Raw genomic sequence first — 72,089 nt, 5'->3', positions numbered from 1 at the left:
ATCATCTTTTTTTACTATACTATTATGAAATACTTGCTTTATTCCAAAAATTACAAATTAAATAAATACAAATTTAAAAAGAAATCAACCAATACTAAAACTCAGAGTTTATTTTAATAAAATAGTTATTGATTGTCTGGACTTAAGAAAGCAATGGACAAAATATGAATGATGCAAATTAAACTTAAAAATGTGTCTATGTATTTTTTCAGAAAATCAGTTGTTAAACATTTACCAGTCCAACACTGTATGTATATATATATATATGCAGTATGTGTGTCTGTGTGTGTGTTTATGTGTATACAGCTAGATCCCAATCATTAGAAATGATGAATCCCATGATGTGATCACATGTATCCAAATTCATATTGCATGTTTCCATTGGATTAGAGGCAATAATCATATTTTACATGATTATACTTTCAAAGAGCATAATCTTTTTCAGAAAAGCTGCTAACTTCCCATCCCTTCTTTAACATTTAAAGTTGAGATTTTCAATTCAAAGGTAAAACTGGATACTTATTCTATTAAATTTTTTCTTTCTTTTTTCCTTTCCTCCTTTCTTTCTTCTTCCTTCCTTCCTTTTTTCTTTCTTTCTTTTTTAGATTCAACTCAATGGTCTAGCCTGTCAAGATTTTTATGGATGTTTATTCAATCATAGAGTTTGTAATCACTCCCAATTTTGTATCATCTACAAACTGATTATAATTCTTCTTGGTACAGTAACTCTACTTTCTCTTTCTCAGAGGTTGAATTCAAGAATCCTCCCCTCTTCTCTCCAGAAGTCTGGAGAGTTCAAAGCTAAGGAATAATATGTCAAAGGGGATTTAGCAATAGGCACAAAATCAGAAGAACTATAGATAGCTTGACCACAATAATGTTTAAAAAAAAACAGCAGAGGAAGACGTTTTAGAACTCTAATCTATGTCTTGTCAAATGGCAACTTCAGAAGGCTAACAGTGACATGGTCTCCTGCCTCCTGGCAGAGAGGTGGTTGACTGTAGGCCCAGAATGAGCCCTACAATGTATTGGTGTGTTTTGAAGAATAAAACCATTAGGAAGTTATAATGGTTTTTTTTAAAAGCATGCATAAAACTTGAAAAAAAAATTTTTTTTTCTAAAAACAAAAGAACATTTGGGTTAGATTCTGTCCCTGATGCTTAGTAGGTTTGTTTTTATTTTAATTTCATTTTTAGGGTTTTTTTGCAAGGCAAATGGGGTTAAGTGGCTTGCCCAAGGCCACACAGCTAGATAATTATTAAGTGTCTGAGATTGGATTTGAACTCAGGTCCTCCTGACTCCAGGGCCGGTGCTTTATCCACTGAACCACCTAGCCACCCCTGCTTAGTAGGTTTGTAACCCAGAGCAAGTCATTTAACTCCTTTGAGCCTCTATTTCCTCATTTCTATAAAAGAGATAGTAACATAGAGTAGTTAGAAGGATCCAATGAGATATGAAAACATAGGGGAAACCTTAAATATCTGTGCTAATGTTGTGTGGAATAATGACCACAGGAATCAAGAGTTGGAGTCTGAGTCAGAGAGCAGGAAAGATCTTTAGTTCCTAATGAAGAAAGGACACAGTCCCCCTTGCAAAAATAGCATCAGCCAGGGAGTGTTCAAGATAGAAACTCACAGGCCTCCTTTTATAATAATAATAATAAACTTAACTTCAAATTCTATCTTATCCTATCATTGCTGGTAGGACAAGCTCACAATCTTTTTACTTATACTATCCAACCAGTGCAAATTCAATCCTCATTATTTTAATTATTCATTATTAATCTCTATTCTATTGGAAAGTTATAGTTTTCAATTCCTTATTACTATAATTATTCATAGCTAATCTATACTCTATTAAAAGTGATGTTTTATGGGGTGGCTAGGTGGCGTAGTGGATAAAGCACCGGCCCTGGAGTCAGGAGTACCTGAGTTCAAATCCAATCTCAGACACTTAATAATTATCTAGCTGTGTGGCCTTGGGTAAGCCACTTAACTCCATTTGCCTTGCAAAAACCTAAAAAAAAAAAGTGATGCTTTACAAAACCTCATAATGCATTTCCTCTGACTAAATTTGAACATGTCCAATAAAAAAGAGAGTCAATCTAGTTCTTCTTAAATTTACCACATTTTCCAAAAATCATGGCTACTATGGAAATTAGACAGTTTTGGTTTTTTTGCTTCTAAGATGGGACAAGAATGTATTCAAGGGGGTGGCTAGGTGGCACCATGGATAGAACACCAGCCCTGAAGTCAGGAGTACCAGCCTCAGACACTTAATAATTGCCTAACTGTGTGACCTTGGGCAAGTCCCTTAACCCCATTGCCTTGCAAAAAAAATGTATTCATGAAGAAGTTTTATTGAAGGAATTCTCATCATTTGTGTATAAGAACATTTTGATGAGGAACCTTCATATAAGTCCATCCCTCACAATGTCAGTTGGTAACACTGCTGAAAGCCTCTCCTAGTCCACTATTTCATTTGGGTTCTAGCCATGCTTCACTGTCCCTTTTCCCCAGCTTCATGTCATTTTGCCAACCACATTGGACACAAGGTTCTGAGGACATAATCTCTGCAGCTCTGGAAACAGCTCCCTATGACCTTGATGGTCTATCTGATTGAGTGGCTCATGTGGCTTAAAACATGCCTCAGCCATTTTTGCTATATTCCTGGGAAAAAAAATCTAACGATAAGATTGAATTGCATTGTGGTCTTGGGCTACATCAAGCAATCAGTTAAGAGGCATTTATTATGTCTATTGTTTCTCAAGCCCTACACTAAGCGTTTGGAATACAAAGAATGGAAAAAAAGCAAATAATTCTACTCAATCAACAATCAATCAGTAAACATTTATTGTGTCAACTACTGCCTAGGCACCTAGGTAGTGTGGAGGATGATAGAATGCCAGTCCTAAAGTCAAGAAGACTCATCGTTTTAGGTTTAAATCAGACCTCAGACAGTAATTGTGTAACCTTGAGTAAATAATTTTACCCTGTTTGCCTCATTTTCTAATCTGTAAAGTGAACTAAAGAAGGAAATGGCAACTAATTCAATATCTTTTCCAAGAAAACCTCAAGTGGGATCACAAAGAGTCAGATATGACTGAAAAAGAACATGTGAGAAGCACTATGCTAAGCAGTATTCCCAAGAATCATACTAACTGAAGAGACAACTATGCATAAATAAGATAAAGACTATATATATATATATATATATATATATATATATATATATAGAAGATTAAAGTGGGAAAGAATTTATGAAGGATGGCTCCTTAGCTGAATATGTTTGAAGGTTTTTTAAAATCTTATTTATTAAGGAAATGAGGTCAAGTGACTTGCCCAAGGTCACACAGCTAGTTAATTATTAAGTGTCTGAGGCTGGATTTGAACTCAGGTCCTCCTGACTCCAGGGCCAGTGCTCTACCCACTGCACCACCTAGCTGTCCCCCTAGCTGAGTCTTGAAGAAAACCTGGGAGGAAGAGGCACAGCCTCCAGGATTAGGTGATGCAATCTCTGCACTCTGCCCTGGTCAGAGGTCCTATGTTCAGTATGGGGTATTTTGGTTCAGAAAGGACATTGATAAGTCAGAGATCATCCAGAAAAAGGCAATGGGGATGATAAAAGGTCTTTAGTCTAAACTGAATTAGGATTAATTGAAAAAAACTGATTAACCCAGAGAAGAGAAAGCACAGAGTAAGAGAGTTCTTTTCAAATATCAAAAGGAAGAGGGATTAGATTCTTTCTGTTTAGTCTCAGGAAATAGAACCAAGAGCAATAGGAAGAAGTGTCAAAAAGGCAAATTGAGTATTAATGTCAGGAGTAAATTCCTAAAGCATAGAACTATCCACAGCTGAGCAAACTGACTCGGAAACAGGGGGTTGACCATCACTGAAGGTCTGCAAAGAGAATGTGTGGATTACAAATCTTTTTGGCAAGTTTGCAGCAAGATCATGTGCATATCATCCCATTATAAAGAAACTTCAAAGACTATGGGAACACTTTTTTTTTTACACAGTTGTTTTTCTTTATGTATGTATCAAAAACCTCAGGCTTTTGAGATGACACTTTTGAGATTTACATTGTTTATCATGCTGAAAGAACACTACATAAAAGCAAAATAAATCTGGTTTATTTTAAAAAAAGAGAGTGTGTGGGACTACATATAGGGTATGTATTGGGAAGATTTAAGAGGGAAAGGGAATGGGATTAGAAGTCACTTCCCACTTTAAGATCCTGTGGTTAGTCATCATAAATCATCATTTTGTAAATAAAAAGAACAAGTCCCTCAGATCTCAAAATCATTTGCCCAAGGTCATATGGCCCACAAAGAGAAGTGCTAGGATTGGTAGAAGGAGGATGATCATTTCCACCTTTTCTATGTGAACAGGAAGAAATGTATTAGGCAATCATCTAAATTATTACATCTCCAAGATCACTTTCTTTTCTCATAGTCTTAGAGTAGGAGTCTATGAAATTGCCTGAGAATCAAATGCAAACTTGTCTTGCTTTAAGAAAAGCTAATGCAGATTATGGCAAAAAAAAAAAAACCACCTTAGGGTAGTTTTAAGATTTAGTAGCTTGGGATACCCTGAATATTATATACTACATTGCAAATTTTAAAAATAAATATTTTGGAGGGTTATTGTGCACATCGGAATGATTATACAAATTTACCTAGAAAGAAAAATATTGATGGCCTTCATTTTCCTCATGCACTGAGCTCTTACCTCTGAGGCCCACCAGGCCCCCATCATGGCCATGCTGGTCAGACCCTGAGCATAATTTTCTCTGCCCATCTTCCTCCTCAAAACTTTTCAAATATTATCAAATGTTATACCTGCACAAATAAACTTTCTCAAAACTAATTTTATATCTTGGCCAAAACAAAGAAAGGAAAGCTTTTAGTCCCATTGTTGAAAAAAGTAAGTCAAGAGATTTAGAATGAGGCTGTGTCCTTGTTATCATCAAGTTATAATGAATCTCTGGGGAGCCCAGCCCCATCAACCAAGAAAAAGGAAGAGAATCTTGGGAGGGTTAACATTTGGTTTATGTCATTCAATGTTTCTATGGATACAAAGTAGCATCCCAAAGACTCTTATTTGCTCCACAGACTGCATATTCCACAAATATCTCATACACAAAACCCTATGTGCACACCTCAACCCCGTAAAAGAGTCATTTATCAATAAGCCCCCAGGGGTCCACCTAGGGATATATTAAATGAACCTCCACCAACCAGTCACCCTGTGACCCAGGAGGGAAAGAAGAAGGATTTATTTCCAATAAGGAACATGTTTGCTCTTCCTATCCATTTCTACACAAAGCTTCTACTCTTGCCACAAGAAGGTACTTAGAAGACAGGACTAGGGGGTGATACTATGATGAATCTGGCTGACAGAAGGGATCCAGAGATTATATTTCCTTTGATATAAATTTATTTGTAGCTTGTAATTATAATTAAGTGGCCACACATGAAGCTGAGGATGGTGATGCTGGAAATTTACCCAGTGGAGAGGCATGAAAACTAGATATGAGGAAAGAACACAATTTGATTTTATCAAATCACATATTAGCTCTCGGTGTTGGCAACAAGAATCAGACATCTCCTTCAGTTCTCTGAGTACAATGCTTAATAACCATCAGTAATAGAAGAAATCTAGAAGTATCCTTTACATTTGTCCTTTGGATTTTATGTACATTTTAATGGAATAAGGAGCAACACCTGGATTACTTAGTGACCATAGATCTGTCTTGTAGTCTGGTGTCTAGAAAGGTATACAGCCTGGTCCAGGAGTCATGAAGACCAGACTTCAAATCCTACCTCAGATATTTATTACCTGAGTGGCTCTGGGCAAGTCACTTAATTTCTGTCTTATTTTCCTCATCTGTCAAATGAAGATAACTATAGCACTTCCTTTCCAGGGTAATTGTGAGAATGAAATTAAATAACATTTGTAATTTATTATTATAAATTTTAAAGCACTAGATAAACTTCAGCTAAAATTATTATAATTACTAGCAAATTTGTTGATTATCAAGGAAATTTGTATGGATTGCTCTGTAAAGATTCTTCAGTCTTTACACTATATCATAGTCACATTTGAATAACTGAAAAATGCTGACAATATCAGGTTTAAGTAAAATCCTTGAGTTTTATAACACAGAAAAGTAAACGCATAGTTTCTCCATATATAATTGAACTATACAGACTCAGCATGAAACATGCCTTAAGGTAGGAAGGGGTAAGGTCACTGAGGCTGGGCATCTCCGAGAGATTTCCACAGTCTGTATACTCCATTCTCACACAATTCTGTATGAAATCAAAGCTACATTTTTAGACTAAGAGAAGAGAAGAATTTCCTCCTTTTCAGCAACATCCCATTGAGCAACCAGAACCTCTGCACCTGCTGTCAGTCACAGTCCTGGGAAAAAGGAAGAATGCCAAGAATTCCTGGGATGTTCAATCTCTCCTTCCCAGTCAGGTAAACTCTTACAAAATTGTTTCTTCATAACTAGTTTCACCCAATTTATTTCTGAGTAAAATGGAAAGAACTAAACTGATTATCAACTGGTACTCCTTTTGTCTTTCAGACCAATGTAAAATGCTGAGATGTCATCATTATTTTTATTGTGAATAAAAGAATGAAAAAGGATATTTTGAGAACTATTGTTCTCTCAGATCTCTTTCTTGAGTGCTTTCCTTTCAAGAACTCTAGGATCCTGATTTGCAGTTAGCTTATATTTCTCTAGGAATCTAAGGTCTGTTTCTAGTCACAATCAAATGCAACTCATATTCTCATCATCATAAAGGGGCACATGTTTCACTAATGAAGTATCTTATATATTCTTAATTAACCTGACCACTTCTCTAGTTGATTCTAGTGACACTAAATTTTATTCCTGTTGAAAATCTAGATACCCTTCTGAGGAGGTTGACCTCAACCTCAAACTTGATGATTACAGGAGTCAGATCTACCAACTGGTCTACCAGTATGTAAAAAATCATTAATCAATGTCACTCCTAGAATAATAAAATAAGAAATTTAACCATATTTTCTCTGAAACAGACTTTGAAAAATTATTTGACTATTATTCCCCTGCTTCTATTTAATACTTCAATAGTTTACTTATTTCCCTGGTATGATTGCTATTTATTATTTATGTAATACTCTTAGATTTTTAGGTATAGAGATATTATACAAATTACTTCAAATGCAATACATGCCAAGTAAATAACATTTCATATAAATATGCATCAAACAAAGTATTTTCCTAGTAGCCCAGTAGCTGGTCTGCCTACCACAAGTCTCTTCCCATGCTTTTTGTTTGTCAAAGAGATCTTCAAATCTAACCATATATTTTTCCTCAATTTCCTTCAGAATGAAGAGCAAAATCCTCTGAGATTATACAAGTCAACACTGATGCTCTAACAGTAAGATCCATGAGGTACCCACTCTAGGAAAATGTCCATATATGTCACAGACTTGAATGAGAGGTCTAGAAGATGGGAGAGGTGAAAGGTGAGATGGAGAATACTGCTTTACACACACACGCACGCAAACATGCACACACACACACACACACACACACAAACACACAGACACGGAATTCTTCAGCCTGAAAAGCTTCATTAATCTCCGGTTCCCTGCAATTTTATAACAAATGTGATCCCAGAACCTCATAGATTTTCTAATGAATGCCATGTTTCCCTGCTCCCAACATAGAACATGGGGAACAGCACCACTATCACTGAGATCATTCTTCTGGGACTCACAGATGACTGTGAATTCCAGATACCAATCTTCGTGGTGCTCCTTCTTACCTACCTCATCACCCTGCTAGGGAACCTCCTCATCATTGTCGTCACCCTGATGGATAGACGTCTATATACCCCCATGTACTACTTCTTAAGAAACTTTGCTGTTCTGGAGATCTGGTTCACTTCTATTATCTTTCCCAAGATGCTGAACAACATCCTAACAGGAAACAAGACCATCTCCTTATTGGGATGCTTCCTGCAGGGTTTTCTTTACTTCTTCCTAGGAACTACAGAATTTCTTCTCCTGGCTGTAATGTCCTTTGATCGATATGTGGCAATCTGTAACCCCTTACGTTATGCCACTATCATGAGCAAAAGGGTCTGTGTACAGCTGGTGCTGTCCTCATGGGTGGGAGGCTTCCTTCTCATCATTATACCTAGTGGCATCACATTTCAGCAGCCTTTCTGTGGCCCCAATGTCATCAATCACTTTTTCTGTGATAATTTCCCATTGTTAGAACTAGTATGTGCAGACACAAGCCTTGTGGAATTGATAGGCTTTGTTGTGGCCAATATTAGTCTGCTGGGTACTTTATCTGTCACTGCCCCGTGTTATGGTCATATTCTATACACAATCTTGCACATCCCCTCAGCCAAGGAGAGACAGAAAGCCTTTTCCACTTGTTCCTCTCACATTATTGTAGTATCACTTTTTTATGGCAGCTGCATTTTTATGTATGTCAGGGCAGGGAAGGGCAGTGAGGGAGAGAACCTAAACAAGGTGGTGGCCCTCCTCATCACTGTGGTAACCCCAATGCTCAACCCTTTCATCTACACCCTGAGGAACAAACAAGTGAAGCTAGTGATTAAGGAAAAGGTGGGCAAGTGGATCTCTCAGGTCTGAGCTAGACTCACAGAATTAGGAAAATTTGCCTCAGGGGACACAACTTTTTGTGTTCCCTAAAATCATAGTTCTTGGTGTCTCCCTCTCTACTGATCTAGATATATTTGTTTTGTTCTCTTAGCCTTGACCAAATGCCAGATTGAGTTATCCTGAATGCAAAGCCCTGACTTTTCTCAAAGACACCAAACCCTCTAAGTGTCCTGCTCTTCTCACCCTCTGAGGACTTGGTGATTTATTAGGTCAATGTAGATCAGGAGACAGAAAGGACAGCAAAGTCAACACCACTGTTGTGTCTGGTTTTTCTTGTTGCCTTTTTCCTACATGAGTCTGCATCCTAAGAGTGGATTCCTTCCTTATAATTCTTTATAACAAATTCAACCATTCATACTACATTTGAAATTGTTGGAACTTGCCTGTATTATCACCAAAAGCACTTCTGTTGGATCTGTCTTAAACATCTCATCTAAAGTAAGTCAAATTATTCTGTGAGTTTTTGATATAGATTAACATGCAAAGGTCAAGTGGAAAAAATGAAAGAATATTGAATAAATTCTTTTCTTATTCTTTTTTCCATATTCTTTATTTAAATAATTTATCCACAAAAATTAGAATCAAGAGAGAAGACATTTCATATCACAGTAGGTTAGGCTGGAGTCATATCCTCAGTTACAAATAGGAAAATTTCATTGCAATGATTCATTGATTTTTAAGAGGGGTATAAATAAACACAATTAGTGAAGATTCTCCAAACTCTCCAAATTCCCAGTGATTCCATCTCTTACCTCCCTGCATTCATAAAAGGTATTCCCTCATACTTGGAATACAGTAATTCCCTCTCTACTCAAATCCACTGCTTAGAATCTATAACATGTCTCAGATCTCAGCTCATGTCACCTGTTTTATGAAAGCTTCCCAGATCATAATCCTATTTCCTCCTCCAAAATATTAGCTCTCTTTCCCTCCTCAGATTATCTTATATCTATTTATCAGTGAAAAGATGACATCAATACCAGGATAATGCAAGCTTCTTTAGAACAGGTACTTTTTCTTTTTCAGTTTTGTACCCCAAATAAGAAGGAATAATGTTTGTTGAATTGAAGGATGTAGTACCTAATTTCATTCCCATAGGAGATCACTTAAACACAGGAGCAAGATGGGATGCCTTTGAGGATATATGCCATGTAGTGGAGATGATGAACTGGATATAAGCCAAGATGGAAATGAAATCATCAGGAAAAATTTAATCAAGGCTTTTGAAGGAGATTTGCTATTTAAGATGCAAAATGGTTGCTTATTTACCCAAGATCATAACATACATACATACATTGTTATAGAAAGCACTGTATTCAATTGAGAGATTTTTCCCACTCTCCTTTCTTGCTGAGTGAGAATAGGAAGAAAACCTAGAATTCTAAAAAATGATGTAGCATGGTCACAGGTAAGTTGGAGAAAACAATTTTGGTTATATTAGGAGTAGATTGTAGTTCACCAGGGAGATTAAGCTTCTAATGTCCAGGAAAGAAATTATCAAAGTATTATCAAGAATGGGACCCCAAGAATGCAGAGGAAGGAGCAAATTCAGAAGGTTTTTTTATAGATGGGACAAGGGTAGAATTTAGTTCCATAATAGATATATAGAGGGAAGGACAGTTGTACTTAGATTTTACTGCACTGCCTCCACTTCAACATTGTCAAAACTGAACCAAACATCTTCCTATCCAAAACCATCTTTCTTCCACATTTCCTCCACTGCTTAATGATACCACTATTCTCTAATTACACAGACTCAAATTCTGAAAACTTTTTTTCAGTTCCTCCTTTTCTTTCAAGTCTTTCCTTTTCATTGCCTTCTCTCAAAACCTTCCTACACAGATTCAACCTCTTCCCACCTTCCTCTGCCACCATATTTTCCATCATTATCCAAAAAGCTCAAGTGGTTCTCCTTTGCCCCAGTATAAAATCAAAACTTTATTTAGTATTTAAAGGCCTCCACAGCCTGACTCTTACCTACCTTTCTAGGCTTATTGTTTATCACTGTCCTTCACATACTCTATTTTTCGCCAAACTGGTCTCCTTGCTATCCCCTTTATATACTTTCCCATTTCTTCCTCATCATCACTTTAAGCAGACTGTCCCCAATTATCTTCCCTCCTCACCTTTACCTCACAGAATATCTAGATTACTTTAAACTTACCATGATCCCCAAGGCACTAGGCCCCTTTTCTCATTGAAATTATTTTTATTTATTGTTTCTATAATTTGCACATGCTTCTTTGTGAACATGTAGCTCCCCCCCCCCCAATAGAATATGAACTCAGTGAAGACAGGAACAGTTTTATTTTTTAATATGAGTCAATACACCTAGCTCAGTACCTAACACAGAGTGAATGTTTGATAGAGATTTTCTTGATTAAAAACTAATAAAAATTAAATATTAATTTAAATATTATGGAAAATTAATGAACTGAAAAATAAAATTAATTAAATAATGAATAATTATTGGATGTCCATAAAAGCCTCCAAACTTTTTATCTACACTCCCCCTAACCATCCTGTACAATTCTACCACCATAGTCTCTCTCTCATCTAAAATATACTTTGGTCATATCACACCTGGGAAATGCTCATCAGTTTGCTCATCAGTTCAAATTCAGACTCCTCATTCTGGAACTTCCATAAGTTTCCATAATATAAGCCCATGCTTCAAATCCAACCTTATCAACTACTACTCTGAACCATGGCCTGTGGTAAACAATATCATACCTCTGTTTTTAAAATCTATATAAATTCTATTTAAATGTGTTTTTTTGTCTGTTTGGGGGTCAAAATCTGTCCAGAGATTTGATAATCCTGATCTTTCTAGTATAGCTTCTCAGAGAGCAGATGTATCTGATACTGGAAGAAATGGTTGTCACCAAAGTACTTGAATGTAAGTCTTGGGTCATATAGGGTACATTATCTTCAGTTAGCAATCAGGATAGAGGAAGGAAAACTTGAATAAATTATCTGTAAAAGTCCCTTCAGAATGGAGAAAGGTAATCACCAATAAAGGGCTGATTATTTAGCTTCTACAATGCACAGAGCCCTGTGCCAGATACTGATGAACTAGAACATTTAGGTAAATTGTGGTCCCTGCCCTCATGGAGCTTATAGTCTAGAAGGACCTAAAATAAGATATAGTTGTAATACAAAATATTGCATGGTGAACACATTAGAAAGCTGTAGAGAGGAGGGGGTGGCTAGGTGGCACAGTGGATAGAGCACCAGCCTTGGAGTCAGGAGTACCTGGATTCAAATCCGACCTCAGACACTTAATAATTACCTAGCCGTGTGGCCTTGGGCAAGCCACTTAACCCCATTGCCTTGAAAAATCTAAAAAAAAAGCTGTAGAGTGACAATTATTAATTATTATTAATCATAACAACATGCATATAGTACATCTAGCACAGCTGTGCTAAATACTCTCCAACTATCTCATTTAATCCTCACAACAACTCTGTAGGGTGGGTACTGTCATCATCCCCATTACGTGGCTGAAAGAAAAATAAGGTAAATTGAGGTCAGGTGACTTGTCTGGGTCACAGTTAGTGTTCAAGTTATGACTTGAACTCAGGTCTTCCTGACTCCAGTCTCAGCAATCTATTCAGTGTACTACCTAGCTGAAAATAAAAACACTAGGGAATGAAATACTTTTCACTTCTCTAAAGAAAAAGAATTTTATGCTGAGTGGAGAGAGAATGACAGACAAAGAGACAAACAGAAAGACAGACAGTAAAATGGAGAGAGAGAGAGAGAGAGAGAGAGAGATTGAAATTTTCCTTACTCCAATATCTACTGAGACATTTGAGAGGGTAGTGGAGAACTTCTAAGCAAAGAGATCTGTGATTTCATTTATGTAGGAAGCCTAGGCCCCAGTAAGAACTTTTTGTCTATCAGACAAAAATTTAACCATCTTAGAGAATACTAATAGGTCAGGTCAGTTACATGTGCACCTACCCAGATAAACACAAATATATATAAATGTATAAGCATATATACAAATGAAACACATACATATGCATATATATCACATGGCTATATACATTTACATATTATATGTCTATACATATAAACTATTGTATATGTATGTATGTATTATTTAAGAGACAAAGAGAAATATAGAAAAATTCTTATTTTTCTCATAGCTTATCATAGTATGCTTGGCAAATATTAGGCACTTAATAAATACCGGTTATCTGATTTATTAATATTAATCATTAATTAATGATTAAGATCATATTGCAATCCACTCAGGTCCTCAGATTTTTTCCCTATAAATTTTTAACTATGCCTATCACCTTGTTCAATAAGTGAAATAGATATTTTGAATTCAAATATGAGATTTTAGAGTTAGTCTTCTAAATTTTTTCTTCTTAGATTTGACCCAGTGTTCTAACGTATCAAGATTTGAGGGGTGGCATCTTGACTCAGATATAATTATATTTATGATCTATTCTAGTTTATATCATCTGTAAAAGAATGATACTTCTTGGGATAGGAACCCTGCTTCTTTTTGAAGGGGTTGGAGTAAAGAACTCCTCCTTTTTCAGCACTCTAAGAATGTTCAGTGTTGGAAGGAGATATGGTATAATGAATATTGCACTGAGCTTAAAGAAATTATTAGTTACAGTAGAGCTGTCTACATGAGGACCATAAAAATTTAAAAGAAAACAACAGTCTGTTCCATGCAGTAACAAATGGTGACTTTAGAAGACCAAGACACAACTAGTCTCCGGCAGACAGGTGGTAGATTGTAGGAACAGAAGAAGCCATACAATGTGTTGATTTGTTCTGCTTGGTTGTACTGATTTTTGTTTTACAAAAGGGGATTTTAGATTTTGTGTGTGTATAATAATTAGGAAGCTACTAATGTAAAAAAAAGAGTTAACAAAATATTGAAGTTATATATGGATAACCTATGTCAAATTATTTGCTGTCAAGAGAAGGGGGGAGGGAGAAAAATGTGGAATTCAAAATTTACCAAAAATGAATGTTGAAAACTATCTTTGCATGTAATTGGAAAAATACATAAATAAATTCATCTTTAAAATAAAAAAAAAATTTAAGAGAGGAAAAGCACAATTTAGAGTTAGATTCCACCTGGTAGCTTAGTAGGTTTGTAATCCAAGTCATGTCATTTAGTCCTCTGAGCCTCTGTTTCCTCATCTCTAAAATAAAGATAGTGATAAAACTTGCTCACAGGGTAGTTGTGAGGATGAGATTTGTAAATATAGGGGAAATGTTACAATTCTAGATTAATATCAATTAGTGTCACTGGTGAATGCCTGTCTCATTTCACTATTTCAGCCAGATTCTAGCCATGTTTCACTTTCCCTTTTCCCCATCTTCATATAAGATACTTTGCTGTCTAGTCCAGACATAGCTTTTGAGGGCATAAGTCCTGCAGCTCTAGAAAGAGTTCCTTGTGACTTTGATGGTCTATCTGATAGAGAGCCTTATCTGACAATACATCAAGTATTCCCAGAGAAGCAGTGAGGTGGCATAATGGAAAGAGCTCTAGACTTGAAAACAAGGAGGACACATCTTTATGAATTCAAATCTGGCCTCAGACACTTACTGGCTGGGCAAGTCACTTAAACCTATTTCCTCATCTGAAAAATGAGTTGGAGAAGGTAATGGCAAATGACTCCAGCATCAGTGTGAAGAAAATCTCAAAAGGGGATCATGAAGAATCAGAAATGACTGAACATCAAATATCTCCAGTCATCTTTGCTCTATTCCAGGAGAAAGATCTAAAGGTAAGCATAGACTGAAATATGATTTTGGGACTACTGTGTCCCAATCCCTTTGCTAAGCAATTGGATTACAAAGAAAGGCAAAAAAGCAAACAATTGCTACTCAATCAACAATCAGTAAAAGTTTATTAAGTGTCTACACTGTGTCAGATTCTGTGCTTAACACTACTCTCAAGGTCTCCTCTTAATTGAAGAGACAACATTCAAACAACTATGCACAACAAAGAGAAAGACAATATACATTGGGAATGATCTTAGAGTTGAGGCGCTAATATTTAAGAGACTTAGGAAAAGGTTCATGAAGAACGTGGCATATTAGTTGAGACTTGAAGAAAATCTGGGGAGGAGAGGCATATATTTCTTTTTGTTTGTTTGTTTGTTTGTTTGTTTTTGTTAGATTTTTCAAGGCAGTGGAGTTAAGTGGCTTGCCTAAGGCCACAGGGCTAGATAATTACTAAGTGTCTAAAGTCAAATTTGAACCCAGGTACTCCTGACTCCAAGGCCGGTGGGCTATCTACCACCTAGCCGCCCCTGAGAGGCATATATTTCAGGAATTAGATGATACAATCTCTGTGCTCTACTCTGGTCAGGCTACATCTGGAACCCTGTGTTCAATCTGGGATATCCCAGGAAGGCCATTGATAAGTCAGAGAGCATCCAGAAAAAGGCAATCAGGATGATGAAAGGACTTCAGTCTAAAACAAATTAGATTCAGTTGAAAAAAAAAACTGAGAAAAGAATTTTTGAAATATCAGAAATATTCTGCCTTGAGGAAGAGGAATTAGATTCATTCTGTTGATCTCAGGAAGTAGAACTAGGAGTAATGGGAGAAGTGTCAAAATGGCAAATTGAATTTTTTTTTATTCATATAAGGCAATGGGTTAAGTGACTTTGCTCAAGGTCACATAGCTAGGGAATTGTTAAGTGTCTGTGGACAGACTTAAACTCTGGTCCTGCTGACTACAGGGCCAGTGCTCTATCCACTGTACTGCCTAGCTGCCCCAGGCAAATGGAGTCTTGATGACAGGAATAAATTCCTAAAGAATAGAGCCATCCACAGTTGAAGCAGGCTGCCTGGGAGGTATGGGCTTTTCATCACTGGAGGTTTTCAAACAGAATATGTTGGACCACATATAAGGGAAATTAAGAGTAAAAAGGGAATGGAACCAGAAATCACTTCCCACTTTAAAATTCTGTGACTCAGCCATCATAAATCAATTTGGTTCATCACTTTTTAAGTAACAAGAACAAGTCTTCCATACCTGAAAGTGACTTGCCCAAGGTCATATGGCTAGCAAGGAGAAGAGCCAGAATCGGTAAAGGAAGCTCATCATTCTCAGCTCTTCTCTTTGAATAGGATGAAATGCTCTCACAAAAAAAGGACAATGTATTATTAGGCAACCAACTAAATTATCACTCCTCCAAGATCTCCACAAAATACAAACATAAACAATAGTATATGTGTACACACATATATCATATATATATATAAAATATATATAAAATATGTGTATAACTATGTGATATATATGCATAGGTAAGAATTCATTTGTATATATGCATATACATGTATAGATAGGTAGATATAGATTTGTGTGTATGTGTTTGTGTATGAAATTGCCTGGGAAGTAAATGCAAATGTCCTGCTTTAAGAAAAACTTATACAGGTTGTAGCAAAAATCCTAGTGTAATTTTAAGCTTTAATAACTAAAAATTGCATAAAATATGCACTTAAAAGTGCATACTATATACCAAATTGCAAATTTAGAAAAGAAATAATTTGAGGACTATTGGATGCATTGGGAATGATTATACAAATATGTTACCAGAAAAGAGAGAAAAGGTTAAATTCCCTACCTTCTATACTTGGTATTGATAGGCTTCAGAAATAATACAGGGCTAACTTCCCTCATGCACTGAGGTTTGTTAACCTCTAGCCCCAAACAAACCCCTCTCCCCCTCGGCCACATTGGCCAGATCCTGGGCATAATTTTGTCTGCCTATCTTCCTCCTCCAAACTTCTCAAATATTATCAAATGTAACACCTGTACAGTTAAACTTTCTAAAAACTAACTGTATATCTTGACCGTAACAAGGAGAGGAAACTTTCAGTTCCAATGTTGGAAAAAGTAACAGCCAAGAGGTTTAGAATGAGACTGTGCCTTTGTCATCATCAAGTTATAATGAATCTCTGGGGAGCCCAGCCCCATCAACCAAGAAAGGGTAAGAGAACCTTGGGAAGGTCAAACTTGTCTTGTGTACTTCAATGTTTCCATGGAAACAAAGTAGCATCCCAAAGACTTGTATTTGTTCCACAGAGAGATAGCCTATTCCACAAATACCTCATAGACAAAGCCCTTTGTGCACACCTCACCCCTACATGTACAAGAGCCATTTATCAACAAGCTCCCAGGGGCCCATCTAGTGATATGTGAAATGAGCCTCCCTCAACCAAAGTCACCCTGTGACCCAGGAGGGAAAGAAGAAGGATATGTTCTCAAAAATGAACATATTTGCTCTTCCTGTTCATTTCTACACAAAGTTTCTTCTCTGGACATAAGAAGGTACATAAAAGTTGGGACCAGGGGATGATGCTATCTATGATGGTCCTGGTTGATAGGAGGGAATATAGAGATTGTATTTTCTTTGCTATGAAATTATTTGTGGTTTGTCATTATAGTTAGTTGACCATACAAGAAGCTGAGGATAAAGTTGTTAGAAATAATGGAGAGACATAAAAACTAGATATGAGAAAAAAAAAGACACAAATTGAAATATTAGTTCTAAGGGTTGGTAATGAAACTCAGAAGTCTCCTCCAGTGTTCTGAATACAATGCTTAATACCACCAGTAAAAGAAGGAATCCAAAAGTAACCTATGCATTTGGTCAGTGATAGGTAACAAATTTTAAGCATAATTTTAGGGAGTAGGGAGCAACTCAGGGATTACTTTAGAAAATCTGTCTTAGACTGGAGTCTAATAAGGCATACACCCTGGTCTGGGAATCATAAAAACTTGTCCTGCCTCAGACACTTAATATCTGTGTGACCCTGGACAAGTCACTGACCTCTGTCAAATAATAATAATTATAGCATCTACCTCCTAGGGAGATTGTAAGGATAAAATAAAATAACATTTTAAAATTACTTTGTACATTTTAAAGAGCTAGATAAACTTTAACTATTATTGTTAATTATTATTATTATACCATGAAATTTGTTGATTATCAGAGGAATCTGTATAGAATGCTCTCAAGTCTCATCTGTACAAAATGTCATAGTCACAGTTGAATAACCCAAAGATTCTGACAGTATCAGATTTGAGTAAAATCCTTGAATATCATTATACAGAAAAGGAAAACCATAGTTCCCTCCACATCTAAATGAACCACACAGACCCAGGATGAAACATGCCTTAAGGCACAACAGGGCAAAGTCACTGAGGCAGGATATCTCAGAGAAACCTCCATAGACTAAACACTTCACTCTTACATAACTATATGTGGAGCTAAAGCTACATTTTTAGATTGAGAAAACAACAGTTCATTGTGCATCCACAACCCCTACACCTCCTGTCAATCAGAGTCCTAAAAAAGAAAAGAATGCCAAGGATGTTAAATCCCTCCTTCATAGTCAGGTGAACTCTCACAAAGATGTTTCTTCATCATGAATTTATTTCTGACTAAAATAAGAAGAGTTGTTGGACCAATGTAAAGTGTTGAGGTGTCATCATTATTGTTTGTGAATGAAAGAATGAAAAAGTATCCACTGAAGACTTACTATTCTCCTCTCAGAGTTCTTTCAACAGTTTCCCCCCCAAGAACTCTAGGATGCTGACTGCATTTAGCTTATGTTTCTCTATGAACCTAAGGTCTGTTTCCAGCCATAAGCAAATTCATCCCAGATTCTCACCATCCCAAATGTATACTTTTGTCTTTTCTGAAGTATCTTAATCAATATGTAATCTTTCTTAATTAATCTGACCACATCTAATGTAGTCTACTGACACTGAATTTTACTGCTGTCAAAAAAACTAGATACCCTATTGAGCAGATTGACCTTAGCCTTAACTTAATGATTAGATATACACTCTACCATATGGATAATTTATAAAGTCTTTAACCAATATTTATTCCTTTAATAAATTCTTTATCATTAGTACTTATATTATCTGAAACTGACATTGAAACAAAATAATTTAACTGTTATTCTGGTATTATTCAATGCCTCAATAATTTGGCTTTTATTTACCTTAGTATAATTACCATTCTTTTTTATGTAATGTTTTTAGACTTCTAGATATTAGAAATTATACACATATCATATGATCACCAAATATAATCTGGGCCAAAACACAGGACAACCTTCAAACATGCATCAAAGAAAAGAAAATACCATTCTCATTTGCCCAAATTTTTTCTTCTTGTTTTATATATATTTTATATAGAATTGTTTTTCACATTTAAAATTTTATATCATCATCATCATTTATAATTATATTTAAGAGACACAAGTAATAATTATCAGACTGACAAATTAGAGAGGGCATTTCTTACCAATTCATTCATAAACAATGTGTGACATATCAAATTTGGAAAGAGATATGTTATTCATGGAATCAAAAGAAGATTCCTAGAGCAAGGGAAGCTATGGGAAAAGATAATCTAATGTCTTGAAGAAAGAAAGAAACAAAATTTGGGGGGAATGCAAATCTTATAAGGGCCAAAAAACAAGCAAAAAATATAAAGCCATTTTACTTAGGAATTTAAAGTCTTATAAATAAGGTCAGTAAGAACCAAATTATGTCTACAAAATTTTTATTCATAAGACAAACTATTATTACTAATCTTCGTGCTGCTCCTCTTGACAATTCTAGCCAACATTGAAATTCTAACATCAAGGTCCACAGGGCTCTCAATCAAGAAAAATATGTATTTTATGAGAAGTCTAGAAATGGGAGAGGTGAAAGGTGAGTTGAAGAATATTGCTACATAAAAAAAATGGAATCCTTCAGCTTGAAAAGATTCATTCATCTCCTCTTCCCTTAAGTTCAAGACCAAATATGATTCCAGAGCCTCATAGCCTCTCTAATTAATGCCACATCTCTCTGGCCCCCATGAACATGGGGAACAGTACCACTATTACTGAGATCATTCTTCTGGGACTCACAGATGCCTGTGAATTCCAGATACCAATCTTCATGGGGTTCCTCCTGACCTACCTCATCACCCTGCTAGGGAACCTACTCATCATTGTTGTCACCTTGATGGATCATCACCTTCACACCCCCATGTACTACTTTCTGAGAAACTTTGCCGTTCTGGAGATCTGGTTCACCTCTGCCATCTTTCCCAAGATGCTGAACAACATTCTGACAGGGAACAAGATCATCTCTTTACTGGGATGCTTTCTACAGTTCTTCTTCTACTTCTTCTTAGGAACTACAGAATTTCTTCTCTTGGCTGTAATGTCCTTTGATCGATACGTGGCGATCTGTAACCCCTTGCGTTATGCCACCATCATGAACAAAAGGGTCTGTGTGCAGCTGGTGCTGTCCTCATGGGTGGGAGGCTTCCTTCTCATCATTGTCCCAAGCTGTATCACATTTCATCAGCCTTTCTGTGGCCCCAATGTCATCAATCACTTTTTCTGTGACAGTTTCCCACTGCTAGAACTGGTTTGTGCAGATACAAGCCTGGTAGAACTAATAGGCTTTGTCATAGCCAATATCAGTCTCCTGGGGACTTTATCTGTCACTGCCTCCTGTTATGGCCAAATCCTATATACAATCCTGCGCATCCCCTCAGCCAAGGAGAGACAGAAAGCCTTTTCCACATGTTCTTCCCACATCATTGTGGTATCACTTTTTTATGGCAGCTGCATCTTTATGTATATCAGGGCAGGTAAGGGCAGTGAGGGAGAGAAACTAAACAAGGTGGTAGTCATCCTCAACACTGTGGTGACCCCAATGCTCAACCCTTTCATCTACACCCTGAGAAACAAACAGGTGAAGCGGGTGATTAGGGAAAAGGTGGGCAAGTGGATTTCACAGACCTGAACTAGAATTTCATAGCCAGGAAAATTCATTGGACACAGCCTTTTGTGGTTCCCTAAAATCATTGTCCTCTTAGCCTTGACCAAATGCCAGATTGAACTATTCTGGATGCAATGTCCCAACTCTTCTCATACATACCAAACCCCACAGTTATTCTGGCCTTTTCACTCTCCAGGAAACTGGTGATTTGTTAGGTCAATATAAGTTAGGAGATAGAGCACAGCAAAGTCAACACCACTATTGTGTCTGATTCTTCTTGTTGCCCATTTCCTACATGTGTCTGCATCCTAAGTGTGGATTCCTTCTTTATAATTCTTTAAAACAAATCCAGTCATTGATACTGCATTTGAAATTGTTGGAAATTACATGTATCATAACCAAAAGCATTTTTGTTGAAGCTGTCTTAAAAACCTCATCTAAAGTATGTCAAATGGTTCTGTGAATTTTTTTATATAGTTTAACATGCAACAGTCAAGTGGACAAAATCAATGAATATTGAACAAATGCTCTATTTAAAAAATTTATCAATACAAATGAAAATCAAGAGAGAAGACATTTCATGTCACAGTAGAAGGTTAGTTAGGTTGGAATCATACTCTCTATTACAATAGGGGAAAATTTCACTGGAATGTCTCATTGATTTTTAAGAGATGTATAAATAAACACAATTAGTAAAAATTCCTCAAACTCTCCTAATTCCCAATGATTCCAACTATTGCCTTCCTGCATTCATTTAAGGTATCTCCTCCTAGCTAGAACACTGTAATTCCTTATTTCCTCAATTCCACTGCTTAGAATATATATCATGTCTCAGATTTTAGCTTGTGTTACTTGCTTTATGAAAGCTTCCTGATCCTACAACCTTATTTCCTCCTCCAAGTATTTCCCTCTTCAGATTATCTTATATCTATGATGAATGAAAAGGTGATATCATTTCCAGTTTAATGTTAGTTTCTTGAGAACAGGTACTTTTTCTTTTTTAGTTTTGTTCCACAAATAAGAGGGAATAATGTTTGTTGAATTGAAGGCTATGGTCCCTAATTTCATTCCCATAGGAGATGACTTAAACACAGGAGTAGATGGGATGTCTTTGAGGATATTTACTTTGTAGTGGAGATGATAAACTGGGAAATAAGGCAAGATGGAAATGAAATCATCAGAAAATGTTCAATCAAGGAGTCTAAAGCAGATTCACTATTTGAAACTTTTTCTATTGGAGAATGAGGTCCTTTTTTTATTCAACAGATTTTTGATGATCTTTTACAATATATGATTCCCAAAGGATCATGTAATCATACATCCAAAATGGCAAGGAACTTCTGAAGATAAACCTTTTATAGATTAAGTCCAATTCTCCTTTCTAGATTAAGAATTTGGTATGCAAAGAGGTTGTGTAATTTGCCCATGATCATACAGGTTGTTAAAGAAACCCTTGGATTCAAATTCAGGTTATCTGACTTCAGATTGAATTTTTCTACTGCACTATATTGCTGAGTGAGAATAAGAAGTTACCTTATAATTAGACCCAGGGATATAGAATAGCCACAACAAAGTTGGAGGAAAAACTTTAGTTATATAAGTAGATTGTAGTTCAACAGGGAGATCATGCTTCTAATGTCCAGGAAGGAAAAAAGTGAAATATTATCAAGAATGTGACCTTAAGAATGCAGAGGAAGAAAAAAGCAATTAAATATTACATATGAAACAAGGGTAGAATGTAGTTCCATAAGGACAGTTGTACTTAGATTTTGCTACATTGCCTCAACTTCAACATTGGCACCACTGAACTAAACATCTTTCTACCCAAAACCTTCCTTCCACATTTCCTCCATTGCTTAATGGTCATCACTATTCTCCAATCAGAAAGACTCAAACTCTAAAAGTTTTCTTTTAGCTCCTCTTTTTCTTTCACATTCCACCTTTTCACTGACTTCTGTCAAAAGCTTCCTGCACAGATTCATCCTCTTCCCTTCCTCTGCCACCATGTTTTCCATCACTACCCAAGAAGCTACAGTAGTTCCCTTTGCCTCTAGTATAAAATCAAAACTTTATTTGTTTAATATTTAAAGATCTTCACAGCCTGACTCTAGCCTGCTTTTCTAGGCTTATTATTTATCACTGTCCTTCACATACTCTATTTTTAGTCAAACTAGACTCCGCATTATTCTCTATACATGATATTACATTTCTCACTCATCATTACTTTAAGCAGACTGTCTTTATCTTCCCTCCTCACCTCTGCCTCATAGAATATCTAGATTTCTTCAAGGCTCAGCTCAAGTGCCACCTCCTCCACAAGACTTACCATGATCCCCAAGTCACTAGTCCACTTCCCTGACTGAAATTATTTTTATTTACTGTTTCTATAATTTTCATATGCTTCTCTGTGAACATGTAGTTTTCCCCCAATAAAATATAAGAAAGGAATAGTTTTACTTTTGAATATGAATAAATAACATCTAGCCCAGTACCAAACACATAGTAAAGCTTAATAAAGACTTTCTTAATCAATGAATAAACATTAATAAATTAAATATCAATTTAAATATTAAATATTAAAATTAATGAATTAATGAGCAAAATTAATGAAATATGAGTTACTAATGGATTTTCCTTAAGAGCCTCCAAACTTTTTAATCTCCCTCCTTCAAACTATCCTGTACAATGCTCCCACCCTGGTATCTCTAATCTAAGGTTTATTTTGATCATGTCATACCTGAGAAATGTTCCCTGATGGTTTATCAACTCAAATTTGGGCTCCTCATCTTGAAATTCCTAACCTTTCATAACATGAGCCCAAACTTCAAATTCAAGCTTATCAACTACCACTCTGAACCACGGCCTATGATTAACAATTTCATACCTCTGTTTTAAAATCTCTGTAAATTGTTTAAATGTGTTTATCTGTTCTGGAATCAAAATCTGTCCAGAGATTTAATAACACCCTGGTCTTTCTAGGATAGTGTCTCAGAGAGCAGATGTATCTGATACTGGGAGAGATGGTTATCACCAAAGTACTTGAATGAAAGTCTTGAGTCAAACAGGCTACAATATATATTCAGCTAGCAATCAGGATAGAGGAAGGAAAACTTGAAGAAATTATCTAAGAAATTCCCTTCAGACTAAAGAAAGGTAATCATCAATAAACAGCTGATTGTTCAGCTTCTATAATGTGCAGAACCCTATGCTAGATACCAGAGACCTAGAACATCTAGGTAAATTGTGGTCCCTGCCCTCATGGAGCTTACAGTCTAGTGGGAACTAAGACAATGTACTACAAACCATGTACACATAGTAGTACAAAATATTACATGGTGAGCACATTAGAAAGCTGTAGAACAATTATCAACTATTAGCAACAGCATACATATAGCACATACTATATAGTAGGCACTTGTGCTAAATACTCTACAGACATCTCATTTGATCCTTACAACAATTCTGTGGGGTAGTTTGTTGTCATTACCCCCGTTTTGCAGCTAAAAAAAAATAAGGCAAACCATGGTCAGGTGGCTAGCGTGAGTCACAGCTAATGAGTATTCAAGACATGACTTGAACTTTGGTCTAACTCCATTCTCAGCAGTCTATTCCGAGTACTACCTAGCTGAAAATAAAAACACTAGGGGAAAGAAATACTTCTTTCTTCTCTAAGTGAGACAAATTCCATGTTGAGTGGAGAGAGAATGACAGAGAGACAAACAAATAGACTATAGAATAGAGAGAGAGAGACAGAGACGGGAATTTTTTCTTCTCCAATATCTGTTTAATCCTTGAGAGGATAGAGAAGAACTTCCAAACAAAGGGATATGTGAGTTCATTAATGTAGGGAGCCCAGGCCCCAGTGACAACTTTGTCTATCAGTGCTTATTAGCAACTGTTCTACAATTTAACCACCTTAGAGAATTATTGGAGATGCTAATATTTCAGGTGAGTAATCAAGGATCACATGGCTAGTATGTGTCAGAAGGGGTCTTGATCCAGGGGAATCCTGGCTTTTTTTAATGTTTTTTTTATTTCTTAAAAATTCTATAATGTGTTTTTAAATTTAATATTAATTTATTCTCATTTTATACAAATAATGTTTTTATATATTAATAAAATATTCTTGTTTAAGAGTAAACAAAATACCCCCTCCCCCAAAGAATATAGATTCGCTTGAGCGATAAATAAAGGGGAGAGAAAATATCTCTTCAATTAAGAGGAGACCTTGAGAGTAGTGCTAAGCACAGAATCTGACACAGTGTAGACACTTAATAAACTTTTACTGATTGTTGACTGAGTAGCAATTGTTTGCTTTTTTGCCTTTCTTTGTATTCCAATTGCTTAGCAAAGGGATTGGGACACAGTAGTCCCAAGATCTTATTTCAGTCTATTCTTTTTTTTATATATTTTTTTAATTTAATATTTATTCTCATTTTGTACAAATGTTTTTTTTACATTAATAAAACATTCTTGTTTAAGAGTAAATGAAATACCCCTTCCCCCCTAAATATAGACTTGCTTGAGTGATAAAGTAAAGGGGAGAGAAAAAAATTAAAATTAAAAAAAATTATAGTAATAATTATAGGTATGGCCAGGTGGCGCAATAAACGGAGCACCAGCCCTGGAGCTACGAGCACCCGAGCCCACATCCAGCCCCGTACACTGAACAAACACCCAGCCATGTGACATGCAAGCCACCTGAACCCCACTACCCTGCAAAAACCAAAAAAAAGAGAAAAAAGACCCAAAATAAAATAAAATAGTAATAATAGTAGGGGCTAGGTGGCAGACAGAGCATTGGCCCTTGAGCCAGGAGCACCTGGGTCCAAATCTGGCCTCAGACACCCAACGATCACCCTGCTATGCAGCCCCAGGCAGGCTACCCAGCCCCATTTGCCCTGCACCCCCCCCAAAATAATAATAATAATAATAATAAATGTGCTTCAGTCTGTGTTCCAACACCAACAACTCTGTTGTGGGTGGATCACATTCTTTATGGTAAGTCCACCACAAAAGTTACTTCCATAGTTTTCCACCATTGCCATTGCTGATTGCAACTTTCTCCTTTTGTATTTCTCCACTACCATGTACTATATTTTCTCTCTCCTTTCACTCTGACTCTGCTGTAGGGTAGCTGAGTGGGGCAGGAGAAAGATCCCTGGCCCTGGGGGTAAGAGGCCCCAAGCCCCCATATCACCCCTTAGGTCCAGCATCTACCTGGCTCTATGGTCCTGGACAGGCCTTCCAATCCCAGCCCCTTGCAACAAGTAAAAAAGAAAATGTGTTATATCTGACGACTCTTCCCCCATGGTCCATCCTCTCCTCCATTCACATCCCCACCCCTTCCCCCGTCCCCCCCCTTCTTACTTCATATGCCTATACCCCATTGAGTATATATGCTGTTTCCTCTCCTAGCCACCTCTGATGAGAGCAAAGATTCCCTCATTCCCCCTTGCCTTCCCCCCCTTCCATATCATTGCAATTGCCCATTGTAATAAAGAAAAATCTTATTATATGAAATATCTTGGCTTATTTCCCCTCTCCTTTTTCTTTCTCCCATTACATTTCCTTTTTTTCTAGTGACTCCATTTTTACACCGTATTTTATCTTCAAATTCAGCTTTCTCCTGTGCTTCATCTATAAAATCTCCTTCTATCTGCTCTGTTAATTGAGAAGGTTCATATGAGTATTATCAGTGTCATTTTTCTATGCAGGAATACATGCAATTCAGCATCATTAAGTCCCTCATATTTTCCCCTTCTCCTCCAATCTCCATGTTTCACCTGAGTCCTATATTTGAAGATCAAACCTTGTGTTCAGCTCTGGCCATTCCAACAGGAACATTTGAAATTCTCCTGGTTCATTGAAAGTCCATCTTTTTCCCTGGAAGAGGACATTCAGTTTTGCTGGGTAGTTGATTCTCAGTTACATTCTAAGCTCTTTTGCCTTCTGGTATATTATATTCCAAGCTCTACGAGCTTTTTTATTTCTTTTTTAATTTATTTTTTATTCTCATTTTGTACAAATGTTTTTTTTTTACATTAATAAAATATTCTTGTTTACAAGTAAACAAAATACCCCTCCCCTGCATGAATATACATAGACTTGCTTGGGCGAAAAAAGTAAAGGGGAGAGAAAAAAATTAAAATTAAAAAAAATAATAGTAATAATTGTAGGTATGGCCAGGTGGCGCAATGGATGAAGCACCAGCCCTGGAGCCCCAAGCACCTGAGCCTATATCCAGCCTCGTAAACCCAACAATCACCCAGCCATGTGACATGCAAGCCACCCGATCCCCACTGCTCTGCAAAAACCAAAAAGAAGAAAAAAAAAGACCCAAAATTAAAATAAAATAGTAATAATAGTAGGGGTGGCTGGGTGGCAGACAGAACATTGGCCCTTGAGCCAGGAGCACCTGGGTCCAAATCCGGCCCCAGACACCCAAAGATACCCCTGCTATGTGGCCCCAGGCAGGACACCAAGCCCCACTTGCCCTGCACCCTCTCCTAAATAATAATAACAAAAATTGTGCTTCAGTCTTTGTTCCAACACCAACAACTCTATCATGGGTGGATCTCATTCTTTATGATAAGTCCATCACAAAAGTTACTTCCATATTTTTCCAACGCTGCCATTGCTGATCGCAACTCCCTCCTTTCTTATTTCTCCACTACCATGTACTATATTTTCTCTCTCCTTTCACTCTGACTCTACTGTAGGGTAGCTGAGTGGCACAGCAGACAGATCCCTGGTCCTGGGGCCAAGAAGCCCTGAGCTCCCCTACCTCCCCTTAGGCCCAGAATCGACCTGGCCCCACGGTCCTGGGCAGGCCTTCCAATCCCAGCCCCTTGCAAGAAGTAAAAAAGAAAATGTGTTATATCTGACCACTCTCCCCCCATGGCCCATCCTCTCCTCCTTTATTCACATCCCCCCCTTCCCCCTGTCCCTCCCCTTCTTACTTCAGATGCCTATACCCCATTGAGTATATTTGCTGTTTCCTCTCCTAGCCATCTCTGATGAGAGCAAAGGGTTTCCTCATTCCCCCCTTGCCTCCCCCCTTCCATATCATTGCAATAGCTCATTGTAATAAAAAAAAATCTTATTACATGAAATATCTTGGACTATTCCCCCTCTTCTTTTTCTTTCTCCCATTCCATTTCCCTTTTTTCTATTGACTCCATTTTTACACCATATTTTATCTTCGAATTCAGCTTTCTCCTGTGCTTCAACTATAAAAGCTCCCTCTACTTGTTCTATTAACTGAGAAGGTTTATATGAGTATTATCAGTGTCATTTTTCTATGCAGGAATACATGCAGTTCATCTTCATTAAATCCCTCATATTTTCCCCCTCTCCTCCAATCTCCATGCTTCACCTAAGTCCTGTATCTGAAGATCAAACCTGTTCAGCTCTGGCCATTCCAAAAGGAACATTTGAAATTCCCCTGGTTCATTGAAAGTCCATCTTTTTCCCTGGAAGAGGACATTCAGCCTTGCTGGGTAGTTCATTCTTGGCTGCATTCTAAGCTCTTTTGCCTTCCCGTATAGCCCCATGAGCTTCCAATGCAGTTGCTGCTAAGTCCTGTGTGATCCTGATTGCAGCTCCATGATATTTGAACTGTGTCCTTCTGGCTGCTTGTAATATTTTCTCTTTGACTTGGGAGTTCTGGAACTTGGCTATAATATTCCTAAGGGTTGGTTTTTTGGGATCTCTTTCTCGGGAGGATCGGTAGATTCTCTCCATTTCTATTTTTCCCTCTGCTTCTAGAATATCAGGGCAATTTTCCTGTAGTAATTCTTTGAAAATGATGTCAAGGCTCTTCTCCTGATCATGACTTTCAGGTATTCCACTAATTTTCAAATTATCTTTCCTAAGTCTGTTTGCCATATCAGTTGTTTTTTCAATGAGATATTTCACATTCTCTTCTAATTTTTCATTTTTTTGGTTTTGAAGTATTGATTCCTGATTTCTGGTAAATTCATCAATCTCCCTGAATTCTATTCTTTGTCTGAAGGATTTGTTCTCCTCAGAGAGTTTTCTCATCTCTTTTTCCATCTGGCCAATTTTGCTTTTTAAAGCATTCTTCTCCTCAATAACTTTTTGAATTGTTTTATCCATTTGACCTAAGCTGGTTTTTAGCATACTATTTTCTTCAGCATTTTTTTGGATTTCCTTGACTAAGCTGCTGACTTCATTTTCATGTTTTTCCTTCATCTCTCTCCTTTCTTTTCCCAGTTTTTCTTCCAACTCCCTCATTTGATTTTCAAAGTCGTTTTTGAGCTCTGTCATAGCCTGAGCCCAATTTCTGTTTTTCTTGGAGTCTTTAGATGCAGGAGCTTGTGCTTCCTCATCTTCAGACTGAGTATTTTGATCCTTCTTGGGCTCATTTGCAAAATATTTCTCAATAGTCTTCCTTTTGTTTCTCTGCTTGCTCATTTTCCTAGCCTGGGCCTGGTTTGGGGTGCTTCCTGAGCTTTTGGGACACTCCCACAAGGGTCTCAGCGTGTGAGGCTCTGTCCTCCCTCCTGGTCTGTGAATGACCATAGGTGCCCCCCTCTGCCACGGGGCTGAGGTAGGGGGGCTCTGCTGTTCTATGGGGGGGCCTAGACTGCGATCAGGATCTGAATGTGGTCAGAGTCCCAGAGTCCTGTTCCAGAGGCAGAGGGGAGCTCTGCAGTCTCTCTTTACTCCCCTCCCTCAGCTCAATGGGCTCATGCCCTGGAGGCTCCTGCTTACCAGCTCTGCCTGCTTCTGTTTCCTGGATCAGGGCTGGGGAAAGACCAAGCTGCTGGTTGTGTGCCCTGAGGGCTGGGCTCCATATGCTCTCTGGCAGAGGTCCCCCGCTGTTTCCCTACTTTGTGCCCGGTGCTCCCCGGGGTGCAGCTCAGGAGACTCCCCCACTGCTGTGAGCCACGGCTCCCAGTGCCCTGGGGCTGCCTCTGGGAGGCTTAAGTTCTTTCACTCTGACGGGCCACCCCTCCGACCCTGGGGAGCAGAGCCTTTCTGCTCTTTTCCAGGTCACCTTGAGTAGGTGAACTGCCTCACTGGGTCCCTCTGTGGGTTCTGTCTCTCGAAAATTTAGTTAGAGTCCTTATTTTATAAATTTTATGAGAGAGTGCCTAAGAGAGGTCCTTCTCTTGTCGCCATCTTGGCTCCACCCCCGTAATCCTGACTTTCAGACCACCTTCCCAATATACTGAATGATAACAACTCTTTGTGTCCATATTGAGTGGGAATTCATGTGTGTCTGTGTTAACCTTTGTGTATGAAAATATAGTGGCTAGAGGAGATTTCTTCTCAAACCAAGAACTGGAACAGACCTCCTAGAAGAGGATTCTTCAAGAGTTCTTAAGATGGACAAAAGAATGACTATATGCAAATGAAGGAAGAGAGGCCAGAGAAGGGAAGATTAAATAAACAGATAACAAACAGATGGACTTTATATAGAGTAAACAGATGGACTTTATATAGAGTGTATATGTATGCAAATATATATCTTACTCTTCTGAAGTTGATTTTTTATAACATGTGTAAAAGTTTTTCTTTATCTTTATTGAATTTCATTTATCAAAGTCATCTTAATGCTCCATCCAAACTATTAAGATTATATTTTGGATCCTGATTTTGTTGTCCATTGTTGTTACAGTTTGGTATCAACTAAGAATTTCAAAGCATACCATTTTTTTCTTTTGTATAGAGTGTTGACTAGCTATTTTGCATATCCAATAGGATCAAACAAGAAATTGGCTTAAACTGAAACACTAAGGCAAGTTAGCACTAACAAAAAAATTCCTGACTTATTGTCAGAATATGGGTTAGATAGGAATATTGTGAAATCTATTCCTTTAAATGCTTTTGAAACCTGGATAGTTGAGTGTGAAATTTCTTGAGGGCATGGAGATAAGGATATGAATTAGATGACTTCTAAATTCCCTTCATTTTATAGAAGTATGAAATCTGTCTTTTGCCTAATTCTCTTTGATAACTAAGGACTCTTAGTCCACTATTTCAGCCAGATTCCAACCATGCTACATTTCCTTCCTTCCCCATTTTCATGTAAAATCCTTTGCTGCCCAGACCAGACATAGGTTCTAAAGGCATAAGTCCTGAAACTCTGGAGTTCCCTATGACCTTGATAGTCTATCTGATAGAGTGTCTCACCTGAATTATTATATCAAACTTGCCCCAGCCAAGAAGTAAGGTGACGTAATAGATAAAGCAGGAAGACTCATCTTCATGAGTTCAAATCTGTCCTCAGACACTTACTAGCTGTACAAGTTATGTAACCCTATTTGCTTCAGATTTCTCATCTGAAAAACAAGCTGGAGAAGGGAATAGCAAACAACTCCAGTTCTTTACAAGAAAATCCACAAAGGGGATCACAAAGTGTCAGAAATGACTGCACAACAAATACCTGTCATCTTTGCTCTACTCCAAGAGAAAGAGCTAAAGGAAGAAGTAGACTGCAATGTGGTCTTGGGGTTACTATATCCCAATTCCTGTGCAATGCAATTGGAATACAAAGAAAGGAAAAGAGCAAACAATTGCTACTTAATCAACAATCAATCAGTAAATGTTTATTAAGTGTATACTCTGCCAGGCATTCCCAACACAGGGATTTACAATAAACCCACACCAGGTGTATGAGTTCAACCATTCACAACTGGAGAGACAACATAAAAAAATAATGTACAAACAAGATAAAAACAATACACATTGGGAATGGTCTTAGAGGAAAGGCACTAAGAATAGAGAGAACTGGGAAAGAGTTCCTGAAGAAGGTGATCCATTAGTTGAGACTGGAAGCAAACCAGGGAAGAACCAGGAATCAGGTAATATGATCTCCATGCTCTACCCTGGTCAGGCTACATCTGGAGCCCAATGTTCAATTTGGGATGTCCTGGTTCAGAAAGGTCATGGCAAATCCAGAAAAAGGCAATCAGGATGATAAAAAAAAAATTGTCAGTCTAAGCTGAATTAGGACCAATTGAAAAAAAGTTAATTAACCTAGAGAACTGAAGAACTCTTTTGAATGGCAGCCATGAGGAAGAGGAATTAGATTCATTGTTTGGTCTCAGAAAATAAAATCGGGGAAAGAGAAGTATCAAAAAGTCAAATTGAGTCTTGTGATGTCAGGAGCAAATTCCTTAAGAGTATAGCTATCCATAACTGAACAGACTGCAGGGGAGAAAGGGGTTGCCCATCACTGGAGGTCTTCAAAGAGAATTTGTGAGACCACAGGGTATGTTTAGGGAGGGTTAAAAGTGAAAAGGGAATGGGACAAGAAATCACTTCTCACTTTAAAATTTTGTGATTCAATGATCATATATCATGGACTCCATCAATTTACAAATGAAAAGAACAGAGCTGGAAGTGACTTGCCCAAAGTCATATGGCCAACAAGTCAAAAAGCCAGGATTGGAAGTGGAGGATGATCATTCCCACCTCTTTCAGTTTTCGTAACACAGAACATCTTTTCAAACAGAAAGAAGTGCCTGGAAGAAGAAGGACAATGTATTAGGCAATCAACTAAATCATTAGATCTCCAAGATTACTTTCAGTTCTTATAGTCTGAGTATAGGAATCTATGAAATTACCTGGGGACCAAATGCAAACTTACCTTGTTTTAAGAAAAACTTAGGGAGATTGTCAAGGTCTGAGGGCACTTTTAGGATTTAATAGCTTAACTTGCACAAGATGTTTGGGACACCTTGTATACTATATATGAAATTAGAAATACATAAAATAAATTAGTCACATTGTAATAGCCATACAGAAAAAAAAAGATCTTTGTGGCCAATTCTCTGTATTGCTTAAGGAAGAAGTGAAATAAGTTTCAGACACAATACAGTGCTAACTTCCCTCATGCACTGAACTCCTAACCTCTGGCCCCAACCAGTCCTCCACCATGGTTATATTGGCCAGACCCTAGGCATAATTTTTTTCTGTTCATTTTCTTCCTCCAAATCTCTCAAATCATTATCCAATATTAACACCTATACAGTTATATTTTTCTCAAACTAATTGTATGTCTTGTCCAAAACAAGGAGAGGAAACTTTTAGTCTCAATGTTGGAAAAAGTAACAGTCAAGAGGCTTGGAATGAGACTATCCTTGTTATCATCAAGTTATAATGAATCTCTGGGGAGCCCAGACCAATCAACCAAGAAAGAGGAAGATCATCCTGGGAGGGTCAAACTTAGTTTGTTTACTTCCGTGTTTCCATGGAAACAAAGTGGCATCCCAAAGACTACAGAACTGGTATTTACTCCACAGAGAGACTGCCTATTCCACAAATACTTCATACACAAAGCTCTTTGTGCACACCTCACTCCTATATGTACAAGAGCCATTTATCAACAAGCCCTCAGAGGCCAACCTAGTGATATGTTAAATGAGCCTTCATCAGTCAGTCACTCTATGACCCAGGAGGAAAGGAAGAGGAATTTATTTCTAATAATGAACATGTTTACTTTTTCCTATCCATTTCTAGAAAATTTCTTCTCTGGATACAAAAAAGGTATTTAGAGGAAGGGACCAGGGGATGAAGCTATGATGGACTTGGCAGACAGGAGGGATCAAAGATTGTATTTTCTTTGCTATGAAGTTATTTTTAGCATGTAATTATAATTAGCTGACCACACATGAAGCTGAGGATGGAGCTGCTAGAAACTAACCCAATGGAAAGACATGAAAACTTAGATATGAGAAAAAGGCTGATTTTGTTTAGGTTCTACTGAGCAGATATTAGCTCTGAGAGTAGGTGATGAGAATCAGCTGTCTCTTCCAACTTTCTGAGTAATGCTTAATACCACTAGTAATAGAAGGTATGCAAAAGTGCCATAATCATTTGGCCAGTGATAGGTAATGTAAATTCTATGCACATTTTTAGGGAAGTAGAGAGCAACACAGGGGTTACTTCAATGAACTTAGAAAAATCTGTCTTGTAGACTGGAGTCAAATAAGGAATATACCCTGGCCTGGGAAATCATGAAGACCTGAATTCAAATCCTGCCTCAGTTAATATCCTTGTGATCCTAAGCAAGTCAGTCTCATTCTTCATATGTGTCAAATGAGAATAATTATGTCTCTCAGAGTAACTGTGAAGATAAAATGAAATAAAATTTGTAAATTACTTTGTAAACCTTAAAGTGTTAGATAAGCTTTAGCTATTATTGTTAATTATTATTGTTGTTATTATATAGGAGACTCTAGAAAATTTGTTGATCATCAAGGCAATCTGTATGGAATGCTCTTTCAAGGCTATTCAACCTCATAACATGTCATAATCACAATTGAATAACCCAAAGATTCTGACAGCATCAGGTTTGAGTAAAATCTTTGAGTATACTTACACAGAAAAGGAAAATCATAGTTTTCATATCTAACTGAACCACACGGTCCCAGAATGAAACATGCCTTAAGGTGTGACAGAGCAAAGCTATCCAGGCAGGGTATCTCAGACAGAACTCCAAGCTTAAACATTTTGCTCTCACATAACTTTATGTAGAGTCAAAGCTACATTTTAAGACTGAGAGAAGAGGATTCCCTCTCTTTGAACGACAGCCCATTGAGCATCCAGATCCCCTGCACCTTTTGTCAGAGTCCTGAAAAAAAAGGAAAAATGCCTAGGATGTTAAATCCCTCCTTTACTGACAGTCAGGTGAGCACTCACAAAGCTAATACTTTATGATTTTAGTTTCATGAATTTATTTCTAAATAAGATAGGAAGTGCTGCTAGACCAAAGTGCTGAGTTGCCATCATAATTGTTATAGTGAATGAAAGAATGATAAAAGCATTTTTGAAGTCTTACTATGCTCCTCTCAGAGTTCTTTCTTGACTACTTACCCTCTCCCACAAAAACAAGGTTGCTGACTTGCATTGAGCTTATGTTTCCCTATGAACATAAGTTCTGTTTCCAGCCATAATCAAATCTATCCCATCTTAATGTGTACTTTTATCTCTTCTGAATTATCTTATACAATATGTAATCTTTCATAATTAATCTGGTCACTTCTCTAATTTAGTCTACTGACACTGAATTTTACCATTGTCAAAAAAAAAACTAGATACCTTATTAAGATACTTAACATGATTAGAGGTAAGCTCTACCATCTGGATCATTTATAAAGTTATCAACCAATATTGTTCTATTAACAAATTCTTTATAAGCAGTACTTTATATATCTGTAACTGAAATTAAAAAAAATTAGCTGTTATTCTTCTGCAACTATTCAATGCTTAAATAATTTTATTTTTATTTTCCCTAATATAATTACTGTTCTTTTTTATGTAATACTTTTAGACTTCTGGGTATTAGAGACAATACACATATTGTATGACCACCAAAGATAATCTGTGTCAAAGACACAGTACAACCTTCAAATATGCATCAATGAAAAGAAAATATCATTCTTATTTGGCCAATTTTTTCTTCTATTAGTTTTTATATAATTTATGTAGAATTGTATTTTTCACATTTAAAATTTTTATATTATCATCATCATCATTATATTTAAGAGACAAAAGTGGCAAAATTATCAAACTGATAATTAGAAAGGGCATTCTTTCCCAACTCATTCATAAAAGATCCATGACATGTTATATTTGCAAAGAGATATGTTATTCATGAAAGCAAAAAAAAAGGATTCCTAGAGCAAGGGAAACTATGAGAAAAGATAACCTAACATTCTGAGAAAAAATAAAGGAGCAAAAACTTTTGAGAATTCAATTTTTATAAGGAACAAATAAAACAAAAAAGCAAACCAATTTTACCTAGGAATTTAGGCTCTTTTTAATAAGGGGATTGATAAGGATAGGGTTTTGCCTAAAAATTTTCATCCAGAAGTCAAACTTATTATTAATGTTGATGTTGCTTTTCTTGACAATCCCAATCAAGAATGAAATTCTAACCAACATCCACAGTTTTCCCAAACCAGGAAAATATGTATACATATCTGATGAAGAGTCTAGAAATGGGAGAGGTGAAAGGTAAAATGGAGGTTATTGCCACACACACACACGCACACACACACACACACACACAAAATGGAATCCATCAGCTTAAAATATTTTATCCATCTTCTGTTCCATTCAGTTTTAGACCAGAGTCCCATAGCCTCTCTTATTAATGCCATGTTTCTTTGGCCCCAACATAGAACATAGGGAACAGTACCACTATTACTGAGATCATTCTTCTGGGACTCACAGATGCCTGTGAATTCCAGATACCAATTTTCATGGGGCTCCTCCTGACCTACCTCATCACCCTGCTAGGGAACCTCCTCATCATTGTCGTCACCCTGATGGACAGACGTCTATATACCCCCATGTACTACTTCCTAAGAAACTTTGCTGTTCTAGAGATCTGGTTCACTTCTATTATCTTTCCCAAGATGCTGAACAACATCCTAACAGGAAACAAGACCATCTCCTTATTGGGATGCTTCCTGCAGGGTTTTCTTTACTTCTTCCTAGGAACTACAGAATTTCTTCTCCTGGCTGTAATGTCCTTTGATCGATATGTGGCAATCTGTAACCCTTTATGTTATGCCATTATCATGAGCAAAAGGGTCTGTGTACAGCTGGTGCTGTCCTCATGGGTGGGAGGCTTCCTTCTCATCATTATACCTAGTGGCATCACATTTCAGCAGCCTTTCTGTGGCCCCAATGTCATCAATCACTTTTTCTGTGATAATTTCCCATTGTTAGAACTAGTATGTGCAGACACAAGCCTTGTGGAATTGATAGGCTTTGTTGTGGCCAATATTAGTCTGCTGGGTACTTTATCTGTCACTGCCCCGTGTTATGGTCATATTCTATACACAATCTTGCACATCCCCTCAGCCAAGGAGAGACAGAAAGCCTTTTCCACTTGTTCCTCTCACATCATTGTGGTATCACTTTTTTATGGCAGCTGCATTTTTATGTATGTCAGGGCAGGGAAGGGCAGTGAAGGGGAGAACCTAAACAAGGTGGTGGCCATCCTCAACACTGTGGTAACCCCAATGCTCAACCCTTTCATCTACACCCTGAGGAACAAACAGGTGAAACTGGTGATTAGGGAAAAGGTGGGCAAGTGGATCACCTAGACCTGAGCTGGAGCTGCAGAGGAGAGAGAGTTCTCCATAGGAGGCAAAGGTTCTTGTAGTTTCCTGAGAAGATTGTTCTTGGGGTTATCTTGACTATTCATCCAGATTTTTTCCCCTTTCTCTCTTCCCTTTTGCCAACAAAGTCCCTGACCTCTTCTCAATACATTGTCCCAGCCCCTCCCAATAGAACTAAACCATAGTGCTCTATTAGCCTGCTCACAGCATGGAAATATGGTGATTATTCAGTTCCTCTAGTTAAGGAGGCAGAGAACACAGGGAAGTCAACTCCATTCTGGTGGCAAATCTTTCCTGGTGTCTACTTCATTAGCCATGTCTGCATGCAAGTGATAGTTTCTATCACGCATTGTTCATCAGTCATTTATAATGAACAGATACTATTCCTACTGGGATAAAATCTGCTTAAAATGATAAAAATTGCCATCCCCCAAAGTCCTCTTTTGCATTAGTATATACACCTATTCAAAAATGTTAAATAAAACTATTCAAATATCATACAAAGGTATTCAAAAATATACAATACTTGCCTCTTGAGATTATATTATATAAAATATGCAAATTTAATATAGATGATGATGATGATGCTAAGGACATAGCAAAAGCAAACAAACACTTAAAAATTCAAATTAAATGATGCAGCAATATAAATTGTTCCCAATAAGTGAGTTATTCAAGTTCAGGTAGTTTGTGAACAGGTTGGATTTGTGCCTAGAGAAGTTCTCCCTGGAAAAGCAACTTTGTCTAGAGCTATTTGGATGAAGGAAGAAGGTATGACAACCCCTACAGAAAAATTATTGTGACACTATTTTGCTGGCATATAAGACAACATTCAATTGTAGAAAATATTCAGATGAAGAAACTGACTAAATTTCTCTGCTAGAAAGAGGATCAAAACAAGGAAAGTGGGGTCAACAGGGCATGTTTTACTAAAGTTTTTTGAAGAATACCATGAGGTTCTTAAATCAGATCCAGAGTATAAAAGGAGAGTATCATAGATTCCTAAAAAGTGGTATGGAATAAACAAAAAAAAGGCTAAGAAAACAATTTTGGTTATGATTTAAGAATAGATTATTGGTTAGAAAGGAGATGAGTCTTGTAATGCCCAGGTAAGAAATTGCTTGGGACCAAAGCAAAGTAAATATCTGATATGAGAGAAAGAATTCAATTCAAGAGATATTATCTAAGGTAAAATTATATGCTTTGATTCCAATTGGCTGTATAAAGGGAAGGGCATTTATACTCTGATGCCACACTATTACCTCTATAGAAAGAACAATAACTTCATTACTGACAGGAAGGTCTATCCAACAAAAATGAATCTCCTGCTTTGATTTGCATAGACCACATGTATGGTTAGATACATGGTTTGATAAAAATCAAAAGGAATTTTCTTCATTGAGCCAAAGAGTAGATTGAATTAAAGGAATGTAACTTCAGACAGCTGAAAAGTAATTGTAAAAAAAAGAAAATAAATTAGAAAAACTATTCATACAATGACCATAACATTATAAATGAAAACAAATTTGATAGACAAGAATTCAGATTAATTTAATGATGAATTGTGACTACAGAAGATTGATGATAAAATTTGTCTTTCAGTTCAGGATGGGTTGGTGAAGAGCTCTAGGTACAAAATGGTATATACATTTGCAGAAACAGCCAATACAAAACAAGTTTGATTGACCATTCTGTTGTTGTTCAGTTGTTTTCAGTTCTCCTTGACTCTTCAGGACCCCATTTGGAGTTTCCTTGATAAAAATACTGAAATGTTTTGCCTTTTCCTTCTCCAGTTCATTTTACAAATGAGGAAACTTAGGCAAACAGGATAAAGTGACTTCCTTAGAATCACATAGGTAACTAGTGTCTGAGGGCAGATTTGGATTCAGGACAATGGGTCTTCCTGCCTCCAGCCCTGTTCCCCATCCACTGTGCCACATAGCTGCCCAGCTTTGTTTGACTATACTTATTTGTTAACTTGAGAGAGATTTCAATTTGCAGTAAGTGAGGAGAGTAGAAAAAGATAGTGAAGCAAAAAAAAAAGAGAGAGAACTTTAATGAAACATTTAAAAATACATGGAAAAGAGCAGAAGGAGTTCAGATAAGCAGGGACATATTGGCACTACCATATTAAATTTTATACATATTAAAAAACAAAATATCTATAAAACGTTCACAGTATTAAACACAATTCTCTTTTCCTGAACTTGTTTGAATATGAAAATGTTCATGTTTGCTGATGATATTCTAGTATGTATTTTAAAAAGACAATGTATAAGAATTTCTCTAGCTGGCTATCAGACTAGCTGGCTGTGACTCTAAATATTAAAGTGTTTATCCAGCCCTTAAGTCTATGGACTAAAACAATTGAAAGTTCTACCCCTAAAGTAGTGGAGAACCCACAAAGAATGATTCAGGAAAGACATGGGTAAGATGCAGAAATAGACAGAGCAGTTCATTGTGTAATACCGTTTCCAGAGCTGCTACGTTGTTTATCTAAATATCATTTGACTTAAACTGGTCTGTCCTTTAGTTGATTTGGCAGGAAAAATAATAATAGATGTTCATCATTTGTGTTTTTGAATGGATCCAAAAGATCTCCAGAAACCCATATAGCTTTCAGGTCACTGATCTCCATCAACCTCTTTGGATCTTTGACAATTAGAAAGTTCAAATCTCATGGGTAAGATAAGAAAGATATAGGCAGCTTATATTACATTGGATACCAGAATCCAGTCAGAAGTCAGGCAATAAAAGATATATTAAACATCTACAATATTCATGCACTATGCCAAATGCTGGGGATTTTTAAAAGACAAAAAATAGTCTCTGCTCTCAAGCAGTTCACAGTCTAGTGAGGAGGAAAAAGAGGTAACAAACAACTATATATAAACAAGCAATATACAGAATAAATAGGACATAATGAGAACACTCAATAACTTCTGTAATAAAACATCATCATAAAAATATTGTTGCTCAAATCAGAGTAGCCCACCCTCCTTCTCCTATTTAAATCTGGGTTTAGTCCATGTCATAAAGCTTCCAGTCATATCAAATTCATGCTTCCCACTCTTCCCATTAAGTGAGGAAATATTAAATATTAGATCCATGTTCTCCATCTCTTTCTTTAATCATAATAATCCTAGGAGATTTAATAATAATTCAAATAAATGAGAAGATAATATGTGGACCCAGATTATATTCTTATTACTGTTTGTTTCCTTTATTCTTCATTTTTCCCTCCTTCTAACCAAGTGAGCCATTAAAAACAAAAAAAAAAACTTGCATAACAATACCACTTCTCAGTGTTGTTCTGGTAAAGGTTTAACAACCAATTCTCTGGAAAAGAAAATTCTACCTCTTATATACTTTTAAGCTTAATCTTCAATATTAACATTTTCTTCATCACCTTCCAAAGCACAAATAATCAACAAAATTATAAATCAAGCCCTGATTTATAGCATTCAACAATTTCCAAAGTGTAAATGCGCACAATTAAAATTTAACTATTAGTTCTTGTAAGCAAGTATGAGGTGGTTCCACTATACCCCTGCTTCTTCTCCTTTATGCTTAATTGAACTCATCTAAATATTTTCTACCATACTTGTCACCTACAATCCTAAGCTTCTTCATATGAGTGCCTACATTTCAATATTTTGAATTTTGTAGTTTTGTCATTGTACACATTCCCTCCTCCAATACAGATCACAACCTTTACAACTTAACAGTTGGTCTTCAATATTTCCTGAGGCTGTGAAATTCATTACCCTGAGTTAATTTAGTTAGAAATGTCTCCACACCTGGCAAAGCTAGGTCCTTGGACAACAGATTTACATAATCTATCTCTGACCTCCTACTTGAAAAAACTACACCTTGGTGGAACTTGTAGAACCTCTACTCTGGGAATTTTGTCTTTGAGAGTATAGGGTCATTCCAGCATCAGGATAAGGCATCCTAGTAGGACTTCAATGGGGACTTCACATAAGAATGTGATTCTAAAATACAATTACATCTAATTCTCCTTTCCTTCCTCATTTTTATTTATTCTGTTCCTTTTGGATTTAATTCTTCTCTATCCTCATTCCAACCATGAATTCCATGATACCCAGTCTCAGCAACACCTGTGAGATCAAATGTTTCTTCTTGCATTGTGATTTCTCATTTATGCCATTGACTCAAATGAACTTGTGATCTCATAGATGTAGGCATGCCCTCTTACTATATAATATCACATTTTATCCATTCTACCCATTTTGTCCAATTCTTCTTGATATTTTCCCATAAGCTGAATACAGGAAGTCCCCACCTAATATGCTTGGAGTCTTTGTTATCCTTGCTTTCTCTTGATATCATAAGGATATAAATGGAACATACAGACTTTTTGGTGCCCCTTACTCATTACATGATCAACCTATCTTTTTTTTTTACTTAATTTCTTTTTATTCCCTTCTACTCCTTTTATTTATGAAATGTTGCAGCCTGATCATACCACCATGTCCTTTCTTCTTGCTCTTTTTATGATCCTCAGTTTCAGTGTGCGGCACATAGTAAGCTCTTTCAAAAAAGCTTTTTCATTCATTCATTTATTCCTCAGTTTTAATTCTTCAGAGACTGTAGTGTACTATGATTCACACTCATAGAACAGTAATGGTATTATATTGATATTAAAATGATGGGCCATTGTTTTAGAGAGAAGTTTGGAAACACTAAAAGAACTTTGCAAAACATAATCTAGCCTACGTGTCTTCTTTCTTGGTCAAATAATCATCCTTTTATAATGCTTTTTCTAAGAGAGAGAGAAAGAGAGAGAGAGAGAGAGAGAGAGAAAATCTGTAAACCTACTTTGCCTCATATTCTGCATAATAGTCATTCTTCATCCTTTCAGATTTTTTTTCTATATGGATAATGAGAATAAGCTCTTTTGAGTTATTATAGATAGCATCCAGGAAGATAGGCGAGCTCTTTTATCTACATGAGAGAGTAGACATATGGATCAATAATTACTAAGCTTCCTCAGATGTTTCTTTCAGAATAATAAACTGAGCTTGAGATTTCGTCTCACTTTTGTTGTCTTTCACTCCTTGAAAATCAAACATCCTTGAAACTATCACCTCCAACATAAAGCTCTTCTACCTCTCCTTGGGTCCGCCCACTACTTTTTCTCATCTTTGTTCTCTTTAGGACTATTTCTGTATCCTTTATAAACATACCTTTAAAAAAAGACTAAAATAAATAGAAATTGGTAAATATGGCAAGAAAAAAAGAGAAAAAAGAAAGAAGGAAAGAAATGAGGAAGGAAAAGAAGGCAAGCAGGCAAGCAGGAAAGAAGGAAGGAAGGAAGATTGAGTGAGAGAGAGAGAGAGAGAGAGATATCTGAGATGATATTAGAAGCTAAATGTGGTGACTCAATAGTTCTTGATTATGAAAAAAATTTTTAAAGAATATTTGCAGAACTTTTCCATCTTTGTTTTTTAGTTATCTTTGACTCAGTTTCATCCCTTGATACTGTTAGGGTGATTTTGCTTGGCTATGCCTCATGCTAAGTTTTCTTTTTTTTCTTTTTTTTGTTTTTTCTTTTTTTTCTAAGCTTTCTTTAGAATCATTTGACCCTCTATTGCTTCTCTGTTTTATTAAATGATTCTGTTCATAATAATCCCTCATCCTTCTAAACTTAACATTTAGTAAATATATATAATATATAAAATATAATAATAATATAACATATAAAATATAATAATAATATGATATATTATATATATACATATTCTAAACCAATATTGTCCCTGGTTGCCATATCTATTTTTCAAGCAAATAAAATGTTTTCTGGCTAAAGAGGTTTCTTTTGTTTTTTTTCATTATGGCAATTTATTTTTATCAAACACCTGTATAAAATTATTGCAGTCATTAGTCTTCTCTTCTAATCTATTAGAATGTAAACCACTTAAGAACAAGGACTCTGTTTATGCCTTGCTTTTTATCTTTAGCACTTAGCTGGAGTGAGTCTTAATAAATGGCTAGCATTTATCTAGTTTTAACATTTGCAAAGGTATTCACAAATATTGTACCATTTTATTCTCTACCCTGAGTAGTAGGTTTGTTATTATCCCCATTTTACAAATAAGTAAACTGAAAGCATACAAAGGCTAAGTGACTTGCCCAGTGACACATAGCAATTAAGTATAGATTTGAACTCAGGCCTTCTTGAATTCACATTCAACTTACTTTTTTAAATCAACTCGTTGGCAAGTGGATGAATGTTGAAAAACTTCCATAACATATAATTAGGAAAATAAAATAAAATAGCAATCAAAAAATAAATCTATCTGGTTGGAATTGCTTTCATCTAGCGCTGCATCTTTTTTTTAATTTTTATTCTTTCTTATAACTTAATATTAATTTTGACCATTGCTCTAAAGTCAGTGGTCTGAAAATACACAAACAGTTAATTCAGAAATTACTGTCACCTCAGGAAACAGTTGTTTTTTTATCTCTATAACTACAGCCAATTTCATTTTTTAAAAATATTATTCAGCATTGGACCTATTTTAGTACCTTTTGATTCATTCATGGTGTTTAGGTAACACTTCTGTGCAATTTATGAGTCTTTGGTCTCTTCTGTTCCTTACTCATGAACCATATTTTTCGATCTATTTCTTACCATCTTTCTTTATTCTCACTTTTTTTGAAGTTTCCGTGTGTGTGTGTGTGTGTGTGTGTGTGTGTGTGTGTGTGTGTGTGTATGTGTATGTGTGTAATAAATGATCTTATCAGTATCAAAGGATTTCTCTGATTTGTCCATTAGGGACAGCTAGGAGGCACAGTAGATAGAGCATCAAGTTTGGAGTCAGGACATGTGACTCTAGGCAAGTCATTTAACCCTGTTCACTTCAGTATCCTTATCTGTAAAATAAGCTAGAGAAAGAAATGGCAAACTCTTGTATCTTTGCCAAGAAAATCCCAAATGAGGAGTTTCACACAAAGAGTTGGACACATTAGAACAACAAAACAACAAATTTATTCATTATTCATCCACTGCAACTGATGTTGGCAATTAAGTTATATATACTTTCATCATGGTGTTTGTTTTGTTATTGTAGATACTCATCATTTTCAGTGAAATAGAAATGACAAAGTTTTAGATGAAATGATGCTTCTTGATACTTTTGGACACAAGATATGACCAAATCTGCAAATTACTCTCTAAGGAAAACTTGTGAGCTGTACTTCAAATGTCTTGTCTCTTTAAAGAAAGAAATGTCAAGACTGACTGTAATATGTATCTCTGTATACTATATAACATGTATACTCACTGGCCAATAGACAATGATCTTAAGTTTTCTGTAATGAAAACCAATAAAATCTAATGTTGAAAGGTTAAAATTGAATGACATATCTCCTGTACCCTTTCTTCCTCCATCACTGCAGAACATCTGAGACATTGGAGTTTTATTTGTTTGTTTTGTTTATTTTTTATTGACTTCTAGGATTTGAAGAATTAATTCATGGCTCTTCCTCTTGCTATTTGTGCTAGAGGTGTTCCACTCTATGAAAAGTTTAAAATATATACAGGTTTTCTCACTACCCCTCCCTTTTCTCCTTAAAGCCTAGATGAGATTTGCAGTCATAATTTTCTCTCCTCTCATACCATAAATCACCCTAATTCAGGTCCTGGAAGGCAGCTACATAGGGGTCATTTTTTTTTATTTCATTAGGTATTAAGGTTAAAAAAAATTCATTACTTAAGTAATCAGCCTATTGATGAGTATTCATACTTGGTCCTCAGAAAGCTTGTTGAGAACAAACTTGAAAGCCTTTTTTTTTTTTGAAGCACAATGGTACTTTCCAGAGCTTATGCTCTAGTAATACACAAGAAACCAAGATTTACTCCACACCACATATGAAAATCCTCCCTTTTAGTTTCTCTAGAAGCTGGGTGACTCAGTGGATAGAGCACCGGCCCTAGAGTCACGGGGGCCTGAGTTCAAATTCTGCCTCGGACACTTAATAATTATCTAGCTGTGTGACCTTGGACAAGTCACTTAGCCCCATTTCCTTGCAAAAAATAAAAAATAAAAAAAAACAAAAAAGGTCTTTCTAGACTCCTAAGAAAGTCTCCTGGAAAGTTCAGGACAAAATCAGATGCCTCCTATGTGCTAGATATTTAAACCCTAAGGTTTTCTCTAAGAACTCAAAGTCTAATGGAGAGGACAAGATGCAAAGAATCATATAAAAACAAATAATCAGTCAAGGGAAGGCAATAGAACTGAGGGATGGAAAAGGACTCCTGTAGGGAAAAAAGAAAAAAAAAAGACTTCTCTAGGAAATTAAGAGTGATAACTCTAAATTTAACTCTAGTCTTATTTATTTCCCTAACCCAGAAGAGATTAGGTTACTACCTCAACTTAATGGCCTCTCCTCCTTATTTATCCTCATGAAAAGTTTGGTCCACCTTTTTTTTTTTTTTTTTTTTTTTAGGTTTTTGCAAGGTAATGGGGTTAAGTGGCTTGCCCAAGGCCACAAAACTAGGTAATTATTAAATGTCTGAGATCGGATTTGAACCCAGGTACTCCTGACTCCATGGCCGGTGCTCTATCCACTGTGCCACCTAGCCACCCCAATCTGACCTTTTTCAAAGAGAAAGAAATAAGATTATCAATGGAAGGCAGAAAATGGGGGAGAGCTCCAGGAAAAATGGAATAATGACTTGAATGCTCAACTCTGGAATGTATTTTAAGATATCTTTTTCTTGTCCAAGATTCCTATAAATGTTATCTGAAACACTGGAGCAGAATCACATCAGAGGACACAGGAAAATATGATAATGTGAACATTTCTTTGAATGAGAAATGACTGGTTATAGATTAATATTAAATTAAATCAGACTGCTTCTCATAGACAAAGCTAAATCACAGAGCACAATATCAATCCTGTTTTTTTTTCCTTCAACAAGTAAGACTGTATAGTTCTCTCCATTTGTTATACAGAATTTGGGAATAACTCTCTGAGACAATGGGATTTTGTTTGTTTTTATTATCTTCTAGGATTTTTGTATCTGATGAATTACTGGTCAATTCCCTTCCCATTTTTTTGTGCTGAAGTTGCTACTCTTAATGGTATCTGGTTTAGCATATATACAACTTTTTTCACAACCCCTCCTTTTCCAGTTTAAAGCCCTGATGAGATTTGCAGCCATAATTGTCTCCCCTCTCATACTACAACCACCCTAGTTCTCTTCACCTCAGGCTTTGAATTTTTGAAAACTTCTTCTAATTGGCGTTCCCTTCCTTTCTCCAATCCATTCTCTATAAACCTGTCAAGTTAATTAATATTCCTGTTTTTAATCAACAGATCTCACTAGTTATTTCCCTACTGACACACTCCAGTGGTTCCCAATTGCCTCTAGGAAAAAATATAAACTAACTAATTTGCTTGGAATTAAAGATCATCATAGTCTGTCTCTAGACCTCTGTCTTTCCTTCACACACACAAAAATTTAATAACACATTCTCAAGTGGTACAGTGGATAAAATACCAGCCCTGGAGTCAGCAGGATCTGGGTTCAAATCCTGCCGGAGATATTGGACACTTACTAGCTGTGTGACCTTGGGCAAGTCACTTAACCCTGATTGCCTCCCATCCAGAGCTATCACCAGATGTCCTGATTCAAATCTGGCTTCTGGACCTGGATGACTCTGGAGGAGAAAGCGAGGCTGGTGACTTAGCATAGCAACCCCTCACTCAAATCCAATTCATTTGCATGTCATGGCATCACCTCCCTGATGTCATGGTCTTCTTCAAGAATGAAGGACAGTGTGGGCTGGCGGGAGGGCAGACAGGTGGGTGCTGCTGGCCCCGTTGTGTTGCAGCTGCTGCTTGCCTGTGAGTCCTCCCACTTTGCCATGGAGCCCAGGGGCCCCACCATCAGCAAAGGTTGATTCCAGCAGATGTGCAGCCTATGGCTGGGCCAGGCCATGTTCCCACAGGTGGACGAGCCACTCCACCACCAGCGCTCCCCACCAGGAGAGCCTGGTCTTCCTCAACAAGACCTATGGCAACGTCCTGATCCTGGATGAAGTCATCCAATGTACAGAGAGGTTTGAATTCTCATACCAGGAGATGATTGCCAACCTGCCCCTCTACAGTCATCCCAGTCCATGAAAGGTACTAATCATTGGTGGTGGGGACAGGGGCATCCTTTGGGCTGTGGTGAAGCATCCCTTTATGGAGTCTGTGGTCCAATGCCATATTGATGAGGACATGATACAGGTCTCTAAGAAATATTTGCTGGGCATGGCTGTGGGCTACTCCAGTCTGAAGTTGACCTTGCACATTAGTGATAGATTTGAATTCATGCAGCAGATCCAGGATGCCTTTGATATCATCATGGACTCCTCAGACCCCAAGGGTCTTGCTGGGAGTTTATTCAAAGAGTCTTATTATCAACTGATGAAGTCAGCTCTGAAGGATGATGGGATCCTCTGCTGTCAGGGTGAGTGCCAGTGGTAGCATCTGGACCTCATCAAGGAGATGCAACACTTCTGCAAGTCTCTGTTCCCTGTTGTGGAACAATAGTTCCACTTGTTAACTCAGTGTTCAACTTAGGATGATCTACTATGAACCCCAATGAACTACCCTGTTCACACATAGACACCTGTTCCTTATCTTTAGTATTTGCCATTATTATCCTTTCATCCACTTGACTTTAAAGAACTGCATTTTGTTGTGTTTTCTTTTGACAGACATGTATCCATTGTTGTTGTTGTTGTTGATTAGGCATTTTTCCCCACCTTACCCCAGTAGCCAGGCTGGCTTCATGCTCTGCAGCAAGACTCTGAGCACTAACTTCCAGGAGCCAGTGCAGCAGCTGAACCATGAACAAGTAGAGAAAATGGACCTCAAGTACTACAGTTCAGATGTCCACTGCAAGGCCTTTGTGTTGCCCGAGTTTGCCCGCAAGGTCCTAAGTGATGTGCGAGGAGATTGGTATGGCCACTTCGGCCTCTCCCAGGGACTTCAAGCAACAAATACCTATTCCAGGATGCCCCTCTTCTTGCGCTGAGAGCATTGACTGGCACTTCCCGACTGAGGACCTGCCCCTTGCCAGCCAACCCCACTTGTTGACCAAGAGTAACTGAACCCAAGACATAATTGAGGGGCTCCCTGTGCCATGCTCTGCTGGGCAGGTGGAGGGCAGTACAAGATGTCTGTCTGTCTGTCTTTCTCTGTCTCTGTCCAGTCTGGTCAATTAGTGTCTATAATATTGATCATCTGTGTACAGAACGATTCTTTTCACCTCTAACGAGGCCCCTCACCAAACAAACAAAAAAAATGAAGGACAAACAGCAGCAGCAGCAGCTTCTACAAAGTCTGTCTCCCATGGCTGCAATGCCTTCCTCAGCTTTATCAAACTTGGACCATCCTTCAAGTTCAACTCAAGTACTACTCCTACATAAAGCTTATTCTGATCCCCAGTTGTTAATAATATTTATTATACTAATAATAACAACTAATATTCATGTGGACTTAATATGTGTCAACCACTGTGCTAAGCACTTTACAATTATTTCATTTGAAATCACATCAACCCTGCCAAGTAGATGTTATCATCCTCATTTTATTGCTGAGAAAACTGAGACAACAGAAGTTAAATGACTTGCCCAGGGTCATAGCATCCTCTTGCTCTAAATTATTTATGCATATACTTGTCAGTTTTCTCTCCTCCCCCACTGAACACAATTGAGTATAAGCTCCTGGAGGTTCAGAATTGTATAATTTTCTTTGGGTTTGTTTTTCTGAGACTTGGCATAATATCCAACATATAATACTTGAATAAATGGATTAATTAAACTACCTCAACTTCCTTAGTATTTGTTGTCTCTGCCATATAGTCTAGTGTTTTTTAAATATTTTAACTTCCAAACTAGAGTGCAAGCTATTCAGGTAAAATATAAAAACTGTCTTTTGAAAATTTGTATTCCCACCTCATTTGTTATAATGCTTTACAGTGTGGGTAAATATCAGTATATATATATATATATATATATACATATATATATATATGTATATACACATATACATACATACAGATATGTATAGTTCTCTCTATCTATATAAAATGTTCAATACATACCCCCAGATAGCTCAGTGGATAGAGCATCCATCCTGAGTTCAGGAAGGCTTTACTTCATTGGTTCAGATAGTCCTCAGACACTTACTGGCAACTCACTTAATCCTGTTTGCCACAGTGTTCTCATCTGTAAAATGAGTTGGGGGAAGACAAGAGAGACTATTCTAGTATTTTTTTGCCAAGAAAACCTCAAATGGGGTCACAGAGAGTCAATACATGTCTGTCAAAAGAAAATACAACAAAATGCAGTTCTTTAAAGTCAAGTGGATGAAAGGATAATAATGGCAAATACTAAAGATAAGGAACAGGTGTCTATGTGTGAACAGGGTAGTTCATTGGGGTTCATAGTAGATCATCCTAAATTGAACACTGAGTTAACAAATGGAACTATTGTAAAACAAAGGGAAGTAAGGAGGTGGAACCTATTCTAATCAGAGCATATATTATGCTTATGAAACAATAACAACCATGGACAGCTAGGTGGTACAGTGGCTAGAGTACCAAGTCTGGAGGAACAAAGACTCAACTTCCTGAGTTTAAATCCAGCCTTGGGCATTTACTAACTTAAATAATCAAGTCTTTTAACCCTGTTTGCTTCAGTTTCCTTATCTGAGACCTTTTTTTTTTTTAGGTTTTTGCAAGGCTAATGGGGTTAAGTGGCTTGCTCAAGGCCACACAGCTAGGTAATTATTAAGTGTCTGAGATCGGATTTGAACCCAGGTACTCCTGACTCCAGGGCCGGTGCTTTATCCAGTGCACCACCTAGCTGCCCCATCAGTTTCCTTATCTGAAGAGTGACCTGGAGAAGAAAATGGAAAATCACTCTAGTGTCTTTGCCAAGAAAACCCCAAATGGAGTCATGAAGAATCAGACACAACTGAACAACAATAACAATATGCTCTTGATGCTGCTTTGGGTCAGAGGGGCTGGGAATTCCCCTTTTCTCTCTCCATTAAGGAACTGTTCTCATTCTCTTCATACTTGATGAAAGGTCTCACTTTAAAGAGAAAAGTCACCTTCTTTCACCTCATCTTTTTATTTTTAGATGCTCCCATTGCAGAAACTGGGGGAAATTATTCAAAGCTTAGATTTGCCTTATATCTAGGTTCTTTCCAAAAAAGAGAGGAGTAGAAATCTTTTCAAAGTAAATCTTGTATGAACAGCTATTTATTTCTTCTATACAAGACAAATGCTGAACATTCACAAGAACCGTAATGTAAATGACAGTAATTAACCTTGACTATAATAATTATATAGAGGAGTTTTTTACCAACATGTTTTTATGCTGTCTTCCCTATTAGACCATGAGCTCCTCAAAGATTGTCTTTTGTTTTTTATTAGAGTGTCTAACACATAGTGGGCATTTAAAAGTGCTTCTTGACCACATATCATTTGACTATTTATCTTTTGAGAAAGCATAAGACCCATGCTCCCAGAGTAGGGAAGAGCAGTTCCCACCATTAGCCTTTTATAGGAAGCCCTAGGAAAGAAGTTTACTTGCTACTTTAAAAGCTGAAGAATCATAAAGTTTCGCCTTCTTAAATAATGCAGCAACTCACTCTCCTATGGGTACTAGGACTACCAAACTTTGTTGTCATAGCAAAGTGCCAAGTCCTTTCAGCACTAACTTACATGTTTCCCCAGAAGGGCCTTGGAGACTAGTTTAGGACTCCATGGAGTGACAGAGTAGTCTAGGGGAATCTGCTGTATACTCCCTATTATATATAGCAATGCCACCAGTATGCCACTATATGAGTTAATATTGATAAGTGTTTCAGTTTTTACTAACAAGAGAACTCTTTTGCTACAAAACTGTTCATGCCCTTTGACCCAGTGAGCCCACTCAGGATTATGTCCATATGATGCTATCAATTGAAGGGCTTGAGGGAGAGAGCATATTTGTATATGAATATTTACCAATATAATTACAAAATAACAAAAATTAGGATATGGTGTCCAGAGATTTGAGTTGGTTAAAATAAATTTGTAATATATATATATATATATATGTTGTTGTATACAGTTTACAATTATTAATTGCTATATTCAAGATGCTGGAGATAAAAGACAAAAATTAAATTATTCCTACACTCAAATACTTTCCCCCCTTCCACTCCATTGCAAAAGTTTTTTCTTACCTCTTTTCCATGAAATATGTTGGCCCATTCTATCTCTCATTTCCCTTTCTCCTAGTACATTCCTTTCTTGCCCATTAATTCCATCATATTCAACTCCCTCTCGTGCCTTGACTATATATGCTCCTTCTAACTGCTCTAATAAATGAGAAGGTTCATTTGAGTTATCAGTATCATCTTCCCATGAAGGAATACAAGCAATTCAACATCATTAAATCCCTCATAATTTGCCTTTCTCGTCCACCCTCTCTAAGCTTCACCTGAGTCCTGTACTTGAAGATCAAACTTTCTTTTCAGCTCTGGCCATCTCAACAGGAGTTTGAAAGTTCCCTTAATTCACTGAATATCCATCTTTTCCCCTGAAAGAGGATGTTCAGCTTTGCTGGGTAGTTGATTCTTCATTGTAATCCAAGCTCTTTTGCCTTCCAGAATATCATATTCCAAGCCCTAAGAGCCCTTAATAAAGACATTACTAAATCCTGTATAATTCTGACCATAGCTCCATGATATTTGAATTGTTTCTTTCTGTCTGTTTGTAATATTTTCTCCTTGACTTGGGAGTTTTGGAATTTGGCTATAATATAACTGAGAGTTTTTATTTTGAGATCTCTTTGAGAAGGTGATTGGAGGATTCCTTCAATTTTTATATTATCCTTTGCTTCTAGGATATCAGAACAATTTTCCTAGAGAATTTCTTTAAAAATGCAGTGCAAACATACTAGATAATTTTGATTACATCAAACTAGACAAAACCACTGGAATCAAGATAAAAAGAAATATAGTAAATTGAGAAACAATTTTTACAACTATTATTTCTGACAAAGGACTCATTTCTAAAATTTACAGAGAACTGAGTCAATTTTTTTAAAAAGCTACTCCCTAATTGACAAATGGTCAAAAGGATATGCAAAGGCAATTTACAGATGAGGAAACCAAAGCAATCCATAGTAACATAAAAAATTGCTCTAGGGGCAGCTGGGTGGCTCAGTGAACAGAGCACCAGCCCTGGAATCAGGAGTACCTGAGTTCAAATCTGGCCTCAAACACTTAATAATTACCTAGTTGTGTGGCCTTGGGCAAGCCACTTAACCCCACTGCCTTGCAAAAACCTAAAAACAAACAAACAAACAAAAATTGCTCTAAATCACTACTTATTAGCAAAATACAAATTAAGGCATCTCTGAGGTATTACCTTACACCTCTCAAACTGCTCAGAAAGAACAATGATCAATGTTGGAAGGGATGTGGGAAATCTGGGTCACTAACGCATTGTTAGTGGAGTTGTGAACTGATCCAACCTTTCTGAAGAGCAATTTGGAATTATACCCAGAGGGAAATAAAAATGTGCATACCCTTTGATCCAGAAATTCCACTACTGGGTCTATACCCTGAAGAGAACATGAAAAAGTGTAAAAATCCCACATGTACAAAAATATTCATAGCAGCTTTGTTTGTTTTGGCAAAGAATTGGAAATTGAGGGGATGTTCAATTATTGGGGAATGGTTGAATAAATTGTGGTATATGAATATGATGGAGCTCTGTTGTTCTATAAGAAATCATGAGGGATGGGATTTCAGAAAAACCTGGAAAGACTTACATGAATTAATGCTGAGAGAGATAAGCAGAACCAAAAGAATATCATATACACTAACAACATGGGATGATGAGCAACCATGAAGGACTTTTTCACCCTATCAATGCAATAATCAGGGACAATTTTAGGGGATCTGTGACAGAGAAGGAACTGTGGAGTTTAAATGAAGACCAAAGCTTATTATTGTCAATTTTTAAAAGTTGTCTTAAGAATTATGTAATTTTGTTATTTAATGTTTTCTTTTTTCCTTTTGGATCTGATTCTTCTCTCACAACACATTCAATTTTGACTATGCATATCATGAAAGCAAATGTAAAAGCTATATCAGATTGCCTACTGTTGTGGGGGAGGGAGAAAGAAATGTAAAACTCAAAATCTTGCAAAAAAATTGGTAGAAACTACATTCTATGAAAATGGAAAACAAATAAAATATTTATATAAAAAAATGAAGTCTAGGCTCTTTTCCTAGTCTTAATTTTCAGGTAGCCCAATAATTTTTTAATTAGCTCTTCTAGAACTGTTTTCCAGGTCAGTTGCTTTTCCAGTGAGATATTTCACATTTTCTTCTAATTTTTCATTCTTTTGGTTTTGTTTTATTGTTTCTTGATATTTCAGTCATCAACTTCCCTTAGTTCCATTCCACATTTGAAGAAATTATTTTCTTCAGAGAGTTTTTTTAATCTCCTTTTCCATTTGATCAATTCTACTTTTTTAAGGTATTCTCCTCATTGACCATGTGGACTGGTTTTTTACATCTCCTTCACCAAGCTGCTGACTAGGTTTTCATAATTTTCCTGCATTGCTCTCATTTCTCTTTCCAATTTTTCCTCTACCTACCATACTTGCTTTATAAAATCTTATTTGAGTTCTTCCATAGCCTGACTCTAATTCATATTTTTCTTGAAGGCTTTGGATACAAAATTTTTACTTTCTCATCTTCTGAGAGTCTGAGAATCATTGATTCTCCATAGGACCAAAGTAATTTTCTATGATGATTCTTTTCCCTCTCTTTGTTCATTTCCCCAACAACCTGATTTTAACTCTTTGTTAAGTTGGAGTTCTGCTTCCAGGTTGGAGGATGCACTTTCCAAAGCTTTTCAGTTTTTTTGAGGGGATTCCCCCTAGTGGTCCTCAATTCCTTCATGGTCTTAGGAGAGGCTCTGACTGCTCTCCTAGCTTATGTTCTAGTCTGTAGATAACCACAAGCACTCCCCTCTGCCCTGGTGCTGAGAGGAGGGTCCCTGCTCTGCTATGGCAGTATGGGGCCCCAGACTATGATCTGGATCTGAGTAAGGGCAAAACAACATAGTCTTGCCCCAGGGATAGATAGCAAAGAGATCTCTGCAATATCCCCCAACTCCCTTACTGTCTGTGGGCTTAACACTCTGGAAGCAACTGCTGGGTGACTCCACAGGCCTGTTTCTGGTTCCCAGGCTGGGTTGTAATGAGGCCTTTGCTGAGGCCTGTGCTGGCCTGAGCTCCAGGCTCACTCTGGCAGAGTTATCCCACTGACCTTCCAAGTTGTCCTTGGAAATCCCTGGACTGAGAGGTCTGGAATCTGCCCCACCCCCCAGAAACCCCACCCCTACCCCCAACCCCTCCAGGGATCTACTCTCCTTGCCAGCTATTCCTGAAAGGCTGGATCTCAGTTACTTTGGTGCAGAGCAGCCATGCACAGCCCTTTCCAACACCAGTGGAACAGACCCTTCTTGTGGATCTTCTAGAAAGCTGGTTTACTCAGTCTTTCTGAGTGGTTTATAACCTTTCTAGAATTTGGTTAAAGTTGTAATTTTAAGGCATTTGAAGTGGCTTGGGGGAGAGCTCTGGGAATTCTTGCTTCTACTCTGCCATCTTGGCTCCAAAGAGTAATGTCAATAGGTCAAGAATACTAACACCTAGGAGAGACAAGAAATGTCCTAAAACAGGTGATATTCTGGGGACCATCACAGTAATATAATACAATATTATTGTGCCATAAGAAATATCAAATATTAAATGATTAGTATATTTGGTAATTAGTAAATACTATAAAGAATATGGAAATATTTAAATAGTAAGATTTAGAGTAAAGAAAGCAAGTTTAAAGAACTTTAGTAACTATAAAATTTTTAAAAATAGTGAGAGATAGGGCAGCCAGAGAGAGATTTAGAGTAAAGAAAGGAAGTTTTAGAACTTTAGTAACTATAATAAAAGTTTTTGAAACAGAGAGAGATAGGACAATATAGTCCCAGACATTTACTAGCTCTGAGATCCTGGCTACATCACTTAACCCTGTTTGCCTTAGTTTCCTTATCTGTAAAATGATCTGAAGAAGGAAATGGAAAACTACTCCAATACTTTTGCCAAGAAAGCCCCAAAAAGTCAGGCACAGGTGAACAACAAGAACAAATACAGAGAAAAGGGAAGGATAACAATAGGATAAATTTATTCATTACTTTGCTAAAATTAAGTATTTTGTTATAAATTTTTTATTTCATGTACAATTTTCTAATTCTTTGTAGATCTGAAATCTTTTTTTAAGAAAAAAGAGTAATGGGATCAACTTTTTAATTTTACAGTTGAAATTGTCTTTTAATCTTTTAGTATAACACCTAATTCTTGATTGATTAAGACTTCTCCCCCCCCCCCCATTCCTTACCAGATATCAGTGAATAGTTAATTCTTCAATTATTTTATAAAAATGATTTCTTATATTTTGGTTGTGTATATATTTGAAACTAATCATACTGTATAACCATCTGTAAATTTAACTATTTGAAGACTTAGTGTATTACACTTTCTTAGTGGAGATAAAATACTGGCCCCTGAATAAATGCTTGTTAAATGAATGATTAGTACAAAGTGATTTGCTGGGGACCATCTTTAATGGGGTCAGAAATTAGGCAGAAATTCAAGAATTTAAAGTTCATATAACTTTGCTCTCAGGTCTCTGTAGAAATTTTCACAAGTGATATTTTCTCTAACCCTTATTTTTAGCATCTACAAAATGAGCATAGTAAATCACTATAGTCATGACATAAATACATTCAACACAAAATGCTGCTAATCCTCTACCATCTCCCTCTAAGTCTATCTCTTTATGGGAAAACTCATGACCCACAGAAGAGAGTATCAGATTGTGTATAATTGAATGGGAACTGGGGCGGCTAGGTGGTGTAGTGGATAAAGCACCGGCCTTGGAGTCAAGGTTCAAATCTGGTCTCAGACACTTAATAATTACCTAGCTGTGTGGCCTTGGGCAAGCCACTTAACCCCATTTGCCTTGCAAAAAAAAAATTGAATGGGAACTCTGAATGTCTTGCTCCATCCTAACTCCCTCCACACCCTAGAGATGAGGTAGAATATTAATAATGTCTATAATATTTGTAATCGAAAACAACTTCTGGAAGACCTATATATCATACTGGCACTTAGAATAAATGTGCCTGTTACCAAAAACTTGACTAGAGAGTCGGAGGCTTTCAGAAAATCAAATAATGCTACATTTAGTTGAATCTTGTCACACTATATCACCCAGGGCTTAAAGGTTACAAATGCATCAATTCACTTAATGGTAGTGTCTATGAAAGGCCTTGCAAGTACATCATCAATTAGTTCATTTATTCAAAGATTTTTCTCTTCCTTTGACAAACAATTATTAAGTATCTATTTTATGAAAGCACTGTTTAAATCACTGAGGATACAAAGATGACATCGTTTTTCCCTCAAATTGCTTTCTTTTACTAGAAGAAAATAATCAAATATATAGATAGAAATACATTCATAAAATATGTATTTACATATACATATATGTATAAACACACAAATATAGTGCTTAGCACATAATAGGCACTAGTAACTATTAATTGACATACCTGTGAATGTTTAAATGCATGGGGATATACGTGTGGGTGTGGGTGTGGGTGTGTGTGTGCATACAAGCATATACCAAATAAATGTAAAGAGTATTATATAAGGAATATATCTAGATTTGGCTTAAAGGAATAAATGAAGAGAGGCCCATATTTCTGCAGGAAGAGAAAGTAAAAAGTTGGAGCTAGAGATTGGTTATTCTACTCTCCTCGAAAACAGTGCGTACTGAATTTGAACTACATCTACCTGCCCCCCATTAATATTGTTAGTCTAGAGGAAATAATGTCTAGGTTTGGGTTGCCCTCCTGATCACTATACCTTAATAGAGGAGTATCCCCAAGCTCTATATCCAAGACTTAACTCCCTTTCCATCACAAACACCATTCATAATAAATAGCAAATTATCCCATTTATCCAAACCAAGAGCAAAAAAAAAAAACTCAGAGCAGGAAAAAAAACGAGAATAAGCTAGATGACGTATGGATTTAATGAGTTTTTATTTTATATCTCAGCTTAACCATGAGAGAAACTCCCAGATTGCAAGGGAAAATTCCCAGAAGTCTCCAGTATAGTAAGTTAGGGATACAGATGTAATCAAGATATCAGGTTCTCTATATATCAGCTTTTTCTGAAGTCTTTCTCTCCCTTCAGAGATCTGAAGAGATTCTGGAACCAGATGTCTTCTTTCTCAAAACTGGAGATCAACAGAACAGAATCTCTCTTCCTCCAAATCCTCATTAACTGCCCCTCATGTGGCCATGAAACACTGAGTGTAATATTTCTACCAATCAAGAGAGTCAAATAAGTTTTAACCTACAAGTAACAGCCAAGAGTATCTGAGTTCAAATTTGACCTTAGATACTTACCTGAGCAAGTCACTTAATCTTGTTTATCTCAATTCTTCTTCTGTAAAATGAGCTGAAAAATGAAATGACAAATCATTTCAGTATCTTTGCCAAGGAAACTCCAAATGGAGTCATAGAAAATTGGAAATGACACAACAACTACAGTGGAAAAAACACTACACTAGATTTGGATTTGGAGAATGCAAAATCTTAGCTCTGATACATCACATGAATGATCTTCTCTAGGTCTCAGTTGCTTCATTTTTAATATGAAAAGACTGGACTACGTGACCTCTGATGTTGCTTTTGATTCCAGAGTTAAAAAAAATTATTTTCTCAATGCTAAATGCATCATATTAATCTTTATTTCTTTAGATTCTTTATATTTATCATTTCTTATCTGGGCCTGAAGGAATTTTACAAATTTCAAATATTCTCCCTTTCCTCCTGGATTCCAAAAGCTCCTGTATTCCATCTGAGAGAGTAGAATTTTGAAGCAGTCTGCTCTCCACTCTGGCATATACTAGGTGGCCTTAGAAAAAGTCATTGAGTCATAGTTTCTTCCATAAAATAGAAGACACTTATATCTGATCAATCTATCTCAAAAGGTAAAGAATGAAAAAAAAGAATCTAAAAGCAATTTGTAATCTATAAGCACTACATGAATATTTATCATGATGTCTGTATGACTGTTCCTATTCTGAAACTATTACTTCCAGATCTTTTGAGTACTCTTTATGTGAAAAACAAGACATAGGAGTGTAGTGTAGAGAGTTTAGTGAATAGATCAAAAAAAAGATGTCCAGCAGTTTCCAAGAATGCCAAACACTACCACATTCCCCCTTTTGCACACACATGCACACACACATACACACGTACACATACATGTACACACACGTACACACTCAAGCACTCACACACAAAATATATATGGTTCAACTTATCTCATTGGCTACTGGGTAGATTCTCAATTGCCCTCTGGGATGAGTCTGAGAATATGTACAGGGTTGCCAGAAACAGCTGGTTCCTTAAGGATGTGATGTAATCTACAACTCCTGGGCAAGTCAAATTGTGTCCTTTTTCTTTTTATGCATAACCACATGTAGCTTTTTTTATCACTAAATCATTATCATTTCTCAACATAACAGATTCTTCTTTTATGAGCTATAATTGTCATAGACCCCAGAGTTATTTGAGATAGGACCCCTCATCATTCAGACCAAGTGGGCTGACCAAACTCTGAGTATTTTTCCTATCCCTTCAATTCTATCGATGAATTATATTCTGATGCAGGTCATAACTATGATGTGTAATATATCTCTTACCTCTGCTAAGGGTTGAAAGGGTTGAATTTTCAATAAAAGAATGATAGATTTAGAATCAAAGAACCTGGGTTACAGTCTTTATCCTTTTACTATTTTTGTGAGTGACCAGGTCACTTAAATTCTTTTCTATAAAAGGATGAAGTGGAACTTTGATGATCTCTAAGTTTTCTTCCAATTCTAAACCTTTCTTATACTATGAAATGAACTCAGAGGTCAAGAGTACTTTACTTAGTCTGATATATCCTGGCTATATGATCTTGTTCAATCATGTCAGACTCTTTGTGACCCTATTACATACTCCTAATGTAATGTTGGCTACTGGAGGTTCATTTTGATCATCCTCAGATCAACCTGAGGGGTTGGTAAATGGCTCTTGGCAATGTGCCCTTAGAGACATATGACATTTGTGGAGTAAAAATCAATCATCTTACTTTTCCATAGATAGCAGTCCCCCAACATTTGAGTTGTTGCTTCATTTTCATGGAAATTCAGAAGCATGGAATTTAGCCAGGGTTCTCCTCCCTTTGTACCAATTGAGCTGGGCTTCCTTATGGAATCATAAAACTGATAAGAAGACTCTAGTCACTTCAAAAGTCCTTTGGTTCTTACTACAAGTTTGTTTCAGAGAAGATTCAATCTTTACCTGTGATAACACTTAGCAAACTTGGTTAAGGGGCCAGAGGAAGAAGATGGGAGACAAGCACATAAGCTATGTTTGTCAAAATCTTAAATCTATTATTTTATTCATCACTGATAAATGAGAGATAGCTGTGACATGATCTTACCATTTACATAAGATTTCAGGTGATTCTTTGATTGAACCCAAGCAACGACTTATTCATAATTACAGTATGTTCTGATCCCAATTTGGAAAATCTTGAAAATTTTGCTTACCTGTCATTCATATCGCTGGGTCTTAGGTCAGTCCTGACCATAAAGACAAAAAGAAAAGGAGAACAAAGGAATAGATAGCATGTGACATATTTCCAAGACACCAAAACTTGAACTGAAATTCTCATGGTCAAATCTTTTATAGACTGAGAAAACAAGATGGTGGAACAGGACAGAGAAAGTTTCTCGGAATACCTGGCTTTGTTGTTATGCTGTCAATTCGACTCTTCATGACCCCATTTGAAATTTTCTTGGCAAAGATGTTGGAGTGATTTGCTATTTCCTTCTCCAGCTCATTTTGCAGATGAAAAAAACTGAGGCAAACAGGGTTAAGTGACTAGCCTAGCCTGGGTCACACAGTAAGTCACACTCAGTAAAAGGAATCTTCCTAACTTCAGACCTAGTGCTCTATCCATTGTATCACCTAGTTGCCCATAAAGCCCAGCTTACTCTTAACCATGTTCCAACATTCTACTAACCACAATATTAACTAGCTTGGGTGAGTAGTCAGTGTTCCCTGCCAGCAGCAAGATACTGAAAGGATAAGCTCTGATCACCAGAATTTTTGTCTTCTTCCAATTCCATATCCTGTACCGTGAGATGGTAAGACTCAGAACTAGATTTGCTTTGTTCTTGATTTAGTGATTGACCCTACTAGATGCATAAGTCAAACTTCCATTTATAATTGGTTGTATTTCCTACTCTCCTTTCCTTATTCAAAGGTATACTTCTCTATAGCTTCTGGGTTCAGAGATCTTATTGGTTGGGAATACCCTGGATCTGGGAGAAACTGATGTATTCAACCCCAAAGAATAGGTTTTTATGATATACTATATATTCCTTTACTGATTCTATACACACACACACACACACACAGAGAGAGAGAGAGAGAGAGAGAGAGAGAGAGAGAGAGAGGGAGAGATACCATTTATCATATCCAAGCAAGACCATCTATTCCTATGGGGAGCCAAGTGCATTATGGCAAGGTCTTATGACTAAACTTCAATTAAATAGAACAAATTCAGGGAAGAGGTAAGGATTTTGCCAGCAGAGGCATTGAGAACCATATTAATTATATAAATCCACACCAAACTCACTGTTTGTACTATTAAGACAAGGCACTCATTCAAAGAGAAAGAGAAAAAAAGATGAAGCTGAGAAGCAGGAGGTCGTGAAGTCTCTAAGAACTCAGAAAGAGATTTGTACTTCCCCAACACCCTTTTCTTGTTGAATTAGATCAGGTTAACATTGATCCATTGTGGTTAAATTTGCAATGCTACCAGACACTAGAGTCATATCTAAGATTACATTACTAAAAAAGACTATATGACATAATGGTTAGAGAACTCATTTCTGAGTCAGGAAGACCTGAGTTCAAGTCTCAGTCTGATATATCCTGGCTATATGAGCTTGTTCAGTCATGTCAGACTCTTTGTGACCCCATTAGCAGTTTTCTTGGCAAAGATACTGGAATAATTCATCATTTCCCCATCATAATCCAGATAAGGAAATGGAGGCAAGCAGGGTTCTGTGATTTACTCTGGATTACACAGCTAGTAAATATCTAAGGCCAGATTTTAGTTCATGTACATGAGTCCTCCTGAGTCTAGGCCTGGTGTTCTGTTTGCTGACCCTTGGTAAATCACTTTGCCAGCAAACTCTTGACTATTTTTTTTCCTGGACCATCTAGCTTTGGAAAAGGCAAATGAGCTGCTTTGGGGCCTCTGGATGAGAAAGAGTCTTGGGCCCTCTCTCTTTTCCTCTCTTTTCCTGACATAAAACTGAGAGAGTCTATGGTCCTACTCTTGATTCCTGAATCTATTCTATCCTTCTTTAAGATAGAGGAGATTGGAAATGGTTATAACCTTAGGCACTTTGCAAGATCAGGGGAGCTTGAAAACTTCAGTCCATGTCACTTAAAGAAGGAAAGAAGTGAGGATGAACTACATGACCTTTCTGACTCACCCCAGCAGTTGCAGAGATGTGGATTCATCCATCTGTTGACCATGTCACATTTAGAAGTGAAACTGGTGGAGCAAATTTTATGTAGAAATTGCCTTAAATCTGAATACATTCTCCTTGAGAATCAAAGTGGTATAGGAGAGAGAGTGTCCTGACATATCTGGAAAATATATGTGATTGTGTCCATACTATATTTTTATTCCTCTGTAAATCTTTTTTTAAGTGCTTCATGTGACTCTAAGGCTAGAAATTTAAGTATTGATTTTCATTGGTAAAGATATTTCCTCACTGGTATTCCCTCCCTACCTCACCCTCAACATGTACCTAAGAGAGCATAATCTTAGTCTGAACAAAAAAAGAGTCTCAGCCTGAGAATATAGTCTTAACTCTCATAGCAAACAAGATATTGATGTCTATTTTGAGATCAATCAATTAACAAACATCTGGACTGGGCACTATGATAAGAGGAGATAAATATACATGTGAATTATAAGATGTTCTGCTATAGAGGGATAGCTGTAACATACCCCCAAAGAGAAGATATAACTATCATCAAGTCTTCCACTAAAAAGCATTAATATATAGGCTTAAATCATTTTATCAACTGCTGAATATGTACAAGTTGGAATAAAATTGAAAGTTACTAAGCATCTCTGATCATTCCCAGCAATGGAGGAATTCTAGAGGCTACAAAAATAAACATAAGACAAACTCCCTGATCTCAAACTTTTCAACTAAATAATGAAGTCTACTCAGTAAGTAGTAAACAATAAATACTAAGTGATCCAATGCTGATTGTAAATACAGTTCAGAAAAGGAAGAGGCTAAAGTCAAATTCTGGAAAGGGAGCTCTCCCACATGATGTCTCTCTGAGTACCCCTCTTCTAATTAGGTAGGTCCAGGTCCAGGTGATTTGGGATTTGAGTTATAGCTTCATTCCTACCCCTTTTTTATTTAATGTGGGTTGTTTATGTGTTCTAGATTATCAAAAACCTTAACTGTAGATAGAAACATGCCTGTGTATACTTTCCACTAGCAAAAATTGTAATCAGGGATTGCACAAAGCCTGGGAATAGCATCCTTTTCAACTTTTTAGTCAAAGATGACTCAGACTGATGGACTTGCCCTCTGAGATGATGAAGTAAACCCCTTATTGTACACTGAACAAGAAAAAACAGTCTCTCTCTTCCCTTCTTTTCCCTCCTCTTCTCCATACAGAGAAATGTTTACTTGGGTGTGGGTCATCACTAATTGACCTGACTTTTGTCCTACCTTGGCACTTTAATGAGTCAGGAGAGGAGTGAGGCTGACAACTTTACACAACTCTGCCTCACTTAAATCCAATTCTCAAGCCAGTCAAGATATCACTCTTGGGATGTCATTGCTCCTCTTCAAAAACAAAGCATCAACAACAATAACAAGAAGAAAATGTAAAGTTGGTGCCTGGAAGTGTTGAAAGAAATAGAGCTTACCCTATCCTTTATCCTGCCTGCCATAGGGCCATGGGCACAAGACAGCTGAAGCCAAGTCCTACCTAGATAACCCTGATTTTGTTTTGCAGTATCTCTTCTGTGTTTATTTTCTGAACTTAAATGAATGACCACTGACCCTGACAGGTCCAGGCTTAGATACTACCCTGTGAGTTTGAGAGGTTTGGAGACCCTAAGTACTTTGACTGCATCTGACTAGCAGTAGCAGGAGGAATCAACAACAGAAAAGGTAATTCCCATCAATAGAATGAACCCAAAATCTAGCCCAGTTTCATAGAAGACATCTGCTGTGAGTGGGACAGCACAGAATTAAAGTGGATTCTTATTTGGTAACTGCAAAAAAGACTTCATTTTCCAGGATTTGTGACTCAGTTTCCCAGAAGATTATAATAGTAGTATGTCCCTGATTATCTATATCTTGTCAATGATTAACTATTGGTCACTCAGAACTGAAAAAAGTTTTAGAAAGAAATTTATTAAGTCATCCATCAAGGAAAAGAGCCCAAAAAAGAGTGACCACTCCCCCCAGATCTCTGTAAGTTTTACATTACATAGAAATCAAACAAAGGAACAAGGAAACACCACCTGATTTCTCAGAACAGTCAATTTCTAGATAAGAAACATAAATTACTTGAAGTATATAGAGAGAGGAAACTCTTACATTCCTTTAGCTCCTCTGGAAGGTTGTTTTGGGGGTCAGCATAACCTGCAGTCCTAAGTTAATCATTAAACAAGTCTGTTCTTTAAGCAACAAATCTGGTCTCTCAACCACATAGTGTCAGATTCAAATAATGCAATAAAGTTTTCCCATATGCCATGAATTTTTTTTTTAGCATTTCATTTGTATTTTGGAAATAATTACCTGCCATATATCTGATTCACAATGTTCACTGAGCATATTTTTGTTCCTCACTTTAAACCTAAGTTTAATGAAATGAAGAATATAAGAAAAGGGGGTCAATTATCCTAATTAAATTTCAGCATGAATCTGTTCACAACCAAATATCTGGGTCCAGAGATAACATGAGAAGGACAAAGAAGAGGGACAATTACTGCACCTCCAGGGCTTAGCATTAGTTATTAATGTTAGAAAAAAAAGGAATGAAAGGAAAGGGAAATAGACCTCCAACACCTTGAGAACTATTATTTCAGTCTTCCCTGTTTAATCGTGTTCCAATCACATCATTTCTTTCTGACTAATAATGATAATTTTAAGTCCTACAAAGCACTTTACATACAGTGTCTCATTCAAATTTCACAACAACCTAGTTTAGAAGATATTGAAGATATTATTACCCTCCTTTCTCAGAATATAGACTCAAAGATGAGAAAATACAACTTCAAAGAATTAAATAATCTGTTTATGCTCACATACCTCATATGGGTCAGAGACAGGGTTCAAATTCAGTTCTCTCTGACTCCAAATCACTGAACCATCAGCTTCCTCTTAAGTCTGACTTTGATTATAGTTCCTATTCAAAAAACATCTGTTGGCTTTCTACTCTTGGTAAAAAACAAACTACCAACTCCATAACCTGCTTTCATGGGCTTTTCATACTCCTGGTTCCACTACTCCTTTCCTCTATACTTCCAAAGCTCTTTGTATGTTCTTTAAGGCTGAAATACCATCCCAATCCCCTCCAAAACCCTCACACCCATGCTCTGCATTTTAAATCTTATTCATCCCCTCAGATCTAATTCAAATGCCACCTCTACCATGAATGGAAAGGACAGTATGGCATAGTAAAAAGGTTATGGTTTAGAGTCAGAAAATCAGTTATTTAGGGAAGAAAGAAATTTTGGCTGTTAAAGGGGGGGGGAGGGAGTAGTGGTAGAAGTATAGCAAATGTCTCCAGATTCACCTGCTCTGCCAAATTCATCACTCTGATTTTTCAGGAGATCAAGTTGGTATTGTGGGAATAGAAAAGAATTCTCTTATTCTAAGTAAAATAAGAATTGAGTGTGCCATTTCCTCCACCCTTCCAAGTGGCAGCATGAAAAATAAAGGAAAGGAAAAAAAAAGACAAACTGAAATACCTTAGAAGTTCTGTCTTGCCAGCTGGGTCCAATTTGTTGGCATATAAATCACCACAAAACTGAAATATGCTTAGGTGATAAGCTTTTGAAAATTGAGATACTAGTAACTCCAATGGCAGTTCAAAGAAGAGGCTGAAATATGGCTGAAGATCAATGGATAAGAGCAGAGCACACTCCCAACAAGCCCTTAACAAAGAAGTTAAATCACAACTGAACACAAGAAGATGACAATAGAAAGCAATTTGTTCCATAGAGAGCAGCAACAGGTCAGCAGAGATGCCAACAGAGAGAGAGCAGTTCAGCAGTGATAAACAGGACGATGATATCACTAGAAGACACTGGCTGCTCTGCAGAAACAGATATAATTGCTCTGGTCACAGCTTACTTTAGGTTTGTCAGTTCCCATAGGGATAAAAGATCCCTCCCATGTTGACGGAATCCCATTCATGAACATTCCATACCTACATATGTGACCCACTGGCGGTGTTCCCTTCACTTATGTTTTCCTAGTTATTCAGCTCTTTAGAGATAACAGACCCAAGTAAGCTGTACCCATTTAGTAAGACCCATAGGCATTTAAATCTGTTTTGAATTTCTTTTACTTTAGTTGCCAGCAATTATCTCATCTCCTCAAATCTTACTTGCCTAAAAGTGAGAACACTTCTTTCAAAACCTTTCCAATTCCACTTGATGGCCAGCAATAACCCATGCAGATCAAAGAGAGTTGGTAAAGTTGGAAAATTTCCCAACTAGCAGTCAAAATATCTATACTCCCAATCCTGGCTGTATTACTTATTTCATGAATGACTGTGGTCAAATTTCTTCACCTCTCTTGCCCTTAACTTTTCTCATGTGTAAAAAGGCAGGAGTTCAACTAAATCATCCCTAAGATCTTTTTTTCAGTGCTGGTTGAGGGAAATGAGGTTGGGAAAGTCATGAAGAATCTTGAAAGGAGGGCCAAGGAACATGATCACTGTAACTTCTAAAAAGTAGGAACTATTTCATACTTGTCTTTGGATGCTCCATTACTTGGCACATGATAGATGCTTAATAAATATTCGTTAGACATTGAAAAGTTTTTGAATAAAATCATGACATGATACAAGAAAAAAATGAAGGAAAATATGGAATTTTAGGAAGATTACTGAAAGCCACATAGGGTGAATTAAAAGGAGAACTTAGAAGAGGGGAGACAAATTAGGAAGTCATTATTCTACTGCAGATGTGAGGTGATCAGGTCCAATAATCAAATGGTAGCAATGAAAATGGGGAAAAAATAAGATTAGAGAAACAATACAAAGGAGCCACAATGGGTATTATACATCATAACTGATATTTTGCTCTCAATTTCTTCTAGTATAGACATGTTTTTAATCCTCAGGAGCACTGAATTAAGGTTTTTGTGCTCAGAGACAAGTAAATTGTGTCTCTTGGGGTATCTCCTATAATTGAGTCCTGAAGCTAACTTTCCTAAATAAAAATCCTTTGCTACTCTATAGCTCTATCTATCATGTCTATCATGTATTGTCCTACAACCAAGTCCAAGAGCCATTCTATGGTTGGTTTTCCATTGTGCCTTCAGGGCAAATGTCATAAGTCAAAGCCCTTGAAAATCTTAGCATCAGGAGTCTCAGCACAGTAGCCTTCTTCAGGATAAAGACACCTTGGAATGCTGAGAGCACAAAGAGAGCCACACTGTCTCTGGTCAGTTGTCATATGGATGAATGGCTCCTAGATCCTGGCATCACCAGTCTCAGTCAGAATGATGTAAGTATTTGCAGTTTCATCAAACTGTTGACTCTACTGGAGAAAAAGAAGGAAAAGTGGGGACAACGGTTTTAATTTCTCTATCCTAAAAGGGCAAGGAGAGAAACGCTTGCCACATCCTTCTAAAAAGAATGACCTTCTCTCATTGCCAAATGAGAAATGCTATGTAGGGTAATATTAACTTATTTATTTATGAATTTATTTATAATTTACACTAACTAGGTACAGGCACTATTGTTAGGAGGGCAAGCCAAAAATCACAACAAGAAAGATTGACTTTTTATTTTGTATAATGCATATTAATGAAGATGCAATTTGATGTTCAGTATTATAAAAAAAAAATCCTCGTGAATGAAGTCCTTTAACAGTCTTTATTGTATTTCAGTAATACACATGGTGCTAAATTTGCATGACCTGGTCAGTCTCTAACATGGTGTTTGTGAGGGGGAAACTGGAGTTGTTGAAGAGAGATAGGGGGCAAAGAAGGTGACTATTTGGATTCTGTTTGGCAGCTTCCTATCTTTATAATCATGAGATCATAGGTTTTAGTATTTAAAAGACTACTTAGAGATCAATTAGTCTAATTCCCTGATTTGATTACTGCTATTAAATAATAAAAACAATAATGATAGGAATAATAGTTAACATTTATATAGTACTTTAAGATTTATAAAACACTTCATATTTTATCTCATTTGATCCTCACAACAATGCTGTGAAGAGCTTATTATCCCCTTTTTACAGAGGAGAAAACTGAAGTTGAGAGAGTTTTGATGACTTACCCATGATCACATAACAGGAAAGTGTTTGAGGTAAAATCTGAATTTAAGTCTTCCTGTTTCTGAGTCCAACATTCTCACTTACCGTGCCAGACTAAGCCCCTCAACAGTTAAATGAGTTGGTCAGTCACACAGAGAGAAAACAGGAAAGCCAAAATTGTAACTAGGTCCTCTGACTCCAAATTTAGTGGTCTTTTCTATGTTCTTTTTCTGTGGCCAAGAGGAATGATAAAGATTGTGCTGTTTGGTTGTGAGGAACAAGGGAGCTTTAGAATAGAATGTGGGTTTTGAAACAAATAAACTTTGAGCCCTAAACCTAGGATCTTTGTTTCCTATGAAAAGTGAAGAGAAATGAAAGCAGAAGGAGAAAAAGAATAATGCAGCAGCTTGTTAACAGGCTTACTGCTGATTCCGTACCAAAGTCTGCACAGGACTGGCAGCAGGGAGGGATCTAAATGGTAGATGAGGTATTCCTGAACTCCAGACATTTCTCAGCACCTAGACCTATTATCACCATCTCATTAACCAGTTGAGGCAAGCCTTAAAACCTTATGCATGTCTCACTGGGTTGGAAGGGGTTGTGAATTCTGCCCACAGTAAGCAGAGATCCTTAAGTGTAGATTGGATGGTCGCTTGTCAAGTATGTTGTATAAGGGATTCTAGTTTCAGGTACAAATTGACCTGGACAATCCAAATCTTAGGTTCTGTGGTTCTGGTTTTCTAGACAACAAACTTCTGAGATGCAAAAGAATCAAAGAAAAGAGGCCTCTCTAATTAGTGGATAAAATGAACACATATTTGTAAGAGAAGAATCAGAGCAAGTTTAATGGAATGTATCTAAAAGCATGATCTGATCTAGATAAAGTGAATCATAAAATAAACAAGAAAGAAATTAAGGAGGTAAATAGATTGTTAGAAAAATTAGATATGGTAGACTTGTGGAGGAAACTGAACAGGGATAGAAAGGAATATACCTTTTCCTCTGCAGTACATGGAACTTATACAAAAATTGACCATGTACTAGGACATAAAAACCTAATGATCAACTGCAGAAAGGCAGAAATAGTGAATACATCTTTCTCAGATCACAATGCAATAAAAGTCATATACAATATTGGGCCAAGGAGATATAGACCCAGAACCAATTGGAAACTGAATAACCTCATTTTAAAAAATGAGTGGACCAAAAAAGCAAATTAAAGAATTAACCATTTTATCCTAGATAATAATAATAATGAAACAACATACCAAAATCCATGGGATTCATTCAAAGTGACTCTTAGGGGATATATTATAGCTTTAAATGCTTACATGAATAAATTGGAGAAAGAGAAAATCAATAAACTAAACATGTAACTAAAAAAATTAGAGAAAGAACAAATCAAATATCCCCAATTAAATACCAAATTAGAAATTCTAAAAATTAAAGGAGAAATTAATAAAAGCAAAAGCAAAAAAAAAACTATTGAATTAATAAATAAAACCAAAAGTTGGTATTATGAAAAAAACCAATAAAATTGATAAACCTCTGGTCAATTTGATTAAAAAAAGAAAGAAGAAAACCAAATTGCTAGTATCATAAAGGAAAAAGATGAACTCACCACCAATTGGGAGGAAATTAAAGTAGTAATTCAAAATTATTTTGCCCAACTCTATGCCAATAAATTTCATAATGTAAGTGAAATGGATGAATATTTACAAAAATATAAGTTACCCAGGTTAAATGAAGAAGAGATTAAATACCTAAACAACCCTATCTCAGAAAAAGAAATTCAACAAGCCATCATTGAACTCCCTATGAAAAAATCTCCAGGGCCTGATGGATTCACAAACAAATTCTACCAAACATTTAAGGAACAATTGCTTCCAATTCTATATAAATCTTTGGGAAAATAGGGAAAGATGGAACTCTGCCTAACTCTTTCTATGAAATCAATATGGTGCTGTTACCTAAACCAGGAAGAGTTAAAACAGAGAAAGAAAATTATACACCTATTTCCCTGATGAATATAGATGCAAAAATCTTAAATAAAATTTTAGCAAAATGATTATAAGTTATCACTAGGATAATACATTATGATCAAGTAGGATTTATTCCAGGAATGCAGGGTTGGTTCAATATTAGGAAAACTGTTAGTATACTCAATTATATCAACAACAAACACATCAGAAATCATATGATCATATCAATAAATGCTGAAAAAGCTTTTGACAAAATACAGCATCCATTCCCACTAAAAACACTAGAGAGTGTAGGAATAAATGGACTTTTCCTTAGAATAATTAGCAGTATCTATCTGAAACCATCAACAAGCATTATATTCAATGGGGAGAGACTAGAGGCATTCCCAATAAGATCAGGGGTGAAACAAGGGTGCCCATTATCACCACTACTATTCAATATTGTATTAGAAATGTTAGCTTCAGCAATTAGAGAAGAAAAAGAAATTGAAGGAATTAGAATTGGGAAGGAAGAGACAAAACTCTCATTCTTTGCAGATGACATGATGGTCTACCTAGAGAATCCCAAGAAATCATCCAAAAAACTACTGGAAACAATTAGCAATTTTAGCAAAGTTGCAGGTTATAAAATAAAGCCCCATAAATCCTTAACTTTTCTATAGATGTCTAGCAAGATACAGCAGGAAGAGTTAGAAAGTGAAATCCCATTCAAAGTAACCTCAGACAATATAAAATACTTGGAAGTCTATTTGCCAAGACAGACTCAGAATCTTTTTGAAAACAATTATAAAACACTTCTCACATAAATTAAATCAGATTTAAATAACTGGGCAAATATCAACTGCTCATGGATAGGTAGAACTAATATAATAAAAATGACAATTCTACCAAAACTAAACTGTTTAGTGCCCTACCAATCAAAGATCCAAAAAATTACTTTAATGAGTTAGAAACAATTGTAAGTAAATACATATGGAGGAATAAAAAGTCAAGAATTTCCAGGAGCTTAATGCAAAAAAGTGCAAAAGAAGGTAGCTTAGCCCTACCTGATGTAAAATTATATTATAAAGCATCAGTCATCAAAACTGTTTGGTATTGGCTAAGAAACAGAGTGGTGGACCAGTGGAATAGACTAGGTGTAAAAGCAGGAGATGATTATAGTAATCTGCTGTTTGATAAACCCAAAGATTCCAGCCATTGGGATAAAAACTCCCTCTTTGATAAAAACTGTTGGGATAATTGGAAGTTAGTATGGAAGAAACTTAGATTAGACCAACACCTCACACCCTTTACCAAGATAAGATACAGATGGTTACAGGACTAAGACATAAAAAACAATACTATAAGCAAATTAGAAGATCAAGGACTAGCTTACCTGTCAGATCTATGGAAAGGGGAGCAGTTTATGACTAAGGAAGAGTTGGAGAACATCACCAAAAACCAGTTAGATGATTTAGATTACATTAAATTAAAAAGCTTTTGTACAGATAAAACCACTGTAACCAAGATCAAAAGAAATGTAGTAAATTGGGAAACAATCTTTACAATTAATGATTCTAACAAAGGACTCATTTCTAAAATATACAGAGAACTGAGTCATATTTTTAAAACAAGAAGCCATTCCCCAATTGACAAATGGTCAAAGGATATGCAAAGGCAATTTACAGATGAGGAGATCAAAACAATCCATAACCATATGAAAAATGCTCTAAATCATTAATTATTAGAGAAATGCAAATTAAAGTTTCTCTGAGGCACCACCTCACACCTCTCAGACTGGCCAATATGACCAGAAAGGATAATGATCATTGTTGGAAGGGTTGTGGGATATCTGGGACACTATTACACTGTTGGTGGAGCTGTGAACTCATCCAACCTTTCTGGAGAGCTATTTGGAACTGTGCCCCAAGGGCAACAAAAATGTGCATACCCTTTGACCCAGCAATACCACTATTGGGTCTATATCCTGAAGAGATGATGAAAAAGGGTAAAAACATCACTTGTACAAAAATATTTATAGCAGCCCTGTTTGTGGTGGCAAAGAATTGGAAATAAAATAAATGTCCTTCAGTTGGGGAATGGCTTAGCAAACTGTAGTATATATATGTCATGGAACACTATTGTTCTGTTAGAAACCAGGAGGGATGGGATTTCAGGGAAGCCTGGAGGATTTGAATGAACTGATGCTGAGTGAGATGAACAGAACCAGAAAAGCACTGTATACCCTAACAGCAACCTAGAAGTGATGATCAACCTTGAAGGACTTGCTCATTCCATCAGTGCACCAATTGGGAACAATTTTGGGCTGTCTGCAAAAGAGAGTGCCATCTGTATCTAGATAAGGAGCTTGAACAAAATACAAGGACTATTCCCTTTAATTTAGAAAAAACAGATATCTTATTGTCTGATCTTGTTACCTCTTAGACTTTTTGTCTCTTCTTTAAGGATATGATTTCTCTCTCATCACAATCAATTTGGATCAAGGTACAACATGGAAACAAAGTAAAGACTGACAGATTGCTTTCTGGGGCCGGGGGTGGGGGGTGGGAAGTAAGATTGGAGGGAAAGTTGTAAAACTCAAATAATATCTTTAATAAAAATTAATTTTAAAAGGCATGATCTGAGTTCCAAAAGCATGAACTAAGCTAAAAAAATGAATTTGCATTTGCAGATATTGTGTCAGTAAATATGTAGATGAGTTTTTTCCCTAGAGAAGGAAA

At 36.7% G+C, this 72,089-nt stretch overlaps 3 protein-coding genes, 1 long non-coding RNA gene and 1 pseudogene across 4 annotated transcripts; 4 read left to right on the top strand and 1 right to left on the bottom strand.

The window, feature by feature from the left end:
- Positions 1–7,730: 7,730 nt before the first annotated feature.
- On the top strand, positions 7,731–8,666 carry LOC141520116 (olfactory receptor 6E1-like). Its single transcript, XM_074231953.1, has one exon. It carries the CDS (start codon positions 7,731–7,733, stop codon positions 8,664–8,666), a length of 936 nt encoding a protein of 311 aa, XP_074088054.1.
- A 10,915-nt stretch (positions 8,667–19,581) lies between these two features.
- On the top strand, positions 19,582–20,517 carry LOC141520115 (olfactory receptor 6E1-like). The gene has a single exon (XM_074231951.1). It carries the CDS (start codon positions 19,582–19,584, stop codon positions 20,515–20,517), a length of 936 nt encoding a protein of 311 aa, XP_074088052.1.
- Positions 20,518–26,690: 6,173 nt separating this feature from the next.
- Positions 26,691–36,587, top strand: LOC141522781 (olfactory receptor 6E1-like). The gene is made up of 2 exons (XM_074236238.1): positions 26,691–26,744; positions 35,655–36,587. The coding sequence occupies exons 1-2, from the start codon at positions 26,691–26,693 to the stop codon at positions 36,585–36,587; spliced, it is 987 nt and encodes a 328-aa protein (XP_074092339.1).
- A 9,914-nt stretch (positions 36,588–46,501) lies between these two features.
- Positions 46,502–47,661, top strand: LOC141522780 (spermidine synthase pseudogene; annotated as a pseudogene).
- Positions 47,662–56,806: 9,145 nt separating this feature from the next.
- On the bottom strand, positions 56,807–65,225 carry LOC141520114 (uncharacterized). Its single transcript, XR_012477547.1, has 3 exons — positions 64,862–65,225; positions 57,178–57,229; positions 56,807–57,092 (listed from the first exon to the last, which is right to left on the bottom strand). It is a non-coding gene; the product is annotated as an uncharacterized LOC141520114 (long non-coding RNA).
- Positions 65,226–72,089: the final 6,864 nt, after the last annotated feature.

This window comes from Macrotis lagotis, chromosome 4 (genome assembly GCF_037893015.1).
Source record: "Macrotis lagotis isolate mMagLag1 chromosome 4, bilby.v1.9.chrom.fasta, whole genome shotgun sequence".
Lineage (NCBI taxonomy): Eukaryota > Metazoa > Chordata > Mammalia > Peramelemorphia > Peramelidae > Macrotis > Macrotis lagotis.
The sequence above is the reverse complement of the archived record's forward strand: the minus strand, read 5'-3'. Positions and strand labels throughout refer to the sequence as shown.

Excerpts from the sequence above, each read along its gene's own strand:
- LOC141520116 (XM_074231953.1), top strand. The coding sequence starts at position 7,731 with ATGGGGAACAGCACCACTATCACTGAGATCATTCTTCTGGGACTCACA.
- LOC141520115 (XM_074231951.1), top strand. The coding sequence starts at position 19,582 with ATGGGGAACAGTACCACTATTACTGAGATCATTCTTCTGGGACTCACA.
- LOC141522781 (XM_074236238.1), top strand. The coding sequence starts at position 26,691 with ATGGATGAAGCACCAGCCCTGGAGCCCCAAGCACCTGAGCCTATATCC. Across the intron at positions 26,745-35,654 it reads CTGAGCCTATATCCAGCCTC|AACATAGGGAACAGTACCAC; the intron begins GTAAACCCAACA and ends GCCCCAACATAG.